This window comes from Lolium perenne, chromosome 2 (assembly GCF_019359855.2).
Source record: "Lolium perenne isolate Kyuss_39 chromosome 2, Kyuss_2.0, whole genome shotgun sequence".
Classification (NCBI taxonomy): domain Eukaryota; kingdom Viridiplantae; phylum Streptophyta; class Magnoliopsida; order Poales; family Poaceae; genus Lolium; species Lolium perenne.
In genome coordinates this window covers 224,712,586-224,784,674 of record NC_067245.2, presented here as the reverse complement: position 1 = coordinate 224,784,674, position 72,089 = coordinate 224,712,586, and the positions used below count along the sequence as shown (strand labels likewise).

Below are 72,089 nucleotides of genomic sequence, written 5' to 3'. Positions count from 1 at the left end.
TACATAGAATGGATATTGAAGTAGTTCAATATAGAAATATTAAGAAAATGTTCTTGTCATGTGAAGTTTTTTACAAGACTTGAGTGTATCTGACACTCAATGAGTAAAAACACATGAGTGATTATAAATCACAAATAATATGTACACAATCAGATGTCATGTGCTCTTAAAAATGTTATGAGCATGTACCAGAATGATTCATGTGATGATCATTGAAAAACAGTAAGAATATTCTTGAGTACTTAAGAAGAACCAAGGATATATATATAGTTTTGTATGGAGAAATGACAAACAAATCGATGTAAGGTGTTGCACCGATATTTGTTTTTGTCACATATGAAAATAAAATTTCAATCTCAAATTAGACTAAGTGTTGTTTAAAAGGTAGCACAATGAGCTAGAAGTTGTCTATGCTAGATTTAGAAGAGTTCTAAATATTATGACGGATTCTACAAAAGAAGGCAGAGTATGTCATTACAATGACAAAGGATGTTAAAGTCAAGAGGTTCTTTGAGAACTTGGTGTAGCTCCGACAGAGTCAGAACTTTGAAGCTATATTGTATGTGACAATATTAGTGACATATTTCAGACCGCGGAATTAAGGTTCCACCAGAAGACCAAACATATTTAATGCCGACTCATTTGGAAATGAGTGATGCGTTGAGACGCAAATGAATTACAAAATACATACGTTTCTGAGCATGTCAGATCCGTTGACTAAAACCTCTCCCGTGAGCAATACATGATAAATCACCGGAAGGCCAAGGTGTTATATCTTTACAAATGTAAACTAGATTATTGACTCTAGTGCAAGTGGGAGACTGTTGGAGATATGCCCAAGAGGCAATAATAAAAGTGGTTATTATATATCTTTATGTTTATGATAAATGTTAATATATCATGCTATAATTGTATTAACCGAAACATTGATACATGTGTGATATGTAAACAACAAAGAGTCCCTAGTATGCCTCTTAACTAGCTTGTTGATTAATGGATGATTAGTTTCATAATCATGAACATTGGATGTTATTAATAACAAGGTTATATCATTGTATGAATGATGTAATGGACACACCCAATTAAGCGTAGCATAAGATCACGTCATTAAGTTATTTGCTATAAGCTTTCGATACATAGTTACCTAGTCCTTATGACCATGAGATCATGTAAATCACTTATACCAGAAAGGTACTTTGATTACATCAAATGCCACTGCGTAAATGGGTGGTTATAAAGGTGGGATTAAGTATCCAGAAAGTATGAGTTGAGGCATATCGATCAACAGTGGGATTTGTCCATCCCGATGACGGATAGATATACTCTGGGCCCTCTCGGTGGAATGTCGTCTAATGTCTTGCAAGCATATGAATAAGTTCATAAGAGACCACATACCACGGTACGAGTAAAGAGTACTTGTCAGGAGACGAGGTTGAACAAGGTATAGAGTGATACCGATGATCAAACCCCGGACAAGTAAAATATCGCGTGACAAAGGGAATTGGTATCGTATGTGAATGGTTCATTCGATCACTGAAGTCATCGTTGAATGTGTGGGAGCCATTATGGATCTCCAGATCCCGCTATTGGTTATTGGTCGGAGAGAGTACTCAACCATGTCCACATAGTTCGCGAACCGTAGGGTGACACACTTAAGGTTTGATGTTGAAATGGTAGAACTTGAATATGGAATGGAGTTCGAAGATTTGTTCGAAGTCCCGAATGGGATCCCGGACATCACGAGGAGTTCCGGAATGGTCCGGAGAATAAGATTCATATATAGGAAGTCATTTTATAAGATTTAAAATGATCCGGAAGGTTCTACGGAAGGTTCTAGAAGGTTCTAGAAAAGTCCGGAAGAAATCACTAAGGAAGGAGGAGTCCCGGAGGGACTCCACCTCCCTATGGCCGGCCAACCCTAGAGGGGGGAGTCCACCTTGGGCTCCACCAAGGTGGCCGGCCAACCCCCCTCATGGAAGGGGGGAATCCCACCCCAAGTGGGATTCCAACCTTGGGTAGGTTTCCCTACTACATGGAAGGTTTTGGGTTGGGGTCTTATTCGAAGACTTGTAGTCCAACACTTGGGGCTTCCACCTATATAAAGAGGGGCCAAGGGGAGGGGGCCGGCCACCCCAAGACTACAAGGTGGCCGCACCCCCTAGTGGCCGGCGCCCCCTCTCCCAAACCCTAGCGGCCCTCTCTCCTCCACCACTCCCGCACGCTTAGCGAAGCTCCGTCGGGTTTCTCCACCACCACCGCCACCACGCCATCGTGCTGCCGGATTCAAGAGGAGCTACTACTTCCGCTGCCCGCTGGAACGGGAAGGTGGACGTCGACTTCATCAACACCGAACGTGTGACCGAGTACGGAGGTGCTACCCGATCGTGGCACCGTGATCAAGATCTTCTACGCGCTTTTGCAAGCGGCAAGTGATCGTCTACCGCAGCAATAAGAGCCTACTCTTATAGGCTTTGGAAATCTTCAAGGGTTAGTCTCGATCATCCCCTCGTTGCTCCCGTCTTCTAGATTGCATCTTGGCTTGGATTGCGTTCTCACGGTAGGAAACTTTTTGTTTTCTATGCAACGAATCCCTACAAAACATGGGGGCTTGTCCTATCTATTTTTTTTGGATTATTGTTATTGTTGTTTGCAAGTCATGTCCACTTGCACATTTCTTCAAGAAATATGCAACTAATCACGGATTCACTTGCATATTTGCATCAAGAAACGTGGAACCCGGCAACCCAAACGGGTTGCACAACAATTTCTCTAAGAGAGTTATATCTAGTTTGACTTTTCCTTTATTTGAAATATGTCAAAGTAGTGTCTACATTATATTTGGGGTTACACCTTTCATCGAGATATGTGCAACTCAACCCCGGGTTAGTCAAGATATGTGCAACTCAACCCTGGGTATCTTTGGGGTTACAATTGTTCTGAACATGAGTTTTGCACTTTGACTTGCTTGTCCTATCTATTTTTTGAATTGTTGTTGTGCACTTGCACATTTCTTCGAGGTACATGCAACTCAACCCTGGGTTGCACGTTTCTCAAAGAAACGTGCAACCCAATAAGAGTTGCACATATTTGAGTTGCAAATTTCTTCAAGTAGCATGCAACTCAAATATGATTTCTACATTTGTTGTGTGCTTGCACATTTCTTCAAGAAATATGCAACTAATCACGGGTTCACTTGCACTTTTTCTTCATAGTTTTTGTGGTTTGCAAGTTACACCTACCGTCGAGAAATATGTGGATGTAGTGTCTATCTTCGGTTACACCTTTCATCGAGGTAGATGCAACTCAACCCCGGGTTGCACGTTTCTCAAAGAAACGTGCAACCCAATAAGAGTTGCACATATTTGAGTTGCAAATTTCCTCAAGAAGCATGCAACTCAAATATGTTTTCTACATTTGTTGTGAACATAAGTTTTTGCGCTTTTGACTTGCTTGTCCTATATAATTATTGGGTTGTTGTGTACTTGCACATTTATTCAAGAAATATGCAACTAATCACGGGTTCGCCTGCACTTTTTCTTCATAGTTTTTGTGGTTTGCAAGTTACACCTATCGTCAAGAAATATGTGGATGTAGTGTCTATCTTCGGTTTACACCTTTCATCGAGGTACATGCAACTCAACCTCGGGTTGCACGTTTCTTTGCCCAATAAGAGTTGCACATATTTAAGTTGCAAATTTCTTCAAGAAGCATGCAACTCAAATATGATTTTCTACATTTGTTGTGAACATCAATTTTTGCGGTTTGACTTGCTTGTCCAATATAATTATTGGGTTGTTGTGTAATTGCACATTTCTTCAAGAAATATGCAACTAATCACGGGTTCGCTTGCTCTTTTTCTTCATAGTTTTTGTGGTTTGCAAGTTACACCTATCGTCAAGAAATATGTGGATGTAGTGTCTATCTTCGGTTTACACCTTTCATCGAGGTACATGCAACTCAACCCCGGGTTGCACGTTTCTCAAAGAAACGTGCAACCCAATAAAAGTTGCACATATTTGAGTTGCAAATTTTTTCAAGAAGCATGCAACTCAAATATAATTTCTACATTTGTTGTGAACATCAGTTTTGCGGTTTGGCTTTGCTTTAGTGTGTGTGCTTTCACATATTTTTATGTTTTATCTGAACTATTTTTTTCTGCATAATAGATTGATGATGGTAGACCATCATTATCATTCAGGGAAAGTTGGCTTGCAAGTCCAAGAGGACAGGTGATTCGTTTTTTCTAAAAAAAATTTGTAATGCAATCAAGTATGATTTTATTTTCCCTCTGTATCACATACACATAACATGGATTGGTATTTTTAGGTGCTTAGACATGAACATATGAGAAAGTTAGCACAAAGGCAGTCTGTGAGTATAAATGAAGAAGGATTCCAACATCCTCAAACCACTTTCCATGCTGTTCATGTACCTTCTGCTCGAAAGGTTGATTCGTTTGGAACAACAACATCTCCACAAAGGACAAATTCTGTTCCCAGCCCCAATTCACCTGCAAGAAACGGAGGAAATGACATAATATCAATAGTATGTGTGCATATAACAAATTCTCTGTTTTATCTTAATTCTTATATTCATGGTGTATCTCAAAGTTTGTAATATATGCATCTATATATATTATGCTAATTTTGGGCTTCATATATTTTTTAACTCTATATGGCTATCTTCCTTTTGCATTAACATCTATAGATATTATGTTGTACTGATGTTGATTTTTTCAAAAAACAGAGCTCGCAAGAATCTCCAGAGGTTGTTTTTCTGAAGGAAATCAGAGGCAGCGAAATTAACAACTCGCATGACAGTTATGATGATGTTTACATTGGAAAACATCGGCTAAGCCCAGTCCGGAGGCATACATCTGAGGCCATTGATGCAATGTATGACAAGGAAAACCTATCTAACCAGAAATCCCAAGCAAGCTCCTCATCAATATTGCCACCAAGGCGTATAGTAATGCCAAGCAGATATGTTTCATCTCCTTACGATGAAAACATATCGAGTTATGAACAAGATCAAGATCAAAAAAAGCACTATGAAGCAATTATCCGTCTCGCAAATATGGATGGTTACAAGCAGTAAGTAAAGACCAATGTACCATTTCTGTCTTTTTTTTCACATATTATTTAGTTGTTGAACATTCTATTTTTTCCTTACATGTTTTTCTTATACTATCTAAAACAGTAAGATGGCTATTCAAATTGGTAACTGTAAGGTCAGTGTGGAAACTTTTGGGAATTCTTTCAAACCAGGAGGAACTGTTGAAGCTTGGGTCATAAACTTGTATTGCCGTATCCTATTCTTGTCTAACCACCCAAAAACCTCAAACAGACACACATTCTTCCATACATCAAGTGTAAGTTATTTCTGTATATATTTTAATCTATGTCCTCTTAATAGTTACTGCATAACAATCTAATTTATCTTCTATATAGTACTGATTGATATTTTTTCTCATGTTGCAATAACAAACAGAAATAGGAATATTTTCTTGAAAAATGGGAGAATGAATCAAGAAGATTGTACATGAAAGATCAAGCCATAAAAGCTTTTGAAGGAGCTGGAAAAGCAAGGAAACTACACTTGACAGATTCGGTATTTTTTATTTTTAATCTTTCATTGTTTCTTTGCTTTTTCATAAATCTTTTTCCTTTACAAGTTTAACCAAACCACTTTTCCTTTGTTTGGACAGTTGCACTTTCCATCCCTGTACAACTACCACTGGTTCCTATTCACTTTTGACATAAGGGACAAAAAGTTCATCTTTATGGACTCCCTTTTTGACAAGAATTCAGATTTACACCAAGAAGTTGATAATCGAATGGTACCTTTTCTATCATGGTTTCTTTCTTACTTTTTCCCAGTAAACACTAATGATTTTATATCCAATGGTTATTTGTAATACATTTACCTTGTGTTATGTGGAAGATTATGAACTTTGGAAGAACTTGGAGTGAATGCCGCTTGAAAGACATTAACTTCCAAGAATTTGAAGTCATCTACCCACCTGTACCAAAGCAAAGAAATGGGTACGTTTATATTTTTACAGTCTTAAACCGTTTCTACTTGTCTTCATTAATGTTTTGTTTATATGACTGGAATCTGCTCTTTCTCTCTTTTATAAAAATCAGGAAAGACTGCGGAATACACTTGATGAAAAGTATCGAACTATTTAAGCCAAGAACTAGTTCGATGGGAAAATTTTCACACAAAGATATTCCAGATTTTAGAATTCAGATGGCTAATGAGATGATGTTCTGCGAACACAACGAGATGCATGAAATCCAGGAAGCTGTGATGACATTTAAACCTCATGTAAGATATTTCTGTTTTTTAATTTTTTTGTTTTGTTTCCCAATCATCTGAATTAAATTTTAATCCAATATGCAACTTATTTGTTAGTAGTATGGCAGGCTATGCCTTTTTTGGTTTCATGAATTTTTCTAATTTTGTTACTTTCTGATTCCCAATATGAATTTAACATCAATAGACATGTTCATGTTTTCAACTTATAATAGTTTATGCAAATGGGTACATACAATGGTTATGATTAATATGAAGTGGAGAGCTTATGATCATGAGCTGTCAGGTGTTTAGTCATAAGTCTTTCTACTATCTTTATTACACTCCAGTAATTGACTGCTTTGTCTGTTTGTTTTCTCCAGGTTCATGGCACATATGCAAGGATGGGGTGATAAAGAAATGAAGTTCTCCTGTGTATTTTCAATATGTTAGAAAAAGGCATTAGTAGTTCCAAGTTTATTTTTATTTTTATGTAAAGAGAGTTTTTGCGTCGAACTCACTGGTAGATTTTGAGGGCCAAATCGAAGATATAGTTTTTGGCTAAATGCACAACCACTATGTGCTATAGTTTCTAGGTTTATGAGTTGACACAACCCCATCTGCTGATGTTATGTTTTGGGCAAGTTACAATCGTTCTTTTCAGTTATATCTGTTGCACACTACAACTATGTGTGTTCATATATGTTCATAATATATATATATATATAGAGTTTCTCTTTTTCTATAATTCAAAGTAAATTTGGCACATCATACATTTTTTCTGCAATCATTTTCCTTTTGCACTTTGGCAATGTTGTTTTAATTTTGTACTATTCAAAAAAGATATGCTGAGTTTCAGCGCTGAGTTCCAGCGTTGTGCTACTGTTTAAGCATATCGGACGCTGCCTTATCTACTTAGTGTCAAAACTTTCAGGTTTGTTTTTGTCGTCCGCTCTCTACTTACTGTCACATTTTACTCCCGAATGCATGGTGATCTTAGCAAATCTGTTCCTTGTCCTGATTTTTCTTGATATAACTTTTCTGAGGAAATGGCTACATGTAGTTGGAAATGTCCTTGTTTGTCCAAAAAAATTAAATAGTACAAAATACTGTTTTACGCAAGCTATTTAATAAGGCAAATAACGTATGTGCTAGGAAACACCTTTTTAGCATGTCGGTTGTTTTGTGCTTCTTGCAAAATATACTTAGCTTCTCACTTAGAGTACTTATGTACTTAGATTTCAAAAGACTGCCATCTTGCTACATAAAAGTTTTTGCCAAGAATTGTACCATTTTCTTTTCTGTACTTGATTCAGTACATATCATTTAGTACATCATATGTTTTTAATCTGTGTGTCCTATCTTAAGAACATATCATTCAACATAATGCATAGGACATCACTTATAATAGACATAGAATAGTTCTTACACACAAAGTGAAATATTAAGAATTACAATTCATACTCAATCATAGTTTAAATCTCTTTTTTACTACAACTTATATCAGTTGTTCTAACTGTTCCTGTTTTTCACTTTCTGAATCTGAAGGATCACACTCAATCATGCAGACGAATCATGCTGTCTGTATGATGTAAGTCTTCCATTACTTCTCTTTTGTCTTTCTTGCCTTCTTGCTACTTGCATCTGTATCATTTTTCTTCGCTGAAATACATTTAATTCCAAACTTGTTAGATGAAAAAATAGGTATGACAAAATTAAACCAGCTTCTTTATGCACATAGTTTATACCTCTAGGGTTAGGTTTCGACTTCTTGTTGTTTGGAAACAATGATGCATTCAAGTGTAAATTTCCACATGTTTGAATATTATGGTAATGTGACCCGCAGTGGCTGCATGTAATCTGTTGTTTCCCCAAAAACTCCTCTGCAAATGTCCTGTACCTTCCATCTGGCTTTTGCTTTGCTGAACTAGTTGGTCTTCCCTTAGACTTCACAACCTTGGGATCATTTAAGTAACCATATTCACTTTGAATATCACCAAGATCACCAACTTGTTCATTAGTTTTATCTTTGGGATCTACTTCTTTTGCTTTGTCCTCAGCCAATGTCATTGCATCTAATTTCTCTGCAATCTTCTTGACTTCTTGTGTGACAAACAGGTATTTCTCATTACTTTTCGAGCCATCAGATGCTACATTGATGCAAAACTTTGATATCACATTAAATCTCAGTTGGCTGCAATCTCCTGTCATCTCCAAAGGTACATTGTACCTCAAATCTCTTATATCTTTCTTCTCTCTTGGCTTCCATCTAGCAATAAAATATTTTTCTGGAATTTGTACGAAGTTTAGATGGATAAGAACTTTAAGAACATGAGAGCATAAAATTCCATCCTTGTTGAACTTGGAACAAATGCATCTGAAATCTTCACTTGATAAATCAACAATAACTAGGTATTTTCTTGTTCTGTAATCTCTCGTTGCAGCCAGGCCAGATTTGTACACTTCATATTTCTTGTTTGTTGATACGCGTACAGCACGCGACCGTTGGGAACCCCAAGAGGAAGGTGTGATGCGTACAGCGGCAAGTTTTCCCTCAGTATGAAACCAAGGTTTAATCGAACCAGTAGGAGCCAAGAAGCACGTTGAAGGTTGATGGCGGCGAGATGTAGTGCGGCGCAACACCAGGGATTCCGGCGCCAACGTGGAACCTGCACAACACAAACCAAGTACTTTGCCCCAACGAAACAGCGAGGTTGTCAATCTCACCGGCTTGCTGTAACAAAGGATTAGATGTATAGTGTGGATGATGATTGTTTGCAGAAAACAGTAGAACAGTATTGCAGTAGATTGTATTTCAGTAAAGAGAATTGGACCGGGGTCCACAGTTCACTAGAGGTGTCTCTCCCATAAGATAAACAGCATGTTGGGTGAACAAATTACAGTTGGGCAATTGACAAATAAAGAGGGCATGACCATGCACATACATATTATGATGAGTATAGTGAGATTTAATTGGGCATTACGACAAAGTACATAGACCGCTACCCAGCATGCATCTATGCCTAAAAAGTCCACCTTCAGGTTATCATCCGAACCCCCTCCAGTATTAAGTTGCTAACAACAGACAATTGCATTAAGTATTGTGCGTAATGTAATCAGTAACTACATCCTCGAACATAGCACCAATGTTTTATCCCTAGTGGCAACAACACATCCATAATCTTAGAGATTTCTGTCACTTCCCCAGATTCATGGAGACATGAACCCACTATCGAGCATAAATACCCCCTCTTGGAGTTAAGAGTAAAAACTTGGCCAGAGCCTCTACTAATAACGGAGAGCATGCAAGATCATAAACAACACATAGATATAAATTGATAATCAACATAACATGGTATTCTCTATTCATCGGATCCCAACAAACACAACATATAGAATTACAGATAGATGATCTTGATCATGTTCGGCAGCTCACAAGACCTGACAATTAAGCACAATGAGGAGAAGACGACCATCTAGCTACTGCTATGGACCCATAGTCCAGGGGTGAACTACTCACACATCACTCCGGAGGCGACCATGGCGGCGTAGAGTCCTCCGGGAGATGAATCCCCTCTCCGGCAGGGTGCCGGAGGTGATCTCCTGAATCCCCCGAGATGGGATTGGCGGCGGCGGCGTCTCTGGAAGGTTTTCCGTATCGTGGCTCTCGGTACTGGGGGTTTCGCGACGAAGACTTTAAGTAGGCGGAAGGGTAGGTCAGGGGGCGACGCGAGGGGCCCAGGAGACAGGGCGGCGCGGCCAAGGGTGGGGCCGCGCCGCCTGCCCTCCTGGCCACCTCGTGGCCCCACTTCGTTGACTCTTCGGTCTTCTGGAAGCTTCGTGGCAAAATAGGACCCTGGGCGTTGATTTCGTCCAATTCCGAGAATATTTCCTTACTAGGATTTCTGAAACCAAAAACAGCAGAAAACAAAGAATCGGCACTTCGGCATCTTGTTAATAGGTTAGTTCCAGAAAATGCACGAATATGACATAAAGTGTGCATAAAACATGTAGATATCATCAATAATGTGGCATGGAACATAAGAAATTATCGATACGTCGGAGACGTATCAGCATCCCCAAGCTTAGTTTCTGCTCGTCCCGAGCAGGTAAACGATAAACAAAGATAATTTCTGGAGTGACATGCCATCATAACCTTAATCATACTATTGTAAGCATATGTAATGAATGCAGCGATCAAAACAATGTATATGGCATGAGTAAACAAGTGAATCATATAGCAAAGACTTTTCATGAATAGTACTTTCAAGACAAGCATCAATAAGTCTTGCATAAGAGTTAACTCATAAAGCAATAATTCAAAGTAAAGATATTGAAGCAACACAAAGGAAGATTAAGTTTCAGCGGTTGCTTTCAACTTATAACATGTATATCTCATGGATATTGTCAATGTAAAGTAGTATAACAAGTGCAATATGCAAGTATGTAGGAATCAATGCAAAGTTCACACAAGTGTTTGCTTCTTGAGGTGGAGAGAGATAGGTGAACTGACTCAACAATAAAAGTAAAAGAAAGGTCCTTCAAAGAGGAAAGCATCGATTGCTATATTTGTGCTAGAGCTTTGGTTTTGAAAACAAGAAACAATTTTGTCAACGGTAGTAATAAAGCATATGTGTTATGTAAATTATATCTTACAAGTTGCAAGCCTCATGCATAGTATACTAATAGTGCCCGCACCTTGTCCTAATTAGCTTGGATTACCGGGATTATCGCAATGCACATGTTTTAACCAAGTGTCACAAAGGGGTACCTCTATGCCGCCTGTACAAAGGTCTAAGGAGAAAGCTCGCATTGGATTTCTCGCTATTGATTATTCTCAACTTAGACATCCATACCGGGACAACATAGACAACAGATAATGGACTCCTCTTTTATGCATAAGCATGTAGCAACAATTAATTTTCTCATATGAGATTGAGGATATATGTCCAAAACTGAAACTTCCACCATGGATCATGGCTTTAGTTAGCGGCCCAATGTTCTTCTCTAACAACATGCATGCTCTAACCATAAAGGTGGTAAATCTCCCTTACTTCAGACAAGACGAACATGCATATCAACTCACATGATATTCAACAAAGAGTAGTTGATGGCGTCCCCAGGAACATGGTTATCGCACAACAAGCAACTTAATAAGAGATAAAGTGCATAAGTACATATTCAATACCACAATAGTTTTTAGGCTATTTGTCCCATGAGCTATATATTGTAAAGGTAGAGGATAGAAATTTAAAGGTAGCACTCAAGCAATTTACTTTGGAATGGCGGAGAAATACCATGTAGTAGGTAGGTATGGTGGACACAAATGGCATAGTGGTTGGCTCAAGGATTGGATGCATGAGAAGTATTCCCTCTCGATACAAGGTTTAGGCTAGCAAGGTTATTTGAAACAAACACAAGGATGAAGCGGTGCAGCAAAACTCACATAAAAGACATATTGTAAACATTATAAGACTCTACACCGTCTTCCTTGTTGTTCAAACTCAATACTAGAAATTATCTAGACTTTAGAGAGACCAAATATGCAAACCAAATTTTAGCATGCTCTATGTATTTCTTCATTAATGGGTGCAAAGTATATGATGCAAGAGCTTAAACATGAGCACAACAATTGCCAATTATCACATTATCCAAGAAATTTTAGCAATTACTACATGTATCATTTTCCAATTCCAACCATATAACAATTTAACGAAGAAGAAACTTTGCCATGAATATTATGAGTAGAGCCTAAGGACATACTTGTCCATATGCTACAGCGGAGCGTGTCTCTCTCCCACACAAAGAATGCTAGGATCCATTTTATTCAAACAAAACAAAAACAAAAACAAACCGACGCTCCAAGCAAAGCACATAAGATGTGATGGAATAAAAATATAGTTTCAGGGGAGGAACCTGATAATGTTGTCGATGAAGAAGGGGATGCCTTGGGCATCCCCAAGATTAGACGCTTGAGTCTTCTTGATATATGCATGGGTGAACCACCGGGGCATCCCCAAGCTTAGAGCTTTCACTCTCCTTGATCATGTTGTATCATCTCCCTCTCCTGATCCTTGAAAACTTCCTCCACACCAAACTCAAAACAACTCATTAGAGAGTTAGTGCATAATCAAAATATACATGTTCAGAGGTGACATAATCATTCTTAACACTTCTGGACATTGCACAAAGCTACTGAAAGTCAATGGAATCGAAATAACCATCGAACATAACAAAACAGGCAATGCGAAATAAAAGGCAGAATCTGTCAAAACAGAACAGTTCGTATTGACGAATTTTATTGAGGCACCAGACTTGCTCAAATGAAAATGCTCAAATTGAATGAAAGTTGAGTACATATCTGAGGATCACTCACGTAAATTGGCATAATTTTCTGAGTTACCTACAGAGAATTTGGCCCAGATTCGTGACAGCAAAGAAATCTGTTTCTGCGCAGTAATCCAAATCTAGTATGAACCTTACTATCAACGACTTTACTTGGCACAACAAAACACTAAACTAAGATAAGGACAGGTTGCTACAGTAGTAAACAACTTCCAAGACTCAAAATAAAAACAAAGTACTGTAGTAAAAAACATGGGTTGTCTCCCATAAGCGCTTTTCTTTAACGCCTTTCAGCTAGGCGCAGAAAGTGTGTATCAAGTGTTATCAAGAGACGAAGTGTCAACGTCATAATTTGTTCTAATAATAGAATCAAAAGGTAACTTCATTCTCTTTCTAGGGAAGTGTTCCATACCTTTCTTGAGAGGAAATTGATATTTAATATTACCTTCCTTCATATCAATGATAGCACCAACAGTTCGAAGAAAAGGTCTTCCCAATATAATGGGACAAGATGCATTGCATTCAATATCCAAGACAACAAAATCAACGGGGACAAGGTTATTGTTAACGTTAATGCGAACATTATCAACTTTCCCCAAAGGTTTCTTTGTAGAATGATCAGCAAGATTAACATCCAAATAACAATTTTTCAATGGTGGCAAGTCAAGCATATTATAAATTTTCTTAGGCATAACAGAAATACTTGCACCAAGATCACATAAAGCATTACAATCAAAATCTTTGACCTTCATCTTGATGATGGGCTCCCAACCATCCTCTAGCTTTCTAGGAATAGAAGCTTCGCGTTCTAGTTTCTCTTCTCTAGCTTTTATGAGAGCATTTGTAATATGTTTTGTGAAAGCCAAATTTATAGCACTAGCATTAGGACTTTTAGCAAGTTTTTGTAAGAACTTTATAACTTCAGAGATGTGGCAATCATCAAAATTCAAACCATTATAATCTAAAGCAATGGGATCATCATCCCCAATGTTGGAAAAAATTTCAGCAGTTTTATCACAGGCAGTTTCAGCAGTTTCAGGCAGTTTTTCGCGCTTTGCATTAGAAGTGGAAACATTGCCAACACTAATTATTTTACCATTAATAGTAGGAGGTGCAGCAACTTGTGTAGCATTAGCATTACTAGTGGTGGTAATAGTCCAAACTTTAGCTATATTATCTTCTTTTTCATTTTCTTCTCTTTCCCACCTAGCACGCAATTCGGCCATCAATCTTATATTCTCATTAATTCTAACTTGGATGGCATTTGCTGTAGTAGTAATTTTATTATCTATATCCTCAGGTTTAGCAGCCATTTTATTAATTAGAGAAGACTGTGACGCAGACATGTATGAGATTCGGTTTTCAGCATTCGCAAGTTTAGTTTGCAACCCAGAGATCTCCATATTCAATTTTCAAGTTGATTTCCTATATTCTTCAACAAGGTAGATTGCTCATTCATAGTTTTAGTAAACAATTTATTTTGCTCATATTGTGATTGCATAAAGTTCTTGGTGGATCTTTCAATTTCTAACATCTTTTCCTCATTAGGTGAAGCGTATCTACCATAAGAGTTACCATTAGCAGGATATGGCCCAGAATTGTTATAATTGTTATTTTTAATGGAATTCACATCAACATATTCTTTTTGAGCACCCAATGACGCTAACGGAACATTATTAGGATCAACACTAGGCCTACCATTCACAAGCATAGACATAATAGCATCAATCTTATCACTCAAGGAAGAGGTTTCTTCGACAGAATTTACCTTCTTACCTTGTGGAGCTCTTTCCGTGTGCCATTCAGAGTAATTGATCATCATATTATCAAGAAGCTTTGTTGCCTCACCAAGAGTGATGGACATAAAGGTACCTCCAGCAGCTGAATCCAATAGGTTCCGCGAAGAAAAATTCAGTCCTGCATAAAAGGTTTGGATGATCATCCAAGTAGTCAGTCCATGGGTTGGGCAATTTTTAACCAAAGATTTCATTCTTTCCCATGCTTGTGCAACATGCTCAGTATCCAATTGTTTAAAATTCATTATGCTACTCCTTAAAGATATAATTTTAGCAGGGGGATAATATCTACCAATAAAAGCCTCCTTGCATTTAGTCCATGAATCAATACTATTCTTAGGCAGAGATAGCAACCAATCTTTAGCTCTTCCTCTTAATGAGAAAGGGAACAATTTTAATTTTATAATGTCTCCATCTACATATTTATACTTTTGCATTTCACATAGTTCAACAAAATTATTGAGATGGGCAGCAGCATCATCAGAACTAACACCAGAAAATTGCTCTCGCATAACAAGATTTAGTAAAGCAGGTTTAATTTCAAAGAATTCTGCTGTAGTAGCAGGTGGAGCAATAGGTGTGCATAAGAAATCATTATTGTTTGTGGTTGTGAAGTCACACAACTTAGTATTTTCAGGAGTACCCATTTTAGCAATAGTAAATAAAGCAAACTAGATAAAGTAAATGCAAGTAACTAATTTTTTTTGTGTTTTTGATATAGAGTGCAAGATAGTAAATAAAGTAAAACTAGCAACTAATTTTTTTGTATTTTGATTTAGTGCAGCAAACAAAGTAGTAAATAAAACTAAGCAAGACAAAAACAAAGTAAAGAGATTGGGATGTGAAGACTCCCCTTGCAGCGTGTCTTGATCTCCCTGGCAACGGCGCCAGAAAACAGTCTTGATACGCGTACAGCACGCGACCGTTGGGAACCCCAAGAGGAAGGTGTGATGCGTACAGCGGCAAGTTTTCCCTCAGTATGAAACCAAGGTTTAATCGAACCAGTAGGAGCCAAGAAGCACGTTGAAGGTTGATGGCGGCGAGATGTAGTGCGGCGCAACACCAGGGATTCCGGCGCCAACGTGGAACCTGCACAACACAAACCAAGTACTTTGCCCCAACGAAACAGCGAGGTTGTCAATCTCACCGGCTTGCTGTAACAAAGGATTAGATGTATAGTGTGGATGATGATTGTTTGCAGAAAACAGTAGAACAGTATTGCAGTAGATTGTATTTCAGTAAAGAGAATTGGACCGGGGTCCACAGTTCACTAGAGGTGTCTCTCCCATAAGATAAACAGCATGTTGGGTGAACAAATTACAGTTGGGCAATTGACAAATAAAGAGGGCATGACCATGCACATACATATTATGATGAGTATAGTGAGATTTAATTGGGCATTACGACAAAGTACATAGACCGCTATCCAGCATGCATCTATGCCTAAAAAGTCCACCTTCAGGTTATCATCCGAACCCCCTCCAGTATTAAGTTGCTAACAACAAACAATTGCATTAAGTATTGCACGTAATGTAATCAGTAACTACATCCTCGAACATAGCACCAATGTTTTATCCCTAGTGGCAACAGCACATCCATAATCTTAGAGATTTCTGTCACTTCCCCAGATTCACGAAGACATGAACCCACTATCGAGCATAAATACCCCCTCTTGGAGTTAAGAGTAAAAACTTGGCCAGAGCCTCTACTAATAACGGAGAGCATGCAAGATCATAAACAACACATAGATATAAATTGATAATCAACATAACATGGTATTCTCTATTCATCGGATCCCAACAAACACAACATATAGAATTACAGATAGATGATCTTGATCATGTTCGGCAGCTCACAAGACCCGACAATTAAGCACAATGAGGAGAAGACGACCATCTAGCTAATGCTATGGACCCATAGTCCAGGGGTGAACTACTCACACATCACTCCGGAGGCGACCATGGCGGCGTAGAGTCCTCCGGGAGATGAATCCCTTCTCCGCCAGGGTGCCAGAGGTGATCTCCTGAATCCCCCGAGATGGGATTGGCGGCGGCGGCGTCTCTGGAAGGTTTTCCGTATCGTGGCTCTCGGCGCGATGAAGGCTTTAAGTAGGCGGAAGGGTAGGTCAGGGGGCGACGCGAGGGGCCCAGGAGACAGGGCGGCGCGGCCAAGGTTGGGGCCACGCCGCCTGCCCTCCTGGCCACCTCGTGGCCCCACTTCGTTGACTCTTCGGTCTTCTGGAAGCTTCGTGGCAAAATAGGACCCTGGGCGTTGATTTCGTCCATTTCCGAGAATATTTCCTTACAAGGATTTCTGAAACCAAAAATAGCAGAAAACAGCAACTGGCACTTCGGCATCTTGTTAATAGGTTAGTTCCAGAAAATGCACGAATATGACATAAAGTGTGCATAAAACATGTAGATATCATCAATAATGTGGCATGGAACATAAGAAATTATCGATACGTCGGAGACGTATCATTTGTCTCAACCTCTTGTACATGTAGATAGGAAGTAAATTTCAGTTGCTTCTGAAACCTATAAAATATCTTCCTATTGTATATCTTTCCAGCATGCACTTCCATATCATTTCCACACCAATATGTAGGTGTTGTTTTCCTTGTGATGGAATCTTCATGTATCTCATTTTGTTCAATATTTTCTGCTATCTTATCATACTCAGTCAGAAAGCTGCTGACACTATATGTTGATCCAACATTATCTTTGAAAATAGCATTGGTGCCTTCGCTCCTTGCTGTACTGTGAAAGAACGGGAAGAAGTCATTCTTGAAGAATACATGTATAAACTTCTTTCTATTCTCCCACATTGTTTTCAAGTACTTAAGGTTGCCGACTTCATATTTCTGTATCATTTCTTGCCATGATGCTTCAAACTCTGCCACTGTCAATGAGAAATGGATAGTGTTGACGTGGGCATTACCCTTCGGGTAACCAGCATTGCCCTATCCGGTATTGGCTAATTGGAGGCCCATGAAGATACCTGAAGGCGAGATGGGCCACTAGGTCGGCGAACCAAAAGATTCCTTGACGGTCAAGAAAAGGAAGCAAACAAACAAGGAAAGATTGGATCTAAACTACTGTAAATCTAGTCGTATTCGGTTAGACCTCTTGAGACCTGGCCTCCTATATAAAGGCCAGGAGAGGGGCTGCCGAGGGACACGAACAATCTTAGCAATTTTAGCCAGGAAAAGCTTAGAGCTAGGTAACCCTAGCAATAGCAATCTCGATTAGATCTCAGCCGAACTATTCGGCACCCCATTGTAACCCATTGTTTTCATAATCAAAGAACAGACAGGAAGGACGTAAGGGTTTTACCTCATTGAGGGCCCCGAACCTGGGTAAATCGCTCTCCCCGCTTGTCTGTGAACCGATGTATCGTGTCAGCCTACAGGATTCCATCAACCCTAAGCCCCTATCGGAGGGCATTGGCGAGGAGTACCCTTGACAATTGGCGCCATCTGTGGGAACCCTGTCGGCACAAGATCGGACATCGGCTGAACCCATCATGTCATCGGCAGCTTCATCAGCACCAACATCGCCTCATCTGGGAAGCCCGATCCGTTTTGGCTCCTACGAATTCACCCCGCACAGCGAATCATCTCGCTCGACCTTCTCTGGTCTACAAGGCAACATGGAGATGGCTTTTGGGAGCGTCCACTACAACGTCAACTCAGAAGGAATCCTCCGGCTGCTGGAATCTCCTATCTCCAGATCGACAAGCCCAAGCGCATCATCGACACCCGACCTTTCGGCTGGCCTGACAAACCCGTCGAGTCCGTCCGCGCCATCGACTCCTCGTTCGGCGTCCTCCATGTCGGTTGGATCTGATGACCCCGTGCCCTCGGAGCTGACCTCGTACTACTGCGTGAACTGCGACACCAGGCATGGACTAGGGTCAAACGACACGCCATTCAGCTGCAACGCCTACTATTCATCGGGAGAGGACAGCGTCGATAGCATCGCCCGAGGAGACACCCGAAGAGTGGCGCCCCTCCAAGTTTACGTCGCTAATAGGGGAGATGGAGAACGCACCCCCCGCTCCAGCAGGCGGGCTAGTTTTGAGAATAGCGCCAGCAATGACAATAGCGACCACACCATTACAGAACAGGAGTGGGCAGCAGCCAAGGCAGCCGTGCTCAACAACACACCGCTTTCGGCGGGAACCACTGTTGGCACACTCAATGCTTACCGCTCCATATTGGAGAAAAATCGGGAGCGCCTGTCTAAGGAGCAAGCCACCCTCGAGAGACGCCTATCTGCGGCAGATCGGTCCAGCGAGCGACGAAGGGGCTCGCAGGGGAGTGCCTCTCGAAGTACCCACGGAGGAGGCAAACATCGATCGAGAATGTCCAGGCTTTCAGAAGATGACGCAAGGGAGATAACATCAAACCTGACCAAGTCTTTTATGACCACGGACACCGCGGGCATGCCACGGCCAAAAACCGTCGCAGGAGCAACAGCCAATCTTGCAGCATACCTCATTAACCAGTGTCCCGAAGGATCCATGGCTCAGGCCCACCGTGGCGCTTTGGAAAGTCTTGCGATACTAGGACATAATCTAGTTCCACCGAAAGAGAAGACCCTGCAGGACAGCGGGTCAAAGCATCGTGCAAAAGACGCTCGGGACGAAATCACACAGAGCAGGATCGACAAAGCAAGGCGACGACGCGCCACCAGAGAAGAACTTGACAGTGATTCTTCGGACGAGACCCAGGAGAACGACGGCGAGCTTAGAGGAGCCGATTGTCTGAGCTACAAAATTCGGGAGGCGATGCCACCCAAGAAGTTCAAACCTACACCTACCGACGCCACCAAATATGATGGGCAGCAGGAACCAAGATCCTGGATAGAGGACTATCTGCAGACAGTAATTCTGCAAAAAGGGAATCAGATAGCAGCAATGCAATGCCTGCAGCTTTACCTAAAGGACTCAGCACGAGCCTAGCTCAGAGGGCTGCCGAAGGGTTCCATCAAGTCATGGGATGACCTAGTAGAAGCTTTTGTCGCTAACTTTCAAAGCAACCTACAAAAGGCCCGTCGGGATCGAGGAGTTACGGCACTGTCAGCAAAAGCAGAAGGAGTCGATGCGCGCATATATCGGGAGATTCACCAAACTCCTGAATGCTGCGGAAGACGTGTCCGTCGACAGAGCAATCGACGCTTTCAGTGATGGCATCCGACATGAAAGCTATATAGAAGAGCTTGGGCGCAAGAAGCCAAAAACCATAACCAAGTTAATGGAAATCGCCAACAGCTGGGCCGATGGTGAAGACAACGTCCGAAAGCCACGACAGCGCAGTGACGATGAAGAGGATGACCAGCCGAAGCATGATTCGGGTGGTCGAAGGGATCGGAACAAGAGAAGGAAGAACCGCAGTTACGATGACAATAACTTGGTGGCCGCAGGTTACTCTGATCGGCAGGATGATCGGTACGACAACAGGCGAGACGATCGGCAGGACGGTAATCGGAACGACTCTGGGAACCGTGGTAACTATAAACCACGACCGCAGAGAACTCCCAAATTGCCTTACGCTGAACAGATCAACGCCCCTTGCTACCTGCATTCATATACCGATTCCAAGGATGGTAAAGTAAAGTCTAGCCACCTGCTCAGGGACTGTCGGCAGTTCCTCGATATGCATGAACTCATCCAGCAGGCAGGCCAGCAACAGCTACCACCACCACCACCGCCACCGCCGCCACAGCATCAAGTCCAGCAAGCTCAACCTCATCAACCCAACGAGGCGTTTCCACCACCACGCGGGCAAATGAGTATGATCCACAGGACAGGTGTTTCAAGGAGAGAGATGAAGAAGCTCACTCGAGAAATCAACCTGGCAGAAAGCGTCATGGCGAACATTCCCGAATATGTCGAATGGTCGTCTCAGGAAATCACGTTCAGTCGAATGGACCACCCGATGACTATACCAAAGCCAGGGCACGCCGCCCTAGTGGTCGAAGCACAGATAGGAGGGTTCAAGATGAGCAAAGTCTTCATGGATGGAGGAAGTGGACTCAACTTGATATTCCTTGACACAATTCAAAGTATGGGGATCACAATGAGAATGTTGGAAGACTTAGACACCCGCTTCCATGGGATACTCCCTACTTCACCAGCGTACTCTCTTGGCAAGGCATACCTGAACGTCGTCTTCGGCAAACCCGACAACTTCAGGAAGGAGAAGATCGAGTTTGAAGTCGTGAACTGGGAATCACAGTATCACGCCATACTCGGGAGACCAGATTATGCCAAGTTCATGGCTGTGCCGCACTATGCATACCTCAAGCTGAAGATGCCAGGGAACAACGGGACAAACATCATAGTCTACGGAAGCTTCTCGCGCTCGGACAATTGTGATCGTGACTTCCAAAGGATTGCTGCAAAGTTTGGGCCACGGCGAGAGACTGTCGACCCCCCGCCCAAATTGACGATACAAGAAATCAAGGAGGAAAAACTCGACAGGGAGATCAAGAAGAAGCCAACTCCTGAAGCCCCAGCAGCAAAAGCATCGGCGGAAAAAGTTTCGGCAGTGGCCAAAGCAGAAGAGATAGGAGGCGGCAAGATGCTAACAATCACTGCCCAGGCACCTGGCGAAATCAATAGCGCTGCAGCAACCACCAGCATGGCAAAGAAATCGGAGGATGCTTCTGAAGAAGAGAAGAACCCCTTCCTTGATAAAACACTTCCTTAGTTTTTAAATTTTTCCTTTACTTTACACAGGGCCTCTTGTTTTCGCCCTCTAGTTTCGTATTTACCCTATCAATAAGCACTTAAGTTTCGATTCTTGTTAAAGTATTGCAGTAATCTAAAGCATCTATGACCGTGCTGCCGCCAAGTAGCGGCATAACGTAACGCGCGGCAGAAGATAGCGCCCAGGGCAAAAGCCCCTACGAGCACTGCAAAGAAGAATAAGGACATTAATCCTTCCCTCTGCTTCAGATGCCTCTACGAGTGCCGTACAAAGCAAGAGTTTGGAAAACTTACACAACCCACGCTCGATATTTCACTTATGGAAATATCAGAGAGCAACGGGCTCATCGGCAGAATCATTACACCTGAAATATTTGGGAATGACTGTCGAAATTTACAATCGGTTGAAAGCAAAGTTGCGCATACAACAGGTTTAGCAAAACCTGCAACACGAGCTGATCACTCATAATGATTTGCTGACCAACTAGTACGCATACATCCAACGGGCAATTAAGCTTTGCTCCTTTGAATATTTGCCAACGGCATGGTAAAAGTACATATTCATGTATTAACCAGATAAAAACGTTTCGACTAAACAATCCTAACACTCGGATGGACTAGCCAATACAATTTACAAAAGTAACTTTGCACCTTCATATCATCCTTGCGGGGTTTCCCTTTCTTCAGGTACCTTTGACATCTCCTCAAGCCTGTCGACAATTATATGGGCAGGTGCTAAAACCTTCGGGTACAGCTCTTCGAAATCACCAGTTGCATTGGCGATAGATAACAAGCAGGCTGAAGGATAACAAGCAAGCACAAGGGCAAGTGTGCACTTGGCCCCTGCAAAGACTTGAGATCTTACTAGCTCCCGAACCTTCTTGGCATTTCCAAACTCAGACATCAAAGTCAAGAGAGTAGGGGGAACTGCGTTCAAAGGAAACATCGTCTTCCAAATTACCCTCATAGCCTTGTAGCACTTGTCGAAGAACTGGTGGACCTGTTGCACTCGATCCTGAAATTTGACGACAGCCGAGGCCTTCGAGTGTTCCCGCCAGAAAATCTCTTCGGATGAGGAAAGCTGAGTCAAAGCATGCACTCGCTCGTGTATCCGCTTGTTCTCTTCCGCATGGTTCAAAGCTATGACTGCCAAAAGAATTAGTAAAAACTCAGACAAGAAGTTGCTAGCAAACAGGCAAAGGGATCAGGAAACTTACAGTTTAAACTTTCGGTAGCCTTATGCAGCTCGCCAAGAATGTACCGCTCCACGTCGGCTGCAATCTCGCTCTTTTTATTGATGATGGCAGCTAAGGCATAAGTGCTGCGTAAGTCCTTTTCCATCTGCGTGACCCGGTCCTTCATGCGCAGGATCCGATCGCTTTCAGGAAGGGCACCCGACGAGTCGTCTGCAAACGAGGGTACTGGGAAGACCTGCAGAAAATACTAATTATAAAGGGGTGATGGATATGGTACAGCCGAGCATCCAAAATAACTCCCATCGGGAGAAGTGCAAGAAAGTGATATCATAACAAAAGTGTGCTAACAACACTGCTAGCACGGAGTTTATTACAAGCATGAGTTTTGCGGCAGAGCAATGTTTCGCATCAGCTCAAGGCACAAGTTTGTTACAAGAATCAAGGGAGCTGGGTCTGAGTCGATAAACTGGGGCCAGCCGACGACTTCCTTGATGAAACAAGTTCAAGGAGCTGACGGGCACAAGTAAGAGCATACGCCTTAAAGGTGCTCAAATCAACAAGCTGCCCGTCTCGCTCTTTCGGAAGCCCCTTAGTCATTTCCTCGATGTCACCCTTAAAGCCGTAACCCATCATAAGTTGGAAGGCAAGGACAGCACCAAAAGTGCGCGATGTACGCTTGAATACCTCGATGACCTCCTTAGTGTCAACCGCAAAGGTATCGATCAGCTGTCCCAGGGTCTTCTCTTGCTTGATCTTGGGGAAGATCATCGAATGCATCCGCGCCAAGGCACCCTTCCCCTTCACAAGAAGCTCTTGTGTAAGTTGGTGAGAAGCAAGAATCGTTGATACAGCATTCGCTGGGGAGTTATTTGGAACTCTCTCCAGGGCATCGACAGGGATGTTTGCTGCCTCTGCAGTAAAAAAGGAAGGAAAAAATTCAGTCATTGACAAAAAGTTTGAATCCATAAGTACGTCATTCGACAGAAGTATGTTAGAAATTACCAAGCAAGGCCAAGGAAGATTGACGAAGGACTTCATCCTTTTCGGCTGCCCGAGCCTCAGTCACCAGCCTGGATGCTTCCTCCTCCTTCAGCTTCTCTTTCAGTCTGGCCAGTTCCTCCTTCAGAGAATCAATCTCTTGGCGAGCCGCGGCAGCTATCTTGACTGCGCCATCCAATTTCGAGGAAGAAGATTCGACTTCCTCTTGCAGCCGAACTTTGTCAGCTTCTAGGGAAGTGAATCGGGAGGCGAAAACCTCCAGAGAAGAAATAATGCCTCGCAGGTCCTTAAGAGAGAAAGAAAAAACAATTAAACTAGGCACGCTCCAAGAAATCTGTATTGCAATCAGAAGAGGACTTACAGAAAAAGGAGCCGCAGTAGCAGCAGTTGGAGAAATATCCTTCCCTTTGGAAAGGGAAGAAGCAGTCGATGGTTGAGCCATGGGGGCAGCCTTAGGAGCCGAAGCTTCGGAAGCCACCACGACCGGCGAGACAGTATCAGATTTGGCCTTTTTAGGCGGAGGCTCGATAAAGCCCTCGTCGCTGCAAAAGTGAACGGTCGACTATGATTATAACAGGAGTATGAAAAGTAAAAAGGTACAGTATAACTTTTGGAAAAGAACTACTTACATGTCGAAGAGATCATCTTCATCGGCAAAGCCGCCGGTTGATCTCTTCGCAGGTGAAGCCCTGGCCCCTTCCGCAGCTACATCAACAAAAGTATCACGATCAGTGTCGTCATTGCGCACTGATCCATTTGCGACACAAGTGTTATCGGCTGGGGAGGGAAGGTCAGTGTGGGCAACTTTGAGATCCAGTGGACCATTATATTCATCCTCTAGACCTGCTTGCTCGGTGGTGTGAAAATCTACGGGGATTGAGGAGCCTCTCCCCTCAGAAGTATCATCCAGTGAATCATGTGTATTTTCAGAAGCCATGGGGATCTGGCAAAGAAAAATGACAAGTAAGAACAAAGGTAATTATGTCGGCTAAGAAAGAAGGCATAGTAGAGATGTGAAGAAAGGAAAATACCCCTGATGGTGGATGATCAACGTCAAGGGGAGCATAAGAAGAGATCAGCGGAATCGAGTCTTCCTGGTTGAAGGAAGTAAGGCGACGGACTTCATCAAGCAACTCCTTTTCTGATAGATCGGTAGCATTGATCCTGGTCTCATCCTTTGGACCTGAGTACAACCACATCGGGTGAACTCTGGCCATGACTGGCTGGATTCGGCGCTTCAGGAATACTGCTGCCACCTCTGTACCAATCATAGTTTGGCCGTCAGCCTCTTTGATTCGAAGGAATTTGGCAAATAATTCATCGGCTGAAGCCCTTTCGTCGGCTGAGAGAATATTCTTCCAAGAGTTCTTGGGCTTGGCTTCAGAAACATCGGCATAGCAAGGGAGCCGACACTCGGGTGACGAGGAGTCCTTGACGTAAAACCATTTTAGCCTCCATCCTTGCACGGACTCTCTCATTGGGAAGTTAAAGTAATTGACCTCTGAGCGAGCGACAAAACCTACTCCTCCGGTAACAAAGTACCCATTACTACTGCTGTATCTCTTCACATAGAAAATCTTCTTCCACAGCCCGAAATGAGGTTCGATACCCAGAAACGCCTCGCAAAGGGTGATGAACACAGCAACATGGAGGATTGAGTTGGGGGTAAGTTGCCATAATTGGATTTCATACGTCCGCAAGAGATGGAGGAGGAACCCGTGAGTGGGGAGCGAAAGGCCTCGGTGAAGGAAAGATAAGAACATCACAGTAAATCCAGCAGGAGGATCAGGCCGAGAAATCGCACCTGGAAGGATCACATCTCCCGCATCGGAGGATATCAATCCCAGGCTTCGGGATCTCTTCTCGTCACGCTTGGTGACGGTTGATGCAACCCAGTCTCCAGGTTTGACCATTGAGCTTGGCGGCACTGGCGGCGCCGGAGCTGGGGGAGGGGCGCCCGGAGTGCCTCCCTTCGGAAGAGAAGAGGAGGACTTGGCGGCGGCGCCTCCGCTGGTGGAGCTAGCGGTGGCGGCAGGATTCTTCTTCTTCACCATCGTGGGATCAGAGGGAGATTGGAAAAGCTGCGGTGGCGGCGCAACAATGGCGAAGGAAGGAAGAAGGGGGAGAATGAGGAGATACTGCGGGAACCGTGGAGAAGATTGGGAATTTCTCGCCCTTTGGAGATTTTGAGGAGAAGTTAAGAGTTAAGTAAGCACGTGGCGCTTGAGGAAGGGGAGGAACTGACGGCCCACTACGCCCACGATTGCACGAAAACCGAGGAGCCACCTCGATCGTTACGCGTATAGTGGTAAAGCCCTAAAAAAACTGATTGCACAGAGCTAGGGCAAGCCTGTCAGGTCAGGACCCGTCAGATCAGCCCGCAGTTGTTACACGTCATCAATGACGTCATAAAAAAATAGAGGCACTCGAAGGAAATATGAAAAGTCATCGGATGAAGGACTTGAGTCTACGCACGGATTACAAGCATCCGAACCTAGACTCGGGGGCTACTCCCATCGGGAGCACTGACGTGCACCCGATAAAAAGAAGGCTCGATAGAATAAGAAGCTAAAAAAAAGTTTGAGTTTGTACCCAGATTCGATAATTACTCCCATCGGGAGGACGTGGTGCACACCCGTTAAAAGTTTTTTACACTCCAGGATCATGCCCGGGGACTTGATTCTGTGTAGGGTAACGTTGTTTTGCCATCGGCAGTTAACCAACAAAAGTTGGGCACGTTACTCATTATCCTTTGCGTAAAGAAAATGTATCGGATGACCTATGAAGACTTGTGAAAAAACTCGGCAGAGGAAAGAATTCGAGTAGTACAACTTGAGTCTACGCACGGATCGCAAGCATCCGTACCTAGACTCGGGGGCTACTCCCATCGGGAGCGCTGACGCGCACCCGATAAAAGAAGATGAAGCAGAATCAAGATGAACAAAAACAATGAAGGAGAAGAATGTCAGGAGAAGACATGCATTAGGCTCTACCCGAATTATCTTCGGCTAGACACTCGGGGGCTACTGACATGGGCATTACCCTTCGGGTAACCAGCATTGCCCTATCCGGTATTGGCTAATTGGAGGCCCATGAAGATACCTGAAGGCGAGATGGGCCACTAGGTCGGCGAACCAGAAGATTCCTTGACGGTCAAGAAAAGGAAGCAAACAAACAAGGAAAGATTGGATCTAAACTACTGTAAATCTAGTCGTATTCGGTTAGACCTCTTGAGACCTGACCTCCTATATAAAGGCCAGGAGAGGGGCTGCCGAGGGACACGAACAATCTTAGCAATTTTAGCCAGGAAAAGCTTAGAGCTAGGTAACCCTAGCAATAGCAATCTCGACTAGATCTCAGCCGAACTATTCGGCACCCCATTGTAACCCATTGTTTTCATAATCAAAGAACAGACAGGCAGAACATAAGGGTTTTACCTCATTGAGGGCCCCGAACCTGGGTAAATCGCTCTCCCCGCTTGTCTGTGAACCGATGTCTCGTGTCAGCCTACAGGATTCCATCAACCCTAAGCTCCTATCGGAGGGCATTGGCGAGGAGTACCCTCGACAAGTGTCTTTGAATTCATTGTGTAGATTAGGTATTTTTCCAAAACTTTTTGGATGCTTCTCTTCAGCTTTCTTTACAACAGGGAAAAGGCAATTTCTGTGTACAGTGTTTATGAAAACCGCAGGAATTGCTTTTGCCATACCTGCATCTTGATCTGTTATAATTGTCTTTGGAGACTTTCCTCCCATGCATTTCAAGAAAGTTATGAATAACCACTCAAATGTCTCTGCACTTTCATTCTGAAGGATGGCACAACCGAAAAGGCAGTTGTCGCCATGTCCCGTTACTCCAACAAAAGGGGCAAACGGCATGTTGTATCTGTTGGTCTTGAATGTGGTGTCAAAACTGATACAATCACCATATAGCTCGTACATTCTTCTAGATGTAGTATCACACCAGAAAATGTTCTCCACTGTATTTGTTTTCTCGTCCACTTTGAAATCATAGTAGAACCTTGGATCATCAAATTGTTTCTTCTTAAAATATTCAAGAGATTGCATCATGTCATTAAGCCTGCTCTCTTTTCTCATTGCAGTTCTTAAGTTGCTCACAAATTTTTTGGTATATGGAACATCCCTGGAACAACCACCTCTCAAGTAAGTTAGTATTGCCATGATTTTTCTAGTCGGAAGCTTCACTGATTTAAATGTCCTTATGAAAAGCTTCTCTTCATTTGTCATGTGTTTATGTGACCTCAAAAATCTAGATTCTTCGGGCGGGCTCAACTCATGGTTGTGTTCCATATTCAGACTAGTTATCACCCATTTATCTCCTTTGAGAGTCACAATCATTTCAGCAAGACAACCTGTAATTTCCACATTGTTTCTTTTCCTCTTTTTAGGTTGATCTTTAGGTGGAAGACCTGGCGGTGGTGAAGGCTTCAAAGGTTCAGTCTCTCCTTTCTCTTGCATTTTCTTCCTTTTAGTTTCTTGCCTCTTCAGATCTCTGTTTCTCTTCCTTTCTGCTTTAGTTTCTTCATCCAAAACTTTCCCAGAGCGGTTGCATTTGAAAGTATACCTAGTTGCTTTATTATTCTTTCTGCAATGATAGTTTCCTGCTATTTTAGCTGAAAACCCAATTATCTCTAAGTAAGTGTTGTAGAACTCAAAAGCAGCCTCATGTGTATCAAAAACCTGATCAATATGTGGTACATGGTGGCTACGCACTTCCTGACTGCATGTTTGAGCGGCCTTTAGACTTTCATTCTCAAGAAATATTTCGATATCTTCTTGAGACAATTCCTGTACAACATCTTCTCCCACTGACCTTACTTCACCATCACTTTCTTCTCCTTGTAAATCAATTGTGCTAGCAACATTCGGTTCCTCTCGATTATCAGGAATGTCAGGCTGAGAGCATTCTTGTTCCGCACCATCACTGTTGTCCGAGTTCTGACCTGACTGCGGGGGATTAACCCATGTATCATTGTATTTGTATGCACTATCCCCTTGAGCATCTGAATACTCATCTGGTTGGCCATTTCTCAAGTATGTGTCATTCAAACTGCAGGTATTACCTCCATGAGCATAATCTTGATCACTGTTATGAACATATTCACTTCTGCCAGTTATCATGAACATTTGATTCTGGAATTTCACAGTAAAGGACAATTAGAGAAATATAATACGTGTTAAACATGAAATGTTTTTGTAGGTCTTGTTAAAATTGATCAACATTTTATTACCTCAGTACCCATTGGTCCAGTAAGCAAATCCATGAAACTACCTTCACCTTGCTGAAAATATGAAAACATCAGTTCAATCAATTTTTGAATTATTTTTTTCAATAATAGCAGAACATATAGAACTTTTTGTTTGTGCATTAACCTGAGAAAGTTGCATCGATTCAATGCTCTGCATCATTTGAGAGTATGTCATGCCACTGGCTTGTGATAGGTTCAGCTGCATTTTTCATGTTAATATCAGATATATACAATCAGATATATACTACTTTCATTTCTTCATAATTTTAGATTCTACAGTCACTGCATTTTCTTGGGTATCTATGCTTGCAGGCTGTAGGTCTAAGTGATAGGGCGGAGGAACCTGTAAAAAGGACAAACATTTGTCATTCAAAATGTCAGCTACAGGAATAGAAGTTAAGTTAACTATAGTGTAGTCTCTATGATCATATAAAATGAAAATTCTTCAATACTGCCTATGTGTTCACTTTTTTAAGTGCAAACCAACTGTGTATACTGTACATGCAAATCGAAAATTTTCCTTTTGAGTTTATACTGCATTTACCTGTGTACACTCTACATGTAGTTGATCTTCAAAGAATTCAACCTGAATAAAAGCAAAACATGTTGTATTGTTTCAAGAAATAGATTCAGACAAATAGATTCAAGAATGTAAAAGTGTTATTGAAACTAGTCAGAGAACTAAAAGTTTGACTTATCTTGTTACCTGTGGATCAGATGAAGATGATACAATAGAATTGCTAAAGAGAAGCTGCTCTGAATATGTTGATGATTGGTCGAAATTCCGAGGTTGCCCATGCAAAGGTGTGTAAGATGAAACCTACATTTTTAAGATCATTTTTAAATTGTCAATTTGTTTCTACAGCATACTTATAGAAAATTGCAAGTTCTGCCATATGTCAACAAAGGATTACCTGACTTTTGCCTTTGAGGAATGAACCATATGATGCATATATACTTGCCTCTTTATATGCTCTTGCATTTCCTACAAATTTGTGAAAATCTGTTATTTTTTTCGTGTTTGTATATGATGCATATATTCTTGCCTATTCAAACTGCAGGCATTACGCACACAAGCACTGGCCTGATGGCCATCCAATTACCGCTATTCTAGGAGTTTGGTGTAATAATATGTTATCTTAGTAGTAGCTATATAAGTTGTAATAACGAGGTTATTCGAGGGGGGCTACCGATTAAATTTGTCACAGCTATCAGATAATCACATCAAAGCTACCTGATTAAATTAGTCACAGATATTCTAGGAGTAGGTTAATTCAGCAATAGCTGCCAGATTAATTACCCATAATTATCAGATTATTACACCAAACTACAGTTACGAACTCATCGTAAGAACCGAACTTGCTCCTTCAAAATTTGTGAAAATCTGTAATTTTTTTCGTGTTTGTATATGATGCATATATTCTTGCCTATTCAAACTGCAGGCATTTCCCACACAAGCACTGGCCTGATGGCCATCCAATTACCGCTACTCAAACTTCTTATGCAGCAGCATGTCGATTTTTTAGCAGCTGCTGCTCTGCTAAGTAAGTACACTTTGTAGTCATAAGAAATGTTATGCTAACTGTACTACACTAACACTCACAAGAGAAGTTAGAGCTGTAGACTAAAATCAGGGTTGTGGTGCATGCCGATATCGCTGTTTTTGCCTTATTCTAGCTGTTTTATCATAGCATTATATATGTTTAAGCAATTGTGTTATAATCTTTCATGCAATTGTTATTCTTACTGATAACTCTGAATCTGTCATATGTCTATTTCTTTGAACTGCAACAGGAATAGAAGTGTAGTCCCTATGATCATATAAAATGAAAATTCTTCAATACTGACTATGTGTTCACTATTTAAGTGCAAACCACCTGTGTAGACTGTTCATGCAAATCGGAAGTTTTCCTTTTTGTGTTTATAGTGCATTTTACCTGTGTACATTGTACATGCTGGTGATCTTCAAAGAATTTAACCTATAGTTAACTTAACTTCTATTTCTTGGAATCTAATCCTTTTTTTTTTGAACTGCTACTCAATTGGAATCAATTTTTTCAACACAGGAATCAACAATTGAGAAGAGGACATGATCTTTTCTGACGCACAAGTTACAGTACAGATCTGGGAGAAATTTTTCAACAGAAATTGAGGAGAAAAAATTGTTGGATTTAAAGCAGATCATACCTGGGTAAGATCCTGATCCATTCTCCATCTACTTGAGATCCTTTTCGGCCTGGAGGTTTTTGGGGAAGAATTTTGCTAAGCCTTACTGGGATCTCTTCTTCCCATGGCCAGCAAGGTCTCGACGGGAGGAAGGAGACGATGCTACGATCTGATCTCTGCCTGTCCTTTCTTTTTCTTGCGCAAGGGGTTTAGCTGTGACTTGGTCAGCCCACAGGAGCCCAGCCAGCGACATAATTGCACAACAGCAGGAGTCCAGCTGTGATTTGGTCAAAATCAGACAAAAGCCCACATAAAGGCACAGCAGGGATCGACGTTTTAATATGGGCCCAGAAAGCGATCAGGTGACACAGCAGAAAGCGATCAGGTGACACGAGACAGAAGAAAACGATCAGAGATCGACGGTTTCCGGGCGTCGACTGAGACTTAAGAGTTTCTCAGTCAGGTGTGACCCAGGCACTCCCCTATTTAAAACTACGGCGCCTCCGACGCTACGAGTCCCTCCACCGCCGCTGCGGGTCCGGCACCTCGTCCTACTCGCGCACCGTCGCCCGCCTGCGTGACTCCATGGACGAGCATGCGCCGGCGCCCGGGCCAGCGTCCTCGAACAGTACCTCCGAGGCTGACCCGGCGGCCGAGTGCAGCTACATCGTGTGGACACCCCAAGCGGGCCTCGGCAACGGCATCATCTCCACCGCCGCCGCCTTCCTCTACGCGCTGCTCACCGACCGCGTCCTCCTCGTCCAACACCCCGGCCACGACCTCGGCGACATCTTCTGCGAGCCGTTCCCCGGCTCAAGCACCTGGGTGCTCCCGGAGAAAGACTTCCCCATCCGGAGCATGGAGCGCTTCAACACCCGCACCCCGGAGAGCCTCGGAAACACTCTGCGCCGTGGCGAGGGGTCCAGGGACCCGCCGGCGCCGTGGATGTACCTGCATCTACAGAACAACTACCAGCCCAACGACCGGCGCTTCTTCTGCGACGACGGGCAGGACGCGGTGCGTGGCGTGCGCTGGCTGGTGCTCCGCTCCGACAACTACTTCGTGCCGGGCCTCTTCCTGGTCCCGCGGTACGAGCGCGAGCTGGACCGCCTGTTCCCGCGCCGCGACGCCGTGTTCCACCACCTCGGGCGCTACCTCTTCCACCCGAGCAACACGGTGTGGGCCATGGTGGCGCGGTACCACACCTCGTACCTCGCCCCGGCGGAGGAGCGGGTGGGCCTCCAGGTGCGCGACTTCAAGTTCACTCCCATCTCCGCCGACGAACGATACAACCAGATCGTTTGGTGCGCGTACGGCGAGGGCATCCTGCCCGCCGTCGACAACACACTACAGGAATCCGGCAATATGCCGACGGCCTACGGCCCTCGGCGTAGGACAGACTTGCCCTCGGCGTACGATACGCCGACGGGGACCCTCGGCGTAGCTCCTCGGGGAAGGTGGGCCTCGGCGGAGGCCACGTGGCCCTCGGCGTAGCGCCGCCCGTCGGCGTAGACGGAGAGGGCCGACGGCAGGCCCCACCCGTCGGCGTACGGGCCGTCGGCGCAGCGCGCTAACAGGCACCGTCAAGGTGACGGCCGTTACGGCTACGCCGAGGGGCGCCCCGTCGGCATACGCCCACACGTGGCAGGACCTGGGCTTCCCTGGGCGACGCTACGCCGAGGGGCGCCCCGTCGGCATACGCCCACACGTGGCAGGACCTGGGCTTCCCTGGGCGACGGTACGCCGAGGGCCTCCCCGTCGGGGTACCTCCACACGTGGCGCGGCCTGGGCGTCCCTGGGCAACGGTACGCCGAGGGCCTCCCCGTCGGGGTACCTGCACACGTGGCGCGGCCTGGGCGTCCCTGGGCGGCGGACGCTACGCCGAGGGCTTCACCGTCGGGGTAGGGGGTGCAATTTGGTCCTCTTCAAGAACACATTCTAACTCAAAGTGCCCGAAGTCCTCTTCCTCTTGATAGAAAATTCCCTCGTATGTTACAGGGTCAATGTTGTTGTAATCGTCCTCGGAGGGAATCGGTAGGTTACCATGTGGCGATACCTGGAACACGACTTCCCAGCCGTTGAGGGCCGCTTTCTGGCATGGGTACGGCAAATAATAAACTTGCTTGGCTTGGTGAGCAACAATATAGACATCGGCTCCGGTATAGGTGGTGGAAGGCTTAACTTCAACTAACCCAATGGACTTGGTAATTCTCTGTCCACCTCTTGGGTCGAACCAATGACACTTGAACACAACGAGATTGAGTTGTTTGTTTGTACGATTGAAGGTCAGCTCGTATACATTCTCTAACCTCCCGTAGTAATCAAAGGTATCGGATCCTTTAGTGAAGACACCAGTATTTATCGTTTTTGGATTCGCCCGGCCCTTCTGGTGTGTCTCTGTATGGAATCGAAACCCATTCACGTCATACTTCTCATACTTCATGACGTCACGGTTACAACCTTGGGAAACACATCTCAACTCATCTGTCATCTCAACGTTTGCATCAGCTCCCTACAATCACGGTTCAAATTTGTTGTGTGCATTAGTTACGTGGAATAACAGGGACAAGTCACATATTGGTAGGTAAGAGGGACAGCTTAGACATTACTTTTTTCATGAACCAAGACACAAAGTTTATTTTTACTTCGGGAGCACCCTCTTTCAGTAGAGTCTCCAACTCCGCGCCCGTGGGATCGCGCGGAAGCCACCACTGTTCATCCGTGAATTCGCTGAAAGGATACAATAAGCATTAGACCGAGTTGAGTGTAGGTGATCGAAACTAGATACAATAAGCATTACACCATGTTACCTAATGAAATCGTGACCGCCATCGTCGTCCCCCCCCACCACTTCCTTCATGTTCATAAGCACATAGAGCATTATGCAATCCTTCTCTTCCCTCTCCAATCTATATTTTTGTCCTTTACCAGCCTTGCCACCGGGACATTGGAATAGTTGAAGCTTGGGGTCATTCATGGGCACGTCGACATTGTAACGAGAGACCGGGTTATGCAGAGTGGGAACTTCATCAGGATAGTACGTTGTTGCGGCATCTGCCATCTCCCGAAGGCACGTTGCCTCAGCTATGCATGCTTCAATCTTGGCTTTGTTTCCAGTTATCTTCCGAATATACTTGAACTCTCTCTCAATACAAAACTGCCACCGAAACTGCACTGGGCCACCCAATAGTGCCTCGTTTGCGAGGTGCACAATGAGATGTGCCATCGGAGTAAAGAAGCCTGGCGGAAAGATCATCTCCAAATTGCATAACAACTCCGGCACTTGAACTTGCAGCTTCTCAATAACCTTAGGACATATCTGCTTAGCACAGAGCGTGCGGAAGAAATGGCTCAACTCCGCGAGCACTCGCCATATTTTCTCGGGGAGATACCCTCGAAGCATCACCGGCATCAGCCGCTCAATCCATATATGATAGTCGTGACTCTTGAGCCCGGTGACTTTTCCCGTCGAAAGATTGACTCCCTTGCTCATATTCGAACAATAACCATCAGGGAACATCACAACGTATTTTAGCCACTTGAATGCCTCCTTCTTTTGGATGGAATCAAGGCAGAAGTCGGCGTGCGGCTTGAACCAATTCTTTCGACGGCCGCAGGACGTTGCATGTGTAATTTCTTCCTTTCACAGAGCTTCTAAACATCGACTCTAGCATTGACATTATCCTTTGACTTCCGGGAATGTTTAGGCACGTGTGAAATAAGGACTCCGCGACATTCTTTACGGTGTGCATCACATCGATGTTATGGGGAAGTTCGAGGTCCTTGTAATACTCGAGCTTCGTTAAGGCTGCCTCGTGAGTCCAGTTGTGCGTTACACCATATCCCTCAAATTGATGGCCAGCTTCCGATGCCGGCGGCACGAGAGCACGTAGCTCGGCATCAACAGCTATACCATCGAACTTTGGCACCTCTGTTACTTCATGCACAACTTTGCCTTTCTTGAAGTTCTTTTTGTCTTCTCTGAACGGATGCCTCCGTTTGAGGTACTGCCGATTCGTGTCAAACGCAACATACTTGCGACCCTTATTTAGCCAAAGGAACTCAAGTCGATGCCTGCACACTGGGCATGGCCATTTACCAGCTGTACACCATCCGCATGTTAGGGCGTACCCGGGCATGTCATGCATGGTATACTGCAACCAAACTTTCATGCAGAAGTTTGTCTTCGATGCTCGGTCGTACGTCAACGTCCCGTGGTGCCAAGAGTGGTTCAAATCTTCCACAATCGGCTGCATGTAGACACTCAAGTTCTTCCCCGGGTAATGGGGCCCTGGAATGATCGGCGACGAAACATGGTCTTCCTCGTCATTAGGACTCCGGGAGTGATAATGAGCTGAATTACAAACACGGGCCAACAACTGTAATTGGAATTCGACATACCATATGGATTGAAGCCATACGTAGCTATCGCAATTCGACATTCCGAGCATCTGCTGCCATATGGGGGTATTTTCTATCAAAGTTCTTCCATGCATTGCCATCAGATGGATGTCCCATCTTCGTCCGCCCCTGATTGTCCTTTATTCGAGTCCCCATCTTGTGCCACGTCATCTGTTTGGCGGTCTCCTCAGTCAAGTAAAGCCGCTGGATTCTTTTTATGAATGGGAGATACCGAAGAATCGACTTTGCGATCTTTGACTGCCTCACCTGACCATCCTTTCCCGTTACCTCTTCATACCTAGAGGCCTTACAAATGGGACAGTACTTGTCCTCCGCAAACTGTTTCCAGAAGAGAACACAGCCATTTTCACAACAGTCTATCCTTTGATAATCCATGTTGAGCGCCGACATGAGTTGCCTCGTCTCGTGCAGGCTTTTAGGCAGACAATGCCCTTTGGGCAACATGTTACCAGTTGTTTTCAGACTTGCTTCGAAGCCGTCACGGGTGGTGTTGTACCGGGTCTTGTCGGCTAGACATTGGGAGATGGCATCGAGCTGAGAAATCTCGGCGCCATCGTACGTGAGGCGTCTTAGCAGCGGCTATCATATCATAGAAGGCCTTCGCGGCTGGCTCTGGTTCCTCCGGTTCTGGAGGTTCCTCCGGTTCTGGCGGTTCCTCCCGTGAAGGTGGCGACTCTGGCATGTGGGCATCGACAAGATCATCTAGAAAGTCTCTAACCCCATCGTACTCATTGCCATTGAGCCGCTGCCGCATCACCTCACCTCTGTCACGTTCGTGCTCATCAAAGTCGATCTGCGTGACGTAACGAGGCATATACCCATATTGCAGAAGGTGTTTAAACATGTCATCCTTTCCACGACGGTGATGCTTCAAGCAACGATTGCACGGGCAAAGTGGCTGAACCTTCTGTTTTGTACCACGCGCCAACTCCTTCACTAAATGCCAAGTCTTCCTTATCCACTCATCTGTTTTATTAGTCGCACTAACACGGCCGGTGTACATCCATCCATTATCAGCCATCCTCTGCTCTATTGGAAGCCAAACGACAAGCATAGCATTTATATCAAATAGGAAAATGCATCATATTTTAATTTTTTTAACAGGCAAAACGAATGCATCAACCTACATCTCTACTAGGTGGGCTCCTAGCAGCCGCCGGATCCGTAGATTGAGTACGTTCTCCATGCTCTACCGGTCCGAGTCAAAATTTGGCAGCACCTCCCGCTGCTCTCCCGATACACGTCTCGCCAAAAAGACAAGAGGATGTGCATCCGGAGAACAACGGTGAGGCGCTGCCGAAATCCTGACTCGGACCGGAGCAGAGCATGGAGAACGTACCCAACTACGGATCCGCCGACTGTCCCGTAAATGCCGCAAGCGTTACGGTTGAAAATATGCCGACCACTAATGCATATTTATCCGCGTAACGCTTGAGGACGGGAAGTGACACCTAGGTGACGCAACTTGACTTGGAAAATGAATCTAGTGACATAAATAAAATGCGGAGAAGAAGTTGGAAATTTTGCTCACCCTCGGCTGTAGAGGAAGTAGTCGAACAACCGACTGTCGATGTCGGCGACCGTCGAGAAGCGCGTCAAGATCCGGGATCGTCACGCCGGGGTGCTCAAGACGAGGCGGTCACGGCATGGCCTATTACAAATACATATTATTAGAAGAAATTCACATTTGCATTTCTATTTCAATTATTAAACATATCATTTCAATTTCAACTAGACATTTCTATTTCTTTCCAAATGTCCAGTATTCTATTTATATTGTGACATCAAGTATTTATTCCAAACACAAGGCTTGCAGAGTATAACTAAGAAAACAGCGAAGTACACCCACGGCTTAGACAGATTATATATATCAGAGTTCAAAGACCAACAGGCATCAGTGACAATAGCAGCGCAAGCATTTGCCCCAGCCCCAACAATACGCAGCACCTCTCTACAAAGCGAAAAATAAAACTACGGGGTGAACCAGAGCAGCCCACGCGATTCCGGCTGCTAATCCACCAACAAATCCTAAAAATCGCACCACAGCACAAAATATATCTACTACTGAAAACCTATCCGTTTCCCCTTGTTCCAAGTAGAAGCAGCGCTCGATTGCAGCAGCATAACGACAAACTTAGTGCTGGTGTCTCCCTCTCTAATGTTCCTCTCCTTGTATTAAGCAGCCGCCCACCATCCTTCTCCGACGCCTACTCTCCCCTCTCGATCTCGCCGCCGGCAAAGTTCCCCCTCACCGCAGCTCCTACATCCCTCCCTCGCCTGCCACCAACCACCGCTCCCAGCGCCGCAGCGCCGACCCTCCTCCTGGACGAGCACCCAGCGGAAGAGGATGCGCGGCGGCTACCGACCATGCTCGCGGGGCTCCTGGTGTTGGCCGCCCAAGCCATGGAGCTCCACAGGTTGCCCGCCTAGGTGGACAACAAGGCCGCTGAGACCAGACCATGGCTCTCGGCGCTCACGGCCGCCTGCAGGGGGGTCGACGGAGGAACGCCTGGTGGTGGCCTGCGCGGCTGCTGCAGCCGGCGACCACCTCCCCGACCTTCTCCATACGCCGCCAGCGTCCCTGGACCTGCCGCTCCGGACGTCATCCACCTCTCCGTCCGTCCCGCTGCTGCCTCCCAGTGAGCGAGCGAGCAGGGAGCTCGCGCGCGGCACGCCCGGCGTGGCCGCGTCGAATCGAAGCGGGGTAGAGGGGCAGGGGAGCGGGGGCGGGGGTTGCTTACCTGCGGAAGCGGAGGCGGGCGACGAGGTGGAGGAGGAGGAGCGGCGGCGGGCCGGGTGGGGAGGTGGCGGGCCGGGGCGAGGAGGTGGCGGGTGCAAGGAGGAGCGGGGGCGGCGGTGGCTCAGGACCTGCGGCGGCGGCGCGGGGCTCGGGTCGAGACGGGAGGGCGGCGGCGGCTCAGGTGAGGAAGGGGGGCGGCGGCAGATCAGGTGAGGAGGAGGGGCAGCGGCGCGGGGCTCAGGTGAGGAAGGGGGGCGGCGGCGCGGGGCGCAGGTGAGGAGGAGGGGCGGCGGCGCGGGGCTCAGGTGATTTTGGGGATTGAAAAACGCGGAGAAAAACGCGATCCGACCAGGTGAAAAACGCGATGGGATCTACGCCGAGGGCCACCCTCGGCTTACACAGATAGTAAGCTACGCCGAGGGCCACCCTCGGCTTAGCCGCCGACCAGGTGGACCCTGCGTTAATGCTAGGGTTTCCCTGGCTACACCGAGGGCTACGGATACGCCTAGGGCAGCCCTCGGCATAGTTTTTTTTTTTGTCAATTTTTTTTTGTTTCATTCTATTTTCTAACTATAGTATTCGTAGGCTCGACTCCCGCACCTCCTCCGTTGCATTTCCATTACCAGCACGAGGAAAACAAGAGGACGGAAACACTGTTGTCGTTGCAACCCCGACAAAGCAGCCATATATATGTGTCCGTTCTTCCGGGGACCAGGGAGGATCGACACTGATTTGTTGCTTCTCGCGATGTACGCGTGCTGACACGCTAGCGGTCACCGACCGCGTAATTGGCGTTGCTAGTAGTAGCTCTCGTGCGGCACGCGCCAAGGAGGAAGAGAGGCTTAAAGGTCCATGCAATTATGCGAACCATCGTCCGTAATTTGGATTGGTACTTCGTGGGCAGCTAGCTCCGAGTTGCCTACCGTGTAGCTGTTCCGACAAACTATGTGGTGAAACGGGGCCGCCGGGACATGCGGTATGGCCGTACCGGGCGCGCGCGTGCACCCGTCCGCCAACGCGCGAAACGGAAAACATTTAGCACATAAAATGACGCGTCCTAGACCTAAAAACATTTTTCCCTCCATTTATTGAGCGAAGGAAAGTGTCGCCCCAGTTCAAATCCGGACAGTTTCCAGCGGATTCGGCGGGCACCGCAGAAGCGGGTGGGATCCCCGGATGGCTTCCGCGCGCATATGGCATGTGATAGGTGGTGCGTAGGAGGTATCCTACCGCCGAGCGGAGGTCCCGCGCGATCTTGAAATGCGCACCATGTAGCCGCTTCACAAAAAGCCCTTAGGCACCCGAAAATGGAAAAACCGTCGCCCGTGGTTCGGATTGGAAATCCGCGACCGGGGCCTTGCTTCCCATCCTAAGGCCCACGCACGTGCCAAATATGGCCTCGTTCCGACAAACTATGTGGTGAAACGGGCCGTTTCCTACTCATTTCCCCTAAAAGCCATAGAACTCCGGACGAGATAGCCCTGTTCGTGAAGGGTTCTCCAAGATAATTGCCGTATCCCAGTTCCGTCTTTTGCAGTGGTCACTAGGACACATAAAATGACGCCACGCGGCTCCGCTCGATTTTGGCTCCGTTTGCTTTGCCAAGCTGCGCAAAACGGGGCCGCCGGGACATGCGGTATGGCCGTACCGGGCGCGCGCGTGCACCCGTCCGCCAACGCGCGAAACGGAAAACATTTAGCACATAAAATGACGCGTCCTAGACCTAAAAACATTTTTCCCTCCATTTATTGAGCGAAGGAAAGTGTCGCCCCAGTTCAAATCCGGACAGTTTCCAGCGGATTCGGCGGGGCACCGCAGGAAGCGGGTGGGATCCCCAGATGGCTTCCGCGCGCATATGGCATGTGATAGGTGGTGCGTAGGAGGTATCCTACCGCCGCGCGGAGGTCCCGCGCGATACTGAAATGCGCACCATGTAGCTGCTTCACAAAAAAAAGCCCTTCCGGCACCCCGAAAATGGAAAAACCGTCGCCCGTGGTTCGGATTGGAAATCCGCGACCGGGGCCTTGCTTCCCATCCTAAGGCCCATGCACGTGCCAAATATGGCCTCGTTCCGAGCAAACTATGTGGTGAAACGGGCCGTTTCCTACTCATTTCCCCTAAAAGCCATAGAACTCCGGACGAGATAGCCCTGTTCGTGAAGGGTTCTCCAAGATAATTGCCGTATCCCAGTTCCGTCTTTTGCAGTGGTCACTAGGACACATAAAATGACGCCACGCGGCTCCGCTCGATTTTTTGGCTCCGTTTGCTTTGCCAACTGCGCAAAACGGGGCCGCCGGGACATGCGGTATGGCCGTACCGGGCGCGCGCGTGCACCCGTCCGCCAACGCGCGAAACGGAAAACATTTAGCACATAAAATGACGCGTCCTAGACCTAAAAACATTTTTCCCTCCATTTATTGAGCGAAGGAAAGTGTCGCCCCAGTTCAAATCCGGACAGTTTCCAGCGGATTCGGCGGGGCACCGGTGGATGCGGTTGGGATTCCCTGTTGGCTTCCGCGCGCATATGGCATGTGATAGGTGGTGCGTAGGAGGTATCCTACCGCCGCGCGGAGGTCCCGCGCGATACTGAAATGCGCACCATGTAGCTGCTTCACAAAAAAAAGCCCTTCCGGCACCCCGAAAATGGAAAAACCGTCGCCCGTGGTTCGGATTGGAAATCCGCGACCGGGGCCTTGCTTCCCATCCTAAGGCCCATGCACGTGCCAAATATGGCCTCGTTCCGACAAACTATGTGGTGAAACGGGCCGTTTCCTACTCATTTCCCCTAAAAGCCATAGAACTCCGGACGAGATAGCCCTGTTCGTGAAGGGTTCTCCAAGATAATTGCCGTATCCCAGTTCCGTCTTTTGCAGTGGTCACTAGGACACATAAAATGACGCCACGCGGCTCCGCTCGATTTTTTGGCTCCGTTTGCTTTGCCAATCGCGCAAAACGGGGCCGCCGGGACATGCGGTATGGCCGTGCAGGCGCGCGCGTGCACCCGTCCGCCAACGCGCGAAACGGAAAACATTTAGCACATAAAATGACGCGTCCTAGACCTAAAAACATTTTTCCCTCCATTTATTGAGCGAAGGAAAGTGTCGCCCCAGTTCAAATCCGGACAGTTTCCAGCGGATTCGGCGGGGCACCGCAGGAAGCGGGTGGGATCCCCAGATGGCTTCCGCGCGCATATGGCATGTGATAGGTGGTGCGTAGGAGGTATCCTACCGCCGCGTGGAGGTCCCGTGCGATACTGAAATGCGCACCATGTAGCTGCTTCACAAAAAAAAGCCCTTAGGCACCCGAAAATGGAAAAACCGTCGCCCGTGGTTTGGATTGGAAATCCGCGACCGGGGCCTTGCTTCCCATCCTAAGGCCCACGCACGTGCCAAATATGGCCTCGTTCGACAAACTATGTGGTGAAACGGGCCGTTTCCTACTCATTTCCCCTAAAAGCCATAGAACTCGGACGAGATAGCCCTGTTCGTGAAGGGTTCTCCAAGATAATTGCCGTATCCCAGTTCCGTCTTTTGCAGTGGTTACTAGGACACATAAAATGACGCCACGCGGCTCCGCTCGATTTTTTTGGCTCCGTTTGCTTTGCCAACTGCGCAAAACGGGGCCGCCGGGACATGCGGTATGGCCGTACCGGGGCGCGCGCGTGCACCCATCCGGCAACGCGCGAAACGGAAAACATTTAGCACATAAAATGACGCGTCCTAGACCTAAAAACATTTTTCCCTCCATTTATTGAGCGAAGGAAAGTGTCGCCCCAGTTCAAATCCGGACAGTTTCAGCGGATTCGGCGTGAGCACCGCAGAAGCGGGTGGGATCCCCGAGATGGCTTCCGCGCGCATATGGCATGTGATAGGTGGTGCGTAGGAGGTATCCTACCGCCGCGCGGAGGTCCCGCGAGATACTGAAAAGCGCACCTTGTATCTGGTTCACACAAATAAGCCCTTCAGGCACCCCGAAAATGGAAAAACCGTCGCCGTGGTTCGGATTGGAAATCCGCGACCGGGGCCTTGCTTCCCATCCTAAGGCCCACGCACGTGCCAAATATGGCCTCGTTCGGACAAACTATGTGGTGAAACGGGCCGTTTCCTACTCATTTCCCCTAAAAGCCATAGAACTCCGGACGAGATAGCCCTGTTCGTGAAGGGTTCTCCAAGATAATTGCCGTATCCCAGTTCCGTCTTTTGCAGTGGTCACTAGGACACATAAAATGATGCCACACGGCTCCGCTCGACTTTTTTTTGGCTCCGTTTACTTTGCCAACTGTGCAAAACTGGGCCGCCGGGACATGCGGTATGGTCGTACCGGGCGCGCGCGTGCACCCGTCCGCCAACGCGCGAAACGGAAAACATTTAGCACATAAAATGACGCGTCCTAGACCTAAAAACATTTTTCCCTCCATTTATTGAGCGAAGGAAAGTGTCGCCCCAGTTCAAATCGGGCCCGTTTCCGGCGGGGTCGGCGGGGCACCGCAGAAGCGGAGTGGGATCCCGGATGGCTTCCGCGCGCATATGGCATGTGATAGGTGGTGCGTAGGAGGTATCCTACCGCCGCGCGGAGGTCCCGCGCGATACTGAAATGCGCACCATGTAGCTGCTTCACAAAAAAAAGCCCTTCCGGCACCCCGAAAATGGAAAAACCGTCGCCCGTGGTTCGGATTGGAAATCCGCGACCGGGGCCTTGCTTCCCATCCTAAGGCCCACGCACGTGTCAAATATGGCCTCGTTCTGACAAACTATGTGGTGAAACGGGCCGTTTCCTACTCATTTCCCCTAAAAGCCATAGAACTCCGGACGAGATAGCCCTGTTCGTGAAGGGTTCTCCAAGATAATTGCCGTATCCCAGTTCCGTCTTTTGCAGTGGCACTAGGACACATAAAATGACGCCACGCGGCTCCGCTCGATTTTTTGGCTCCGTTTGCTTTGCCAACTGCGCAAAACGGGGCCGCCGGGACATGCGGTATGGCCGTACCGGGCGCGCGCGTGCACCCGTCCGCCAACGCGCGAAACGGAAAACATTTAGCACATAAAATGACGCGTCCTAGACCTAAAAACATTTTTCCCTCCATTTATTGAGCGAAGGAAAGTGTCGCCCCAGTTCAAATCCGGACAGTTTCCAGCGGATTCGGCGGGGCACCGCAGGAAGCGGGTGGGATCCCCAGATGGCTTCCGCGCGCATATGGCATGTGATAGGTGGTGCGTAGGAGGTATCCTACCGCCGCGCGGAGGTCCCGCGCGATACTGAAATGCGCACCATGTAGCTGCTTCACAAAAAAAAGCCCTTCCGGCACCCCGAAAATGGAAAAACCGTCGCCCGTGGTTCGGATTGGAAATCCGTGACCGGGCCTTGGTTCCCATCGTAGGGCCCACGCACGTGCCAAATATGGCCTCGTTCCGACAAACTATGTGGTGAAACGGGCCGTTTCCTACTCATTTCCCCTAAAAGCCATAGAACTCCGGACGAGATAGCCCTGTTCGTGAAGGGTTCTCCAAGATAATTGCCGTATCCCAGTTCCGTCTTTTGCAGTGGTCACTAGGACACATAAAATGACGCCACGCGGCTCCGCTCGATTTTTGGCTCCGTTTGCTTTGCCAAGCGCAAAACGGGGCCGCCGGGACATGCGGTATGGCCGTACCGGGCGCGCGCGTGCACCCGTCCGCCAACGCGCGAAACGGAAAACATTTAGCACATAAAATGATGCGTCCTAGACCTAAAAACATTTTTCCCTCCATTTATTGAGCGAAGGAAAGTGTCGCCCAGGTTCAAATCCGGACGGTTTCCGGCGGATTCGGCGGGAGCACCGCAGAAGCGGGTGGGATTCCCGGATGGCTTCCGCGCGCATATGGCATATGATAGGTGGTGCGTAGGAGGTATCCTACCGCCGCGGAGGTCCCGCGCGATACTTGAAATGCGCACCATGTAGCTGCTTCACAAAAAAAGCCCTTCCGGCACCCGAAAATGGAAAAACCGTCGCCCGTGGTTCGGATTGGAAATCCGCGACCGGGGCCTTGCTTCCCATCCTAAGGCCCACGCACGTGCAAATATGGCCTCGTTCGACAAACTATGTGGTGAAACGGGCCGTTTCCTACTCATTTCCCCTAAAAGCCATAGAACTCCGGACGAGATAGCCACATTCGTGAAGGGTTCTCCAAGATAATTGCCGTATCCTAGTTCCGTCTTTTGCGGTGGTTACTAGGACACATAAAATGACGCCACGCGGCTCCGCTCGATTTTTTGGCTCCGTTTGCTTTGCCAGCGCAAAACGGGGCCGCCGGGACATGCGGTATGGCCGTGCGGGCGCGCGCGTGCACCCGTCCGCCAACGCGCGAAACGGAAAACATTTAGCACATAAACTGACGCGTCACACTTGTACATATATGTTAGGGGCAGATGCAAGTTTTCCAACAATTCTGACGCTCCGGTGATCTGTATCTTGGGAAACCCTAGGGCGGGGACCCCGTAGATCTACCCCTATAGCTTTCTCCGTGCGAGAGTTTACCAATGTAATTTTTTACTTGTTTTCGTTTATTTAGGACATATGTACATGGAAACCATAGGTTGGGCATACTTTACCATAAAATAGGCTCCATTTTAGCCGTGGCGAGAGTTTCCACATACGAGATCTGGATTTTACCAAGTGTTAGCCCATGTATCCGGAAATCGTCAACAACGGGTACATCCAAGGTTAGCCAAACCTTACATCACACTTGTACACATATGTTATGGGCAAATGCAAGTTTTCAAGCGATTACGACGATCCGATAGTACGTATCTTGGGAAACCCTAGGGCGAGGACCCCGCAGATCTACCCCTATAGCTTTTTCCGTGCGAGGGTTAACCAATGGATTTTTTATTTTCTTTGCTTTGTTTAGGACATATGCACATGGAAACCATAGGTTTGGAATAAAATAGGCCACGAGATGAGCCGTAGCATGAGTTTCCACATACAAATCCTGGATTTTACCAAGTGTCGGCCCATGTATGCGGAAATCGTCAACGCGGGGTACATGCAAGGTTAGACAAACCTTACATCACACTTGTACACATATGTTAGGGACAAATGCAAGTTTTCAAGCGATTCCGACGCTCCGGTGATCTGTATCTTGGGAAACCCTAGGGCAGGGACCCTGCAGATCTACCCCTATAGCTTTCTCCGTGCGAGGGTTTACCAATGGATTTTTTTATTTGCTTTGCTTTGTTTAGGACATATGCACATGGAAACCATAGGTTTGGAATGAAATAGGCCCCGGATGAGCCGTAGCAGGAGTTTCCACATACAAATCCTGGATTTTACCAAGTGTCGGCCCATGTATGCGGAAATCGTCAACGCGGGGTACATGCAAGGTTAGACAAACCTTACATCACACTTGTACACACATGTTAGGGACAAATGCAAGTTTTCAAGCGATTCCGACGCTCCGGTGATCTGTATCTTGGGAAACCCTAGGTCGGGGACCTTGCAGATCTACCCCTATAGCTTTTTTCGTGCGAGGGTTCACCAATGGATTTTTTTAATTTCTTTGCTTTGTTTAGGACATATGCACATGGAAACCATAGGTTTGGAATGAAATAGGCCCCGGATGAGCCGTAGCAGGAGTTTCCAGCGATTCGGACGCTCCGGTGGTTTGTATCTAGGGAAACCCTAGGGGGCGGGGACCCATAAATCTACCCCTAGGGTTAGGGTTAGGGTTAGAGTTAGGGTTAGCAATGGACTTTTTTCCTTTGTTTTAGGTCATGTGGTGGCAAGTATGGATCCATGCTATCTAAGGTTTTCCTCCGGTTCACCCCACCGGTGAGTTCTGCCCTATACGTCCAGGACATGCCTAAGTGCCGTCAGCGCATGTGCGTGTAGCCGAAAGACCCCGGGGGTACAACATTAGACAAACAACACCACACCATGCTGGTGGTGGTGTTTTGTTGGAGAAGAACACATGGGTATATATAGGGAGGCGAGGGGCTGAAACGGCGAGAAAAGCTGGCGGGAGAAAATGGCGGGAAAAATTGGCGGGAAAGATTGGCGGGAAAGATTGGGCGGGAGAAATGGGCGGGAAAAAGGAAAAAAAAAGATGGATGCTAAGCCGACGGTGCCCCTCGGCATAGGCTAGACAGCTGACGTCATTCTGGCGGGAGGGGCGGGAGAATTTGGCTTCAGCTACGCCGACGGTGGCCCTCGGCATAGGCTTCACGCCGTCAAGGTCCAGTTAGGGCATGGCCGCGGGACGGTGGAACGGGGTCGCACCCTCAACCTATGCCGAGGGCCGCCGATACGCCGAGGGCCACCCTCGGCATAGCCTGTCATGTGCCGAGGGTGCCTATACGCCGAGGGGCGCTTCGAGCAGCTGGGCTGACCGGGCAGTACGCCGACGGCCCCGACATTTGGCCGTCGGCGTACGCCACGGCCGTCGGCGCAGCGCGCCATTCCTGTAGTGACAACGCAACCTCTGCCGCCGCCGGTGCCCCTGATCACCACCAGGAGCCGACGACGGCGACGAAGCGCAAGGCCGTGCTCGTCGTGTCGCTGCGCGGGGAGTACTACGAGAAGCTCAGCAGCATGTACTACGAGCACGGCGCGGCGGGAGGCGGGGCGGTGAGCGTGTTCCAGCCCACGCACCTGGGCGCGCAGCACTCAGAGGAGCGGCACCACAACCAGAAGGCCTTCGCGGAGATGGCGCTGCTCAGCTTCTCGGACGTGGTGATCACGTCCGCCGCCTCCACGTTCGGGTACGTCAGCGGTCAGCCAGGGGCTCGCCGGGCTGAGGCCCTGGGTGCTCATGACCCCCGTCGACGGGAAGAGCCCCGAGCCGCCGTGCCGTCAGGCCCCAACAATCGAGCCCTGCTTCCACAACGCGCCGCACTACGACTGCAAAACCAGGGCGCGCGTTGACAGCGGCAACCTCGCCCGCCACGTCCGCCATTGCCAGGATTACCCCAATGGTGTTCAGTTGGTGGACTAACTTAATTAACTTGGGCTTTAATTTTGGCAACCGTGGCTGTTCGTCTCGGTCGGGGGCTACAATTTGGTCGAAAATATTTTGATAAACGGTTTTGCTAACCCTCGATCAACGAGTCTTCTTAAGGGTAGCGCTACGCGTCGGCCGACCGATCCCGCCCCCGGATCGGTTGTACGACCGCCGTTCGTTTCACGCATCGTACGGTAGAGGATTACCCCACGAACATGTCGATTTCGTTGCGGCTATAGTTGCGTCAGCCTGGTACAGAGTTGCATGTTGTCCCTGATCGTGCGTGCAGGCATGTGAAACCTAGTAAAAAAGGTTGGCTGCTAGCTGTAGGCCTGTAGCCTACCTTGCACGAGTGCCCAAGCTTTGCTGGTGCATGGCCCTGCTCACATGGTGGGTTCCACCTATTCTACTTGCTAAATCTCTAATCCAGCTAGCTCCACACCTAATTAAGTATAGAAAATGGTGCAATAGTGGTAGAATATCATAAGCTTTTTTTTGTGGATCAATAAAATTGTGGAAAAAGTTTGCAACATTTTGGGCACACTTTTCTAGCGACAATTATTTTGCTGTAGGTTTATTTATATCAAAAATTACCATCTATTTTACATAAATCGTAAATGGTTACAACAAAAAATCGAACTTGTAGCTAACACCTTCAAAACTTTACAACATCTCGCGTGTGTCTTCATAACAAAAATTAAATGGAATTGTTACAAAATTATTGAGCAGAAGCAAGCAGTAATTTCGAGAGAAAAATATACTTGTAGCTAACACACAAAAACCCTTAAAACATCTCATGCGGGTGTTCACAACAAAAAGCACATGGGTTTCTTACAAAAAAATAATGAGCGTAAGCAACATCTTTAATTTCGAGAGAAAAACAAACATGTAGCAAACGCACAGAAAACCCTTACAACATTTCGCGCGTGTCTTCACAACAATAGTTACATGGGTTTCTTACAAAAATAATGAGCGTAAGCAACATTGGTAATTTCGAGAGAAAAATAAATTTGTAGCAAACGCACATAAAACCCTTACAACATCTCGCGTGTGTCTTCACAACAAAACTCACATGAGTTTGTTACAAAAAATAATGAGCGTAAGCTACATCAGTAATTTCGAGAGAAAAACAAACCTATGCAAAAAAACCTTACCACATATGTACCATGCTTTCACAACAAAACTCATAGGTGTTTGTTACAAAAATAATGACCATATGCAACAAATAATTGACAGAAAGACTTGGTTGTACTATAATCCATAGCACACTAATTTAGTATCGTCGGCGACAAATTCGGCTTGAGTGTGCCCCGTCGGCGTTGAAGAAGGTTTATTTAGATGCAAACCGATGTCACCAGATCGAGCTAACTCGTGATGAATTCGACTCATCTTAGCCTTATCAGAATTAGATTGCAACATTTTTTCATCATACACCTAGAGCTAAAGGAGCATCTCACTCGTGTGTTCGAAGCTGAACACAGACCAAACAACACAACGTGTCAAGAAAAAATATAATAGTAATAAATTCTAAAACCATTGACATATTTTTAGCGTCGCACTAGAAAATTACACGGGTTAGTAGTTGGCTAAGTGTCATAAAATTCATTCTTTAGCTAATTAATGGTAGCCTATGAGGTCACATCATTTTTTAACCCCTATGCTAGTAGAACTAGTACTACACACGTATAGTAGCACCCTGCAGAAGTGGACACAAAGAGCTGCAGCAGGTGTGGTCCAATACGTGTGAGCATGTGTGCTCTGCATGCGAGAGCAGGAAGCTAGAGCTTGAGTTGCATGCAAGCAGCTATACGCGGAAGAAAAAGTTAGCGACTACACCGCGCGAGGCAGGCAAAAACACGCGAGGCCAGCGCGAGCGGGAGGGACCGATCCGCCGACGCTGATCGGTCGGCCGAAAGCAAGTATACTCTACCTTTTAAGTACGGCGTGAACCGTTGATCCAAAATTGAGATCTCGGCAAGAATTTTCTTTTTTTTCAAAAAAACTTACACCCTCCATTTTAGATAAAGTTGAGTCTGTTAGTAACTTCTAAGCATACTCCACTTCTTAAAATTTAGACCCAATATTAATATCCCAGAAAAAAATTGCACTTTTTAAAAATTTAGATATCAAACAATACAATTTCCGTAAAAGAAGGTTCACCGTGATTTTTTGTTTTAGTAAAATGAACTACTACTTTGTAAATTCTGAGTCAACTAAGAGTCTAAGACTTAGGCACTCCCTTATAAATTTCTATTTGTGCACTTATTGGTAGGACATTTAGGAATAACAACTTACATAAACTAATTCATTACCATCTTTTCATATATCAAAATCTTTTTTTCGGAGCGAAGGAAACACGCTATTCTCACTACACATCTATATATCCATTGTATTGTTTTAAAATATACAATGTTGGGTGTTTAGTAATCAATTTTTGTTATGCATATAGAACAATAAGAATGCAGATTAACCAATGTAATGTAACCCCTCAGATTAATAAAGTTCCGAAATTACTCGCAAAAAAATCTATCTGATGTTATCATATTTCAATGCTGGGTATTTAGAAATCAAGTTTTGTTCTACATATATACACGTTTGGATTTTACCGATCAAAAGTAGATAAGTCAATATAACATTTAAAAAAAGGTAAGAAAGTACAATTTCCGCAATAAAACAAATATTACATTATTGTGAATATTTAAAAATGTACTACACTAAAAAAATTAGTAAAATGAACTAAGATTTTGTAAATTCAGAGTCAACTAAGACGAGGGTGCTCCCTTATAAGCTTTTCTTTGAGCACTTATTAGTTGGACATGTAGGAATAACAATTTACATAAACTAATTACGTTATCATCTTTTCAAATATTAAAACCTTTTTCAGAGTGAAAGGAAACCGGAAATTCAATTCGGCTCCCGGTTGCATATGCTTCCTCCACCCAAAAAAACATATTTCTAATTATTAAAAAATTCTAGTAAAATTTTTGCATTTACATATTTTTTTGCGAATATTTCACATTTACATTTCAACAATGTGTGTACTCGTTGATACAGTTTCGCGAAAACAGCTAGTTTTTTATGTTCGCTGTGAAAAAAAACAAAATATGTGTCCCAAAGAGGCTTATTTTTAGCACCATTTTTTTTGTGCACAACCCAAAGGACAAGTCGAATTTTAATGGATATACTTTGTGCGCGTGTAGCATGTGAAGATGTAGACGTGAATTTTTCGTTTGAAATTCTTTGACATTTCAAAATGTATCAAGAAAACATTTCAAAATAAAGGAAACATATGCACCTAAGAGCCCATCACTCCCGAAGGAAACACACCATTCTCGGTATATATCTTTCTATTATCTATCTATCAATTTTATTGTTGCAAAATACAATAGTGGGTGCTTAGAAATTAATTGAGAGCCCCGTGACTTTTGTTTCTTTGATTGATTCAAGTCTGATCTTCCCTCGTTGACGACGCCTTATTTCTTGCTTTTGTACTCTCAGTTGGCAAGCGTATGTTTAGCTTAGAAGTTTTATCTTTGTTGTTTTGTTTTTTCCGTTATCAATTGAAACACCAATCTGAAAAAACAGAATTATCAGGAAAATGTATAGAACATCTAAGACGCTTTCAGGTATAACCAACCAAAAGTCGACAGTACTCTTTAGTGTATAGATACATCTGAAATCGGACAAAACTTTAACATCTTCTAGTTGGATGTCCGATGCACTGCCCAGGGGCTCTCAAGTTTTCTTTCCCCACATGGGTAAAGATAACAGCTAAAGACACGCTAATGTTAAGTAATTAAAATGTAAAAAATGAACTTTAAATTCATGAACACACAAAGAAAATGTGTGCTGTCAGGATGTAGATAACTAAAATTTGGTACACCTCCAGGATGAGCACGTCCACTCACAGGCGAGCAGTTCACGCCCACCAGCAATTGCAAACAATTGAATTCAGTAACAGAATAGAATCAAGCAAGATTTTGCAATGCAAGGCAACTGAAACAAGTTGGGGCTAAAAGCATATATATGGAACTGCAGTTAACCAGATAAAAAGAGACAAAAACAAGTGGTGCCTACTGAGTAATAACATATGAAGGTAGCAGATAGCCTTGTCCATAACCGATGCTCACAACTAGGTAGATCATAGATAACATTTGGCCTGGCCACATAACAGGTTTTTCGATGCAAAAAAGTACGGACTCATCCAGTACCCACTACTGGCATTACGATAGTTCTACGGTAAGATCTAGACTGGTTAAAACAAGCAGAACACTCAGGAGGCCAAATCAGGTGCCAGCGACATTGGGAGCTGGAGCACCGGTGCCGAAACCACCGCCGACACCACCAGGACCCCCAGGGACACCACCAGGACGAGGAGCTTGGCCCCCAGGTCTTTCCTCCTGCAAAATGAAACTAGTAGCATCAGCCATAAGGCGCATTAAGCATTGTACCAGACGGTAGAAATCACAGCAATAAATGATGTTCTAGCAAAGAAAAAAGAGCTATCAAGAGTTCAAGACTAAGCTTTGGCTGAAAACAATCTGTGCTGCACTGTGCAGCCTTGGCTAACAAGATTAAAAGAGCTATCAAGACAAAACCTTTTCAGTGTATCCTACACTTAGCACTTGGCCAAACCGATTACTAACCGCTGTTAGGACACACTAAGTCCACGAGTACAGAATCACACTAACTACCACGCCAGAAGAAAGCCGTAAGGATGGAAACAAGTGGTGTTATAACCTATCTAGCTATTATACTGACGATTTACAGCAAAACAGATTTCCTCATGCAATGTGTTATACCACAGACATCGTCCATTCGGCCACGCCAAAAGAATAGGGGCAATTGATCTTTTTGGCAATAATATTTGCTAGCATTTAAGTGGAAATTTTAAATTCAGATAACACTGTATTTAAAAGTCTCGGGAACAACTGAAACAAAAAAAAAATACCAATAGCATAAACTGGACAAGGATATGCAAGCTATACTAAAAAACATTTGACTAGAAATTCACACAATGTAAGCAATAGGGAAAGACAGGAGACCAAACTATATTACTATGATCCTTGGTCGTTAAATAGCTAACGAAGTTGTTAAACAAGGAACATAAAAAAAATACACATTTTAGTAAATCAACACTAAATGCGAAAGAAAGTTGATGTCCCCAGATCAAGCATTCAGCTGACAAGGAAGGGTAAGGTACAAAGATAAACTAGGAGCCCATACCCTGGGACGGAAGCGTTGCTGCGGAGGTGCCCGGTTCTTCCGGTCTTTACGGGAGCGGACACGGACTTTGTGCTGGTGGATGGCGCAGCCCACGCACCAATGCATCTTCTCGTAAAGCTTGGGCAAAACGTAACCTGCACAGAAAGACTTGTCAATCATGTATCAAACGCATCAAAGATGGAAGCTTTCAATTCACATGAGGATCGAAGAACAGGGGCGACAAGTAATTTCCAAGTTGCATTGTTGGAATACTGCAGCGTGCCAGCGTGGTCGCGATCACTGATCCAACACAGTTAAAAGGAAAAAGAAAAAATCAAAGGAGGAAGAGAAACCACACCATCAAAGACGCACGCCTCTTGGAGATCTCTCATGGCTGCCGGTTCCACGACGTTCGACACACGAAACCTCTTGATCGCCTTGTCCTGCACCACCAAAGAAAACCCACCATAATCAACAAACTGACATGGCGATCTGCGCACAAGAAGATGGTTTTGGACAACGGGAACATGATCAAACTTGCCTTTGGGATGGTCTTGGCGCAGTTGTTGCAGCGGACGAACCTGACATGGCCGCGGCCGTGCTTGTTGCGGCCGTGGTTCCGGCGCTTCACGGTCTGCGATTTACAGAAGCAAAAGAGAGCGCGCAGGTCAGACCGGCATTGGACCGCATGACGCAGTCGAGATGAAAGTACGGGCGATCAGATCTTACCATGGCGAGGGCGAGCGCGAGGAGTACGGCGCGGCGTCTTCGAGCGAGCTCCGGAGTCTCCGGGTCTTTGTGTAGGGTTTGTCTAGGCGGCGGCGGGGTGGCCCTTATAAAGAGGTGGCAGGTAGCCGGGTAGCATCCAGGCGGTTCGTTCGTAGATCGACGGTCCACGTTTTGACTTTGTGAAGCTCGTGAGCGTAAGCAAAGGCGCATTTATATTTTCCGCTTGCACATGTCGAAGCTCTATTAAATGTGACTTGTTAGTGGTGAAGAAAATGTGATTTCTAAAAAGGGAAATATGTGTTCTAAAAAAGGAAACATATTAAATGTGTGAGAGAAAAAAATACTTTCTTTTTCTTTTTTCCTTTTCTTTTTCAAAGGAACACATTTTTTTCAAAGGAACACATTATTCGCACTATCATGCATTTTTTTTCCTTTTTTTAGGAGCGGTGGTGAGCAGTGGTGCTTGGCGGGAGAAGGTGTGATGAGGCAGAGCTATTTGGTGGCAAGGCGGAGGTCCCAAAGCTCGGAGTAGGTGTGGCCATGGAGGTGGCGCCGCATGCATGGAGACGACGGTATAGAGGCCGCGTCGCGAGGTCTACATCTGCGCGGTTGGTTGCACTGCGGTCATCGGTCGTGGGTTGGTGGCCCCGGAGGCGGTGAGTAGCTACGGAGGTGTCAGCGCTGACGCCCATGGCGAAGGCAGCTTGGGCTAGATCTGGCGTTGGGTTGTACCGCAATTGTCTAGAGTATGACAACGATGGTGTGGTGGGTCGTCGATCATGCCGAAGGTGGAAGAAGGTGGTCGCTACAGGTCCTTGGCCATGCATGCCAGAGATGGAAGTTATGTGGGCTCTCGGTTGCAGTTGGATCATGGTGTTCTCACTATGATGACAAGGTGATGTGGTGGCGGTGTGAACAACATGGATGGTTGCATGTGTTGATACAACCAAAAGTGTCACCAATCTTCGGATGGGCCAGTGGAGATGTGGCGGCCTGATGAGTGCAGAGCACACTATTGGGGAACCCCAAGAGGAAGGTATGTGAGCACAATAGCAAGTTTTCCCTCAGTAAGAAACCAAGGTTTAATCGATCAGTAGGAGAAAGAAATCACTTCTGAAGGTGTTGCTAGCTGACTTTTGGCAGGGCGTACTACCGGCGTCAGCAACAACGTGAAACCTGCACACAACACAACAACAACAACAACAACCAAACCTTTCAGTCCCAAACAAGTTGGGGTAGACTAGAGTTGAAACCCATAAGATCTCGAAGCCAAGTCATGGTTCCGGAACGTGGATAGCTAACTTCCACGCACCCCTGTCCATGGCTAAATCTTTGTCGATATTCCAAACCTTCGGGTCTCTCTTAACATACTCCTCCCATGTCAAGTTTGGTCTACCATGACCCTTCTTAACGTTCTCAGCACGCTTTATCCGTCTGCTATGCACTGGCGCTTCCGGAGGCCTCCGTTGGATATGTCCAAACTATCTGAGACGATGTTGGACTAGCTTCTCTTCAATCGGTGCTACCCCAACTCTCTCATGTATATCGTCATTCCGTACCCGATCCTTTCTTATGTGGCCACATATCCATCTCAACATGCGCATCTCTGCTACACTTAACAGTTGGATATATCGTCTCTTTGTTGGCCAACACTCCGCGCCATACAACATCGCAGGTCTGATAGCTGTCCTATAAAACCTGCCTTTTAGCTTTTGTGGCACTCACTTATCACAGAGTACGCCAGAAGCTTGGCGCCACTTCATCCAACCAGCCTTGATTCGGTGGCCCACATCTTCATCGATATCGCTATCCTTCTGCAACATGGATCCCAAATACTAAAAAGTGTCTCTCTCCGGTACCACCTGCCCATCAAGGCTAACCTCTCCCTCCTCGTGCCTAGTAGAACTGAAACTGCACCTCATGTATTCAGTTTTAGTTCTACTAAGCTTAAAACCTTTCAATTCTAGAGTTCTCCTCCACAACTCTATCTTTCTATTAACCCCCGTTCGGCTATCATCGACTAGCACCACATCATCCGCAAAGAGCATACACCATGGGATATCTCCTTGTATATCCCTTGTGACCTCATCCATCACCAAATCAAAAATATAAGGGCTCAAAGCTGACCCTTGGTGTAGCCCTATTCTAATTGGAAAGTCATCAGTGTCGCCATCACTTGTTCGAACACTTGTCACCACATTATCATACATATCCTTGATGAGGGTAATGTACTTTATTGGGACTTTGTGTTTCTCCAAGGCCCACCACATGACATTCCGAGGTATCTTATCATAGGCCTTCTCCAAATCAATGAACTCCATATGAAGGTCCTTCTTTTGCTCACTGTATCTCTCCATCAGCTGTCGTACCAAGAAGATGGCTTCCATGGTAAACCTCCCAGGCATGAAACCAAATTGGCCAACTTACAGTAGGTTGTCAATCTCACTGATTTTGCTAAAAACAAAGGATTAACCGTATAGTGTGGAAAGAGATATTTGTTTGCAGTGAAATAAAGAGAACAATGCTTGTAGTAAGTAAACAGAACAGATGTTTGCAATAGATGTTTTATCAATGTAAAAGAAAGGACCGGGGTCCACAGTTCACTAGAGGTGTCTTTCCATAAAGATAAATAACATGTTGGGTGAATAAATTACAACTGAGCAATTGATAGAATAAAGACCATACATGACAAGATGATTACTATGAGATTCATTTGGGCATTACAACATGATACATAGACCGTAATCCAACTGCGTCTATGACTAATAATCCGCCTTCCGGTTAGCATCCGCACCCCTTTCAGTATTAAGTTGCAATCAACAGATTATTGCATTAAGCAAAGTGTGTAAAGTAAACAGTATAATTATCCTTGGATAAAGCATCGTTGTTTTCTCCTAGTAGCAACACCACATCTACAACCTTAGAAGTTATTGTCACTCTCACAGATTATTAGAGGCATGAACCCACTATCGAGCATAAATACTCCATATTGGAGTCACAAGCACATACTTGGCCAGAACATCTACTAGCAACGGAGAGCATGTGATGGCGTGTAACTCACACGTTCGTTGGGAACCCCAAGAGGAAGGTATGATGCGCACAGCAGCAAGTTTTCCCTCAGAAAGAAACCAAGGTTTATCGAACCAGGAGGAGCCAAGAAGCACGTTGAAGGTTGATGGCGGCGGGATGTAGTGCGGCGCAACACCAGGGATTCCGGCGCCAACGTGGAACCTACACAACACAACCAAAGTACTTTGCCCCAACGAAACAGTGAGGTTGTCAATCTCACCGGCTTGCTGTAACAAAGGATTAACCGTATTGTGTGGAAGATAATTGTTTGCAGAAAACAGTAGAACAGTATTGCAGTAGATTGTATTTCAGTATAGAGAATTGGACCGGGGTCCACAGTTCACTAGAGGTGTCTCTCCCATAAGATAAACAGCATGTTGGGTGAACAAATTACAGTTGGGCAATTGACAAATAAAGAGGGCATGACCATGCACATACATATTATGATGAGTATAGTGAGATTCAATTGGGCATTACGATAAAGTACATAGACCGCCATCCAGCATGCATCTATGCCTAAAAAGTCCACCTTCAGGTTATCATCCGAACCCCCTCCAGTATTAAGTTGCTAACAACAGACAATTGCATTAAGTATTGCGCGTAATGTAATCAGTAACTACATCCTTGAACATAGCACCAATGTTTTATCCCTAGTGGCAGCAGCACATCCACAACCTTAGAACTTTACATCGTCCCGAGATATCAATGGAGGCATGAACCCACTATCGAGCATAAATACTCCCTCTTGGAGTTACAAGCATCTACTTGGCCAGAGCATCTACCAGTAACGGAGAGCATGCAAGATCATAAACAACACATAGACATAACTTTGATAATCAACATAACAAGTATTCTCTATTCATCGGATCCCAACAAACGCAACATATAGAATTACAGATAGATGATCTTGATCATGTTAGGCAGCTCACAAGATCCGACAATGAAGCATAATGGGGAGAAGACAACCATCTAGCTACTGCTATGGACCCATAGTCCAGGGGTAGACTACTCACACATCACTCCGGAGGAGACCATGGCGGCGTAGAGTCCTCCGGGAGATGATTCCCCTCTCCGGCAGGGTGCCGGAGGCGATCTCCTGGATCCCCCGAGATGGGATCGGCGGCGGCGGCGTCTCTGGAAGGTTTTCCGTATCGTGGCTCTCGCACCGGGGGTTTCGCGACGGTGGTTTTAATTCGGCGGAAGGGCAGGTCAGGAGGCGGCACGAGGGGCCCACACCATCGGGCCGCGCGGCCAAGGGGGGGGGGGGCGCCGCCCTAGGGTGTGGCCACCTCGTGGCCCCACTTCGTCTCCTCTTCGGTCTTCTGGAAGCTTCGTGGCAAAATAGGACCCTGGGCGTTGATACGTCTCCGACGTATCGATAATTTCTTATATTCCATGCAACATTATTGATGTTATCTACATGTTTTATGCACACTTTATGTCATATTCGTGCATTTTCTGGAACTAACCTATTAACAAGATGCCGAAGTGCCAGTTGCTGTTTTCTGCTGTTTTTGGTTTCAGAAATCCTAGTAAGGAAATATTCTCGGAATTGGACGAAATCAAAGCCCAGGGGCCTATTTTTCCACGAAGCTTCCAGAAGTCCGAAGGAGAGACGAAGAGGGGCCACGAGGGGGCCACACCCTAGGGCGGCGCGGCCCCCTTGGCCGCGGCCACTGTGGTGTGGGGCCCCGTGCCGCCTCTTGACCTGCCCTTCCGCCTACAAATAGCCTCCGTGACGAAACCCCCAGTACCGAGAGCCACGATACGGAAAACCTTCCAGAGACGCCGCCAACGCCGATCCCATCTCGGGGGATCCAGGAGATCGCCTCCGGCACCCTGCCGGAGAGGGGAATCATCTCCCGGAGGACTCTACGCCGCCATGGTCGCCTCCGGTGTGATGTGTGAGTAGTCTACCCCTGGACTATGGGTCCATAGCAGTAGCTAGATGGTTGTCTTCTCCCCATTGTGCTATCATTGTCGGATCTTGTGAGCTGCCTAACATGATCAAGATCATCTATCTGTAATTCTATATGTTGCATTTGTTGGGATCCGATGAATAGAGAATACTTGTTATGTTGATTATCAAAGTTATATCTATGTGTTGTTTATGATCTTGCATGCTCTCCGTTATTAGTAGATGCTCTGGCCAAGTTGATGCTAGTAACTCCAAGAGGGAGTATTTATGCTCGATAGTGGGTTCATGTCTCCGTGAATCTGGAGGAGTGACAAGAACCACTAAGGTTACGGATGTGATGTTGCCACTAGGGATAAAACATTAGTGCTATGTTCAAGGATGTAGTCACTAGTTACATTACGCGCAATACTTAATGCAATTGTCTGTTGTTAGCAACTTAATACTGGAGGGGGTTCGGATGATAACCTGAAGGTGGACTTTTTAGGCATAGATGCAGTTGGATGGCGGTCTATGTACTTTGTCGTAATGCCCAATTAAATCTCACTATACTCATCATGATATGTATGTGCATGGTCATGCTCTCTTTATTTGTCAATTGCCCAACTGTAATTTGTTCACCCAACATGCTGTTTGTCTTATGGGAGAGACACCTCTAGTGAACTATGGACCCCGGTCCAATTCTCTTTACTGAAATACAATCTACTGCAATACTTGTTCTACTGTTTTCTGCAAACAATCATCTTCCACACAATACGGTTAATCCTTTGTTACAGCAAGCCGGTGAGATTGACAACTTCACTGTTTCGTTGGGGCAAAGTACTTTGGTTGTGTTGTGCAGGTTCTACGTTGGCGCCGGAATCCCTGGTGTTGCGCCGCACTACATCCCGCCGCCATCAACCTTCAACGTGCTTCTTGGCTCCTCCTGGTTCGATAAACCTTGGTTTCTTTCTGAGGGAAAACTTGCTGCTGTGCGCATCATACCTTCCTCTTGGGGTTCCCAACGAACGTGTGAGTTACACGCCATCAAGCATATTTTAAAGCGCCGTTGCCGGGAGATCAAGACACGCTGCAAGGGGAGTCTCCACTTCTCAATCTCTTTACTTTGTTTTTGTCTTGCTTAGTTTTATTTACTACTTTGTTTGCTGCACTAAATCAAAATACAAAAAAATTAGTTGCTAGTTTTACTTTACTTGTTATCTTGTTTGCTATATCAAAAACACAAAAAAATTAGTTTACTTGCATTTACTTTATCTAGTTTGCTTTATTTACTGTTGCTAAAATGGCCAACGCTGAAAACACTAAGTTGTGTGACTTCACAACCACAAATAATAATGATTTCTTATGCACACCTATTGCTCCACCTGCTACTACAGCAGAATTCTTTGAAATTAAACCTGCTTTACCGAATCTTGTTATGCGAGAGCAATTTTCACAGTGTTAGTTCTGATGATGCTGCTGCCCATCTTAATAATTTTGTTGAACTATGTGAAATGCAAAAATATAAAGATGTAGATGGTGATATTATTAAACTAAAATTATTCCCTTTCTCATTAAGAGGAAGAGCTAAAGATTGGTTGCTATCTCTGCCTAAGAATAGTATTGATTCATGGACTAAATGCAAGGATGGTTTTATTGGTAGATATTATCCCCCTGCTAAAATTATATCTTTGAGGAGTAGCATAATGAATTTTAAACAATTAGATACTGAACATGTTGCTCAAGCTTGGGAAAGAATGAAATCTCTGGTTAAAAATTGCCCAACCCATGGACTGACTACTTGGATGATCATCCAAACCTTCTATGCAGGACTAAATTTTTCTTCACGGAATTTATTGGATTCAGCTACTGGAGGTACCTTTATGTCCATCACTCTTGGTGAAGCAACAAAGCTTCTTGATAATATGATGATCAACTACTCTGAATGGCACACGGAAAGAGCTCCACAAGGTAAGAAGGTAAATTCTGTCGAAGAAACCTCTTCCTTGAGTGATAAGATTGATGCTATTATGTCTATGCTTGTGAATGATAGGACTAATATTGATCCTAATAATGTTCCATTAGCTTCATTGGTTGCACAAGAAGAACACGTTGATGTAAACTTCATTAAAAATAATAATTTCAACAACAATGCTTACCGGAACAATTCTAGTAACAACTATAGGCCATATCCTTATAATAATGGCAACGGCTATGGTAATTCTTATGGGAATTCTTACAACAATAATAGGAGTTCACCCCCTGGACTTGAAGCCATGCTTAAGGAATTTATTAGTACGCAAACCGCTTTTAACAAATCTGTGGAAGAAAAGCTTGGGAAAATTGATATACTTGCTTCTAAAGTCGATAGTCTTGCTGCTGATGTTGATCTTTTGAAATCAAAAGTTTTGCCTAATGAGAATCATCATAATAAAATTGTTACTACAGCAAATGCCATTCAAGTTAGAATTAATGAGAATATAAGATTAATGGCTGAACTGCGTGCTAGGTGGGATAGAGAAGAAAATGAAAAACTAGCTAAAGAGAAGAATGTAGCTAAAGTTTGGACTATTACCACCACTAGTAATGCTAATGCTACACATGTTGCTGCACCTCCTACTAATACTAATAAAAGAATTGGTGTTAGCAATGTTTCCACTTCTAATGCAAAGCGCGAAAAACTGCCTGAAACTGCTAAAACTGCTGAAATTGCCTGTGATAAAGCTGCTGAAATTTTTTCCAACATTGGGGATGATGATCCCATTGCTTTAGATTATAATGGTTTGAATTTTGATGATTGCCACATCTCTGAAGTTATAAAGTTCTTGCAAAAACTTGCTAAAAGTCCTAATGCTAGTGCTATAAATTTGGCTTTCACGCATCATATTACAAATGCTCTCATAAAAGCTAGAGAAGAGAAACTAGAGCGTGAAGCCTCTATTCCTAAAAAGCTAGAGGATGGTTGGGAGCCCATCATTAAGATGAAGGTTAAAGATTTTGATTGTAATGCTTTATGTGATCTTGGTGCAAGTATTTCTGTTATGCCTAAGAAAATTTATGATATGCTTGACTTGCCACCGCTGAAAAATTGTTATTTGGATGTTAATCTTGCTGATCATTCTACAAAGAAACCTTTGGGTAAGGTTGATAATGTTCGCATTACCGTTAACAATAACCTTGTTCCCGTTGATTTTGTTGTCTTGGATATTGAATGCAATGCATCTTGTCCCATTATATTGGGAAGACCTTTTCTTCGAACTGTTGGTGCTATCATTGATATGAAGGAAGGTAATATAAAATATCAATTTCCTCTCAAGAAAGGTATGGAACACTTCCCTAGAAAGAGAATGAAGTACCCTTTTGATTCTATTATGAGAACAAATTATGATGTTGACACTTCGTCTCTTGATAATACTTGATATACACTTTCTACGCCTAGCTGAAAGGCGTTAAAGAAAAGCGCTTATGGGAGACAACCCATGTTTTTACCTACAGTACTTTGTTTTTATTTTGTGTCTTGGAAGTTGTTTACTACTGTAGCAACCTCTCCTTATCTTAGTTTTATGTTTTGTTGAGCCAAGTTAAGCCGTTGATAGAAAAGTAAGTACTAGATTTGGATTACTGCACAGTTCCGGATTTCTTTGCTGTCACGAATCTGGGTCCACCTCCCTGTAGGTAGCTCAGAAAATTAAGCCAATTTACGTGCATGATCCTCAGATATGTACGCAACTTTCATTCAATTTGAGCATTTTCATTTGAGCAAGTCTGGTGCCATTTTAAAATTCGTCAATACGAACTGTTCTGTTTTGACAGATTCTGCCTTTTATTTCGCATTGCCTCTTTTGCTATGTTGGATGAATTTCTTTGATCCACTAATGTCCAGTAGCATTATGCAATGTCCAGAAGTGTTAAGAATGATTGTATCACCTCTGAATATGTCAATTTATATTGTGCACTAACCCTCTAATGAGTTGTTTCGAGTTTGGTGTGGAGGAAGTTTTCAAGGATCAAGAGAGGAGTATGATGCAACATGATCAAGGAGAGTGAAAGCTCTAAGCTTGGGGATGCCCCGGTGGTTCACCCCTGCATATATCAAGAAGACTCAAGCGTCTAAGCTTGGGGATGCCCAAGGCATCCCCTTCTTCATCGACAACATTATCAGGTTCCTCCCCTGAAACTATATTTTTATTCCATCACATCTTATGTGCTTTTTCTTGGAGCGTCGGTTTGTTTTTGTTTTTGTTTTGTTTGAATAAAATGGATCCTAGCATTCACTTTATGGGAGAGAGACACGCTCCGCTGTAGCATATGGACAAGTATGTCCTTGGTTTCTACTCATAGTATTCATGGCGAAGTTTCTCCTTCGTTAAATTGTTATATGGTTGGAATTGGAAAATGATACATGTAGTAATTGCTATAAATGTCTTGGGTAATGTGATACTTGTCAATTGTTGTGCTCATGATTAAGCTCTTGCATCATATGCTTTGCACCCATTAATGAAGAAATACATAGAGCATGCTAAAATTTGGTTTGCATATTTGGTTTCTCTAAGGTCTAGATAATTTCTAGTATTGAGTTTGAACAACAAGGAAGACGGTGTAGAGTCTTATAATGTTTTCAATATGTCTTTTATGTGAGTTTTGCTGCACCGGTTTATCCTTATGTTTGTTTCAAATAAGCCTTGCTAGCCTAAACCTTGTATCGAGAGGGAATACTTCTCATGCATCCAAAATACTTGAGCCAACCACTATGCCATTTGTGTCCACCATACCTACCTACTACATGGTATTTTCCGCCATTCCAAAGTAAATTGCTTGAGTGCTACCTTTAAAATTCCATCATCACCTTTCCAATATATAGCTCATGGGACAAATAGCTTAAAAACTATTGTGGTATTGAATATGTAATTATGCACTTTATCTCTTATTAAGTTGCTTGTTGTGCGATAACCATGTTTACTGGGGACGCCATCAACTATTCATTGTTGAATTTCATGTGAGTTGCTATGCATGTTCGTCTTGTCTGAAGTAAGGGTGATCTACACTGAGTTGAATGGTTTGAGCATGCATATTGTTAGAGAAGAACATTGGGCCACTAACTAAAGCCATGATCCATGGTGGAAGTTTCAGTTTTGGACAAACATCCTCAAATCTCTAATGAGAAAAGAATTAATTGTTGTTGAATGCTTAAAGCATTAAAAGAGGAGTCCATTATCTGTTGTCTATGTTGTCCCGGTATGGATGTCTAAGTTGAGAATAATCAAAAGCGAGAAATCCAAATGCGAGCTTTCTCCTTAGACCTTTGTACAGGCGGCATAGAGGTACCCCTTTGTGATACTTGGTTAAAGCATATGTATTGCGGTGATAATCCAGGTAGTCCAAGCTAATTAGGACAAGGTGCGGGCACTATTAGTACACTATGCATGAGGCTTGCAACTTATAAGATATAATTTACATGATGCATATGCTTTATTACTACCGTTGACAAAATTGTTTCATGTTTTCAAAATCAAAGCTCTAGCACAAATATAGCAATCGATGCTTTTCCTCTATGGAGGACCATTCTTTTACTTTCAATGTTGAGTCAGTTCACCTATTTCTCTCCACCTCAAGAAGCAAACACTTGTGTGAACTGTGCATTGATTCCTACATACTTGCTTATTGCACTTATTATATTACTCTATGTTGACAATATCCATGAGATATACATGTTACAAGTTGAAAGCAACCGCTGAAACTTAATCTTCTTTTGTGTTGCTTCAATACCTTTACTTTGAATTATTGCTTTATGAGTTAACTCTTATGCAAGACTTATTGATGCTTGTCTTGAAGTGCTATTCATGAAAAGTCTTTGCTTTATGATTCACTTGTTTACTCATGTCATATACATTGTTTTGATCGCTGCATTCACTACATATGCTTTACAAATAGTATGATCAAGATTATGATGGCATGTCACTCCAGAAATTATCTGTGTTATCGTTTTACCTGCTCGGGACGAGCAGAACTAAGCTTGGGGATGCTGATACGTCTCCGACGTATTGATAATTTCTTATGTTCCATGCCACATTATTGATGTTATCTACATGTTTTATGCACACTTTATGTCATATTCGTGCATTTTCTGGAACTAACCTATTAACAAGATGCCGAAGTGCCGATTCTTGTTTTCTGCTGTTTTTGGTTTCAGAAATCCTAGTAAGGAAATATTCTCGGAATTGGACGAAATCAAAGCCCAGGGGCCTATTTTTCCACGAAGCTTCCGAAGTCCGAAGGAGAGATGAAGAGGGGCCACGAGGGCCACACCCTAGGGCGGCGCGGCCCCCCCTTGGCCGCGCGGCCCTGTGGTGTGGGGCCCCCGTGCCGCCTCTTGACCTGCCCTTCCGCCTACAAATAGCCTCCGTGACGAAACCCCCAGTACCGAGAGCCACGATACGGAAAACCTTCCAGAGACGCCGCCAACGCCGATCCCACCTCGGGGGATCCAGGAGATCGCCTCCGGCACCCTGCCGGAGAGGGGAATCATCTCCCGGAGGACTCTACGCCGCCATGGTCGCCTCCGGTGTGATGTGTGAGTAGTCTACCCCTGGACTATGGGTCCATAGCAGTAGCTAGATGGTTGTCTTCTCCCCATTGTGCTATCATTGTCGGATCTTGTGAGCTGCCTAACATGATCAAGATCATCTATCTGTAATTCTATATGTTGCGTTTGTTGGGATCCGATGAATAGAGAATACTTGTTATGTTGATTATCAAAGTTATATCTATGTGTTGTTTATGATCTTGCATGCTCTCCGTTATTAGTAGATGCTCTGGCCAAGTTGATGCTAGTAACTCCAAGAGGGAGTATTTATGCTCGATAGTGGGTTCATGTCTCCGTGAATCTGGAGGAGTGACAAGAACCACTAAGGTTACGGATGTGCTGTTGCCACTAGGGATAAAACATTAGTGCTATGTTCAAGGATGTAGTCACTAGTTACATTACGCGCAATACTTAATGCAATTGTCTGTTGTTAGCAACTTAATACTTGATTTGGATCGGATGATAACCTGAAGGTGGACTTTTTAGGCATAGATGCAGTTGGATGGCGGTCTATGTACTTTGTCGTAATGCCCAATTAAATCTCACTATACTCATCATGATATGTATGTGCATGGTCATGCTCTCTTTATTTGTCAATTGCCCAACTGTAATTTGTTCACCCAACATGCTGTTTGTCTTATGGGAGAGACACCTCTAGTGAACTGTGGACCCCGGTCCAATTCTCTTTACTGAAATACAATCTACTGCAATACTTGTTCTACTGTTTTCTGCAAACAATCATCTTCCACACAGTACGGTTAATCCTTTGTTACAGCAAGCCGGTGAGATTGACAACCTCACTGTTTCGTTGGGGCAAAGTACTTTGGTTGTGTTGTGCAGGTTCCACGTTGGCGCCGGAATCCCTGGTGTTGCGCCGCACTACATCCCGCCTCCATCAACCTTCAACGTGCTTCTTGGTTCCTCCTGGTTCGATAAACCTTGGTTTCTTTCTGAGGGAAAACTTGCTGCTGTGCGCATCATACCTTCCTCTTGGGGTTCCCAACGAACGTGTGAGTTACACGCCATCACTCGTCCCGAGCAGGTAAAACGATAACACAGATAATTTCTGGAGTGACATGCCATCATAACCTTGATCATACTATTTGTAAAGCATATGTAGTGAATGCAGCAATCAAAACAATGTATATGACATGAGTAAACAAGTGAATCATAAAGCAAAGACTTTTCATGAATAGCACTTCAAGACAAGCATCAATAAGTCTTGCATAAGAGTTAACTCATAAAGCAATAATTCAAAGTAAAGGCATTGAAGCAACACAAAAGAAGATTAAGTTTCAGCGGTTGCTTTCAACTTGTAACATGTATATCTCATGGATATTGTCAATCATAGAGTAATATAATAAGTGCAATAAGCAAGTATGTAGGAATCAATGCACAGTTCACACAAGTGTTTGCTTCTTGAGGTGGAGAGAAATAGGTGAACTGACTCAACATTGAAAGTAAAAAGAATTGTCCTCCATAGAGGAAAAGCATCGATTGCTATATTTGTGCTAGAGCTTTGATTTTGAAAACATGAAACAATTTTGTCAACGGTTGTAATAAAGCATATGTATCATGTAAATTATATCTTACAAGTTGCAAGCCTCATGCATAGTATACTAATAGTGCCCGCACCTTGTCCTAATTAGCTTGGACTACCGGATCATCACAATGCACATGTTTTAACCAAGTGTCACAAAGGGGTACCTCTATGCCACTTTGTACAAAGGTCTAAGGAGAAAGCTCGCATTGGATTTCTCGCTATTGATTATTCTCAACTTAGACATCCATACCGGGACAACATAGACAACAGATAATGGACTCCTCTTTTATGCATAAGCATGTAACAACAATTAATAATTTTCTCATATGAGATTGAGGATATGTCCAAAACTGAAACTTCCACCATGGATCATGGCTTTAGTTAGCGGCCCAATGTTCTTCTCTAACAATATGCATGCTTAATCATAAGGTGGTAGATCGCTCTTACTTCAGACAAGACGAACATGCATAGCAACTCACATGAAATTCAACAAAGAGTAGTTGATGGCGTCCCCAGTGAACATGGTTATCGCACAACAAGCAACTTAATAAGAGATAAAGTGCATAATTACATATTCAATACCACAATAGTTTTTAAGCTATTTGTCCCATGAGCTATATATTGCAAAGGTGAATGATGGAATTTTAAAGGTAGCACTCAAGCAATTTACTTTGGAATGGCGGAAAATACCATGTAGTAGGTAGGTATGGTGGACACAAATGGCATAGTGGTTGGCTCAAGTATTTTGGATGCATGAGAAGTATTCCCTCTCGATACAAGGTTTAGGCTAGCAAGGCTTATTTGAAACAAACACAAGGATGAACCGGTGCAGCAAAACTCACATAAAAGACATATTGAAAACATTATAAGACTCTACACCGTCTTCCTTGTTGTTCAAACTCAATACTAGAAATTATCTAGACCTTAGAGAAACCAAATATGCAAACCAAATTTTAGCATGCTCTATGTATTTCTTCATTAATGGGTGCAAAGCATATGATGCAAGAGCTTAAACATGAGCACAACAATTGCGAAGTATCACATTACCCAAGACATTATAGCAATTTACTACATGTATCATTTTCCAATTCCAACCATATAACAATTTAACGAAGAAGAAACTTCGCCATGAATACTATGAGTAGAAACTAAGGACATACTTGTCCATATGCTACAGCGGAGCGTGTCTCTCTCCCATAAAGTGAATGCTAGGATCCATTTTATTCAAACAAAACAAAAAAAACAAAAACAAACCGACGCTCCAAGCAAAGCACATAAGATGTGATGGAATAAAAATATAGTTTCAGGGGAGGAACCTGATAATGTTGTCGATGAAGAAGGGGATGCCTTGGGCATCCCCAAGCTTAGACGCTTGAGTCTTCTTAGAATATGCAGGGGTGAACCACCGGGGCATCCCCAAGCTTAGAGCTTTCACTCTCCTTGATCATGTTGCATCATACTCCTCTCTTGATCCTTGAAAACTTCCTCCACACCAAACTTAGAACAACTCATTAGAGGGTTAGCGACAATAAAAATTAACATGTTCAGAGGTGACACAATCATTCTTAACACTTCTGGACATTGCATAAAGCTACTGGACATTAATGGATCAAAGAAATTCATCCAACATAGCAAAAGAGGCAATGCGAAATAAAAGGCAGAATCTGTCAAAACAGAACAGTTCGTATTGACGAATTTTATCGAGGCACCAGACTTGCTCAAATGAAAATGCTCAAATTGGATGAAAGTTGCGTACATATCTGAGGATCACTCACGTAAATTGGCATAATTTTATGAGTTACCTACAGAGAAAACAGCCCAGATTCGTGACAGCAAAGAAATCTGTTTCTGCGCAGTAATCCAAATCTAGTATGAACTTTTCTATCAACGATTTTACTTGGCACAACAAAACACTAAACTAAGATAAGGAGAGGTTGCTACAGTAGTAAACAACTTCCAAGACACAAAATAAAAACAAAGTACTGTAGGTAAAAACCATGGGTTGTCTCCCATAAGCGCTTTTCTTTAACGCCTTTCAGCTAGGCGCAGAAAGTGTGTATCAAGTATTATCAAGAGACGAAGTGTCAACATCATAATTTGTTCTAATAATAGAATCAAAAGGTAACTTCATTCTCTTTCTAGGGAAGTCTTCCATACCTTTCTTGAGAGGAAATTGATATTTTATATTACCTTCCTTCATATCAATAGTAGCACCAACAGTTCGAAGAAAAGGTCTTCCCAATATAATGGGACAAGATGCATTGCATTCAATATCCAAGACAACAAAATCAACGGGGACAAGGTTATTGTTAACGGTAATGCGAACATTATCAACTTTCCCCAAAGGTTTCTTTGTAGAATGATCAGCAAGATTAACATCCAAATAACAATTTTTCAGCGGTGGCAAGTCAAGCATATTATAAATTTTCTTAGGCATAACAGAAATACTTGCACCAAGATCACATAAAGCATTACAATCAAAATCTTTAACCTTCATCTTAATGATGGGCTCCCAACCATCCTCTAGCTTTTTAGGAATAGAGACTTCGCGCTCTAGTTTCTCTTCTCTAGCTTTTATGAGAGCATTTGTAATATGTTGCGTGAAAGCCAAATTTATAGCACTAGCATTAGGACTTTTAGCAAGTTTTTGCAACAACTTTATAACTTCAGAGATGTGGCAATCATCAAAATTCAAACCATTATAATCTAAAGCAATGGGATCATCATCCCCAATGTTGAAAAAAATTTCAGCAGTTTTATCACAGGCAGTTTCATTGATTTAGCGATTTAGGTAGTTTCTCGCGCTTTGCATTAGAAGTGGAAACATTGCCAACATCAATTCTTTTATTATTAATAGTAGGAGGTGCAGCAACATGTGTAGCATTAGCATTACTAGTGGTGGTAATAGTCCAAACTTTAGCTACATTCTTCTCTTTAGCTAGTTTTTCATTTTCTTCTCTATCCCACCTAGCACGCAGTTCAGCCATCAATCTTATATTCTCATTAATTCTAACTTGGATGGTATTTGCTGTAGTAACAATTTTATTATGATGATTTTCATTTGGCATAACTTTCGATTTCAAAAGATCAACATCAGCAGCAAGACTATCGACTTTAGAAGCAAGTATATCAATTTTCCCAAGCTTTTCTTCAATAGATTTGTTAAAAGCAGTTTGTGTACTAATAAATTCTTTAAGCATGGCTTCAAGTCCAGGGGGTGTGTTCCTATTATTATTGTAAGAATTCCCATAAGAATTGCCATAGCCGTTGCCATTATTATAAGGATATGGCCTATAGTTGTTACTAGAATTGTTCCGGTAAGCATTGTTGTTGAAATTATTATTTTTAATGAAGTTCACATCAACATATTCTTCTTGTGCAACCAATGAAGCTAACGGAACATTATTAGGATCAATATTAGTCCTATCATTCACAAGCATAGACATAATAGCATCAATCTTATCACTCAAGGAAGAGGTTTCTTCGACAGAATTTACCTTCTTACCTTGTGGAGCTCTTTCCGTGTGCCATTCAGAGTAGTTGATCATCATATTATCAAGAAGCTTTGTTGCTTCACCAAGAGTGATGGACATAAAGGTACCTCCAGCAGCTGAATCCAATAAATTCCGCGAATAAAAATTTAGTCCTGCATAGAAGGTTTGGATGATCATCCAAGTAGTCAGTCCATGGGTTGGGCAATTTTTAACCAAAGATTTCATTCTTTCCCATGCTTGTGCAACATGTTCAGTATCTAATTGTTTAAAATTCATTATGCTACTCCTCAAAGATATAATTTTAGCAGGGGGATAATATCTACCAATAAAAGCATCCTTGTATTTAGTCCATGAATCAATACTATTCTTAGGCAGAGATAGCAACCAATCTTTAGCTCTTCCTCTTAATGAGAAAGGGAACAATTTTAATTTTATAATGTCACCATCTACATCCTTATATTTTTGCACCTCACACAATTCAACAAAATTATTAAGATGGGCAGCAGCATCATCAGAACTAACACCAGAAAATTGCTCTCGCATAACAAGATTCAGTAAAGCAGGTTTAATTTCAAAGAATTCTGCTGTAGTAGCAGGTGGAGCAATAGGTGTGCATAAGAAATCATTATTATTTGTGGTTGTGAAGTCACATAACTTAGTATTTTCAGGGGTAGCCATTTTAGCAACAGTAAATAAAGCAAACTAGATAAAGTAAATGCAAGTAACTAATTTTTTTTGGGTTTTTGATATAGCAAACAAGATAGCAAATAAAGTAAATCTAGCAACTAATTTTTTTGTATTTTGATTTAGTGCAGCAAACAAAGTAGTAAATAAAACTAAGCAAGACAAAAACAAAGTAAAGAGATTGGGATGTGGAGACTCCCCTTGCAGCGTGTCTTGATCTCCCCGGCAACGGCGCCAGAAAAAGAGCTTGATGGCGTGTAACTCACACGTTCGTTGGGAACCCCAAGAGGAAGGTATGATGCGCACAGCAGCAAGTTTTCCCTCAGAAAGAAACCAAGGTTTATCGAACCAGGAGGAGCCAAGAAGCACGTTGAAGGTTGATGGCGGCGGGATGTAGTGCGGCGCAACACCAGGGATTCCGGCGCCAACGTGGAACCTGCACAACACAACCAAAGTACTTTGCCCCAACGAAACAGTGAGGTTGTCAATCTCACCGGCTTGCTGTAACAAAGGATTAACCGTATTGTGTGGAAGATGATTGTTTGCAGAAAACAGTAGAACAGTATTGCAGTAGATTGTATTTCAGTATAGAGAATTGGACCGGGGTCCACAGTTCACTAGAGGTGTCTCTCCCATAAGATAAATAGCATGTTGGGTGAACAAATTACAGTTGGGCAATTGACAAATAAAGAGGGCATGACCATGCACATACATATTATGATGAGTATAGTGAGATTTAATTGGGCATTACGACAAAGTACATAGACCGCCATCCAGCATGCATCTATGCCTAAAAAGTCCACCTTCAGGTTATCATCCGAACCCCCTCCAGTATTAAGTTGCTAACAACAGACAATTGCATTAAGTATTGCGCGTAATGTAATCAGTAACTACATCCTTGAACATAGCACCAATGTTTTATCCCTAGTGGCAACAAAGACATCCACAACCTTAGAACTTTCATCCTTTGTCCCGAGATATCAATGGAGGCATGAACCCACTATCGAGCATAAATACTCCCTCTTGGAGTTACAAGCATCTACTTGGCCAGAGCATCTACTAGTAACGGAGAGCATGCAAGATCATAAACAACACATAGACATAACTTTGATAATCAACATAACAAGTAACGGAGAGCATGCAAGATCATAAACAACACATAGACATAACTTTGATAATCAACATAACAAGTATTCTCTATTCATCGGATCCCAACAAACGCAACATATAGAATTACAGATAGATGATCTTGATCATGTTAGGCAGCTCACAAGATCCGACAATGAAGCATAATGGGGAGAAGACAACCATCTAGCTACTGCTATGGACCCATAGTCCAGGGGTAGACTACTCACACATCACTCCGGAGGCGACCATGGCGGCGTAGAGTCCTCCGGGAGATGATTCCCCTCTCCGGCGAGGTGCCGGAGGCGATCTCTGGATCCCCGAGATGGGATCGGCGGCGGCGGCGTCTGCGGAAGGTTTTCCGTATCGTGGCTCTCGATCGGGGGTTTCGCGACGGAGGCTTTAAGTAGGCGGAAGGGCAGGTCAGGAGGCGGCACGAGGGGCCCACACCACAGGGCCGCGCGGCCAAGGGGGGGGCCGCGCCGCCCTAGGGTGTGGCCACCTCGTGGCCCCACTTCGTCTCCTCTTCGGTCTTCTGGAAGCTTCGTGGCAAAATAGGACCCTGGGCGTTGATGTTGTCCAATTCCGAGAATATTTCGTTACTAGGATTTCTGAAACCAAAAACAGCAGAAAACAACAACTGGCACTTCGGCATCTTGTTAATAGGTTAGTTCCAGAAAATGCACGAATATGACATAAAGTGTGCATAAAACATGTAGATAACATCAATAATGTGGCATGGAACATAAGAAATTATCGATACGTCGGAGACGTATCAGCATGCAAGATCATAAATAACAAATGACAAGTATATAATCAATCTCAACCATAGTATTCAATATTC

The 72,089-nt window shown here is 44.4% G+C and overlaps 3 protein-coding genes and 1 pseudogene across 3 annotated transcripts; 2 read left to right on the top strand and 2 right to left on the bottom strand.

The window, feature by feature from the left end:
* Window positions 1–5,541: 5,541 nt before the first annotated feature.
* Window positions 5,542–6,710, top strand: LOC127329185 (putative ubiquitin-like-specific protease 1B). The gene is made up of 5 exons (XM_051355721.1): window positions 5,542–5,610; window positions 5,708–5,839; window positions 5,944–6,044; window positions 6,147–6,330; window positions 6,681–6,710. Exons 1-5 carry the CDS (start codon window positions 5,542–5,544, stop codon window positions 6,708–6,710), a joined length of 516 nt encoding a protein of 171 aa, XP_051211681.1.
* A 24,657-nt stretch (window positions 6,711–31,367) lies between these two features.
* LOC127329184 (galactoside 2-alpha-L-fucosyltransferase-like) lies at window positions 31,368–32,276 on the top strand. Its single transcript, XM_051355720.1, has one exon. The coding sequence runs from the start codon at window positions 31,368–31,370 to the stop codon at window positions 32,274–32,276; it is 909 nt and encodes a 302-aa protein (XP_051211680.1).
* An 18,673-nt stretch (window positions 32,277–50,949) lies between these two features.
* Window positions 50,950–52,885, bottom strand: LOC127330467 (small ribosomal subunit protein eS26). Its single transcript, XM_051356668.1, has 5 exons — window positions 52,854–52,885; window positions 52,666–52,758; window positions 52,483–52,567; window positions 52,146–52,279; window positions 50,950–51,319 (listed from the first exon to the last, which is right to left on the bottom strand). Exons 1-5 carry the CDS (start codon window positions 52,854–52,856, stop codon window positions 51,206–51,208), a joined length of 429 nt encoding a protein of 142 aa, XP_051212628.1. The 5' UTR covers window positions 52,857–52,885; the 3' UTR covers window positions 50,950–51,205.
* A 1,186-nt stretch (window positions 52,886–54,071) lies between these two features.
* On the bottom strand, window positions 54,072–54,804 carry LOC139835280 (uncharacterized; annotated as a pseudogene).
* Window positions 54,805–72,089: the final 17,285 nt, after the last annotated feature.

Bases quoted from the DNA above. Each gene is read 5' to 3' on its own strand.
- LOC127330467 (XM_051356668.1), bottom strand. The intron at 52,568-52,665 runs GCAAGTTTGATC...TTGGTGGTGCAG, and splicing joins GCGCCAAGACCATCCCAAAG to GACAAGGCGATCAAGAGGTT. The intron at 52,280-52,482 runs GTGTGGTTTCTC...CTTTCTGTGCAG, and splicing joins AGAGGCGTGCGTCTTTGATG to GTTACGTTTTGCCCAAGCTT.
- LOC127329184 (XM_051355720.1), top strand. From the start codon at position 31,368: ATGGACGAGCATGCGCCGGCGCCCGGGCCAGCGTCCTCGAACAGTACC.
- LOC127329185 (XM_051355721.1), top strand. From the start codon at position 5,542: ATGAAAGATCAAGCCATAAAAGCTTTTGAAGGAGCTGGAAAAGCAAGG. The intron at 6,045-6,146 runs GTACGTTTATAT...TATAAAAATCAG, and splicing joins GTACCAAAGCAAAGAAATGG to GAAAGACTGCGGAATACACT. The intron at 6,331-6,680 runs GTAAGATATTTC...TGTTTTCTCCAG, and splicing joins TGATGACATTTAAACCTCAT to GTTCATGGCACATATGCAAG.